At 45.2% G+C, this 72,089-nt stretch overlaps 1 protein-coding gene across 1 annotated transcript; it reads right to left on the reverse strand.

Annotated features, from left to right (window-relative positions):
• Positions 1 to 5,223: 5,223 nt before the first annotated feature.
• Positions 5,224 to 54,158, reverse strand: LOC134608363 (uncharacterized). Its single transcript, XM_063451124.1, has 8 exons — positions 54,137 to 54,158; positions 46,203 to 46,385; positions 40,891 to 41,164; positions 25,349 to 25,512; positions 23,360 to 23,633; positions 21,066 to 21,229; positions 8,719 to 8,992; positions 5,224 to 5,969 (listed from the first exon to the last, which is right to left on the reverse strand). Exons 1-8 carry the CDS (start codon positions 54,156 to 54,158, stop codon positions 5,801 to 5,803), a joined length of 1,524 nt encoding a protein of 507 aa, XP_063307194.1. The 3' UTR covers positions 5,224 to 5,800.
• Positions 54,159 to 72,089: the final 17,931 nt, after the last annotated feature.

The raw sequence follows: 72,089 nt of genomic DNA on the forward strand, positions 1-72,089 counted from the left end.
TATCACGATATAAAGGGTTTTAGGAGAATATTTTATTAATCATTGACATAAATCCAGTATTTCTGGCCCCTTTCCTGCTGCTATTTATCTTAATGGTCTCATTGCAACCTAGGATTAAATGTGATATATTACACTGGGGCCATTACTGCGCTATTACTGGGCCATTACTGCGCTATCACTGGGCCATTACTGCGCTATCACTGGGCCATTACTGCACTATCACTGGGCCATTACTGCACTATCACTGGGCCATTACTGCGCTATCACTGGGCCATTACTGCGCTATCACTGGGCCATTACTGCGCTATTACTGGGCCATTACTGCGCTATTACTGGGCCAATACTGCGTTATTACTGGGCCAATACTGCATTATTACTGGGCCATTACTGCATTATTACTGGGCCATTACTGCGTTATTACTGGGCCATTACTGCGCTATCACTGGGCCATTACTGCACTATCACTGGGCCATTACTGCGCTATCACTGGGCCATTACTGCACTATCACTGGGCCATTACTGGGTCATTACTGGGCCATTACTGCGCTATCACTGGGCCATTACTGCGCTATCACTGGGCCATTATTGCACTATCACTGGGCCATTACTGCACTATCACTGGGCCATTACTGGGTCATTACTGGGCCATTACTGGGTCATTACTGGGCCATTACTGCGCTATCACTGGGCCATTACTGCGCTGTTACTGGGCCATTACTGCACTATCACTGGGCCATACTGCACTATCACTGGGCCATTACTGGGTCATTACTGGGCCATTACTGGGTCATTACTGGGCCATTACTGCGCTATCACTGGGCCATTACTGCGCTATTACTGGGCCATTACTGCACTATCACTGGGCCATTACTGCACTATCACTGGGCCATTACTGGGTCATTACTGGGCCGTTACTGGGTCATTACTGGGCCATTACTGCGCTATCACTGGGCCATTACTGCGTTATTACTGGGCCATTACTGCGCTATCACTGGGCCATTACTGCACTATCACTGGGCCATTACTGCACTATCACTGGGCCATTACTGGGCCATTACTGCTCTATCACTGGGCCATTACTGGGTCATTACTAGGCCATTACTGCGCTATCACTGGGCCATTACTGCGCTATTACTGGGCCATTAATGCACTATCACTGGGCCATTACTGCGCTATTACTGGGCCATTACTGCGTTATTAGGCTATTACTGGGCCATTACTGCGTTATAACTGAGCCATTACTGCGCTATTACTGGGCCATTACTGCGCTATCACTGGGCCATTACTGCGCTATTACTGGGCCATTACTGCGCTATCACTGGGCCAATACTGCATTATTACTGGGCCAATACTGCGTTATTACTGGGCCATTACTGCGTTATTACTGGGCCATTACTGCGCTATCACTGGGCCATTACTGCGTTATTACTGGGCCATTACTGCGCTATTACTGGGCCATTACTGCGTTATTACTGGGCCAATACTGCGTTATTACTGGGCTATTACTGCGTTATTACTGGGCCATTACTGCGCTATCACTGTGCCATTACTGCACTATCAATGGGCCAATACTGCGTTATTACTGGGCCAATACTGCGTTATTACTGGGCCATTACTGCGCTATTACTGGGCCATTACTGCGTTATTACTGGGCCATTAGTGCGCTATCACTGGGCCATTACTGCGCTATTACTGGGCCATTACTGCGCTATCACTGGGCCAATACTGCGTTATTACTGGGCCAATACTGCGCTATCACTGGGCCATTACTGCGCTATCACTGGGCCATTACTGCGCTATCACTGGGCCATTACTGCGTTATTACTGGGCCAATACTGCGCTATCACTGGGCCATTACTGCGCTATTACTGGGCCATTACTGCACTATCACTAAGCCTTTACTAGGCTATTACTGTGCCATTACTCCGCTATCACTGGGCCATTACTGCGTTATTAGGCGTTATTACTGGGCCATTACTGCGCTATCGCTGGGCCAATACTGCGTTATTAGGCTATTACTGGGCCATTACTGCGTTATTACTGGGCCATTACTGCGTTATTACTGGGCCAATACTGCGTTATTACTGGGCCATTACTGCGTTATTACTGGGCCATTACTGCGCTATCACTGGGCCATTACTGCGTTATTACTGGGCCAATACTGCGTTATTACTGGGCCATTACTGCGTTATTACTGGGCCATTACTGCGCTATCACTGGGCCATTACTGCGTTATTACTGGACCATTACTGCGCTATTACTGGGCCATTAATGTGTTATTACTGGGCCATTACTGCGCTATCACTGGGACATTACTGCGCTATTACTGGGCCATTACTGTGCTATCACTGGGCCAATACTGCGTTATTACTGGGCCATTACTGCGTTATTACTGGGCCATTACTGCGCTATCACTGGGCCATTACTGCGCTATCACTGGGCCATTACTGCGCTATTACTGGGCCAATACTGCGCTATCACTGGGCCATTACTGCGCTATTACTGGGCCAATACTGCGCTAATACTGGGCCATTACTGTGCTATCACTGGGCCATTACTGCGCTATTACTGGGCCAATACTGCGCTATTACTGGGCCAATACTGCGCTATTACTGGGCCATTACTGCGCTATTACTGGGCCAATACTGCGCTATCACTGGGCCAATACTGCGCTATTACTGGGCCAATACTGCGCTATTACTGGGCCAATACCGCGCTATCACTGGGCCAATACTGCGCTATCACTGGGCCATTACTGCGCTATCACTGGGCCATTACTGCGCTATTACTGGGGCAATATTGCGCTATTACTGGGCCATTACTGCGCTATTACTGGGCCAATACTGCGCTATTACTGGACCAATACTGCGCTATCACTGGGCCAATACTGCGCTATTACTGGGACAATACTGCGCTATTACTGGGCCATTACTGCGCTATCACTGGGCCATTACTGCGCTATTACTGGGCCATTACTGCGCTATTACTGGGCCATTACTGCGCTATCACTGGGCCATTACTGCGTTATTAGGCTATTACTGGGCCAATACTGCGTTATTACGGGGCCATTACTGCGTTATTACTGGGCCATTACTCCGCTATTACTGGCCCATTACTGCGCTATTAATGGGCCAATACTGCGCTATTACTGGGCCATTACTGCGCTATTACTGGGCCAATACTGCGCTATTACTGGGCCATTACTGCGCTATCACTGGGCTAATACTGCGCTATTACTGGGCCATTACTGCGCTATTACTGGGCCAATACTGCGCTATTACTGGGCCATTACTGCGCTATTACTGGGCCAATACTGCGTAATTACTGGGCCAATACTGCGCTATTACTGGGCTATTACTGCGCTATTACTGGGCCATTACTGCGCTATTACTGGGCCAATACTGCGCTATTACTGGGCCAATACTGCGCTATCACTGGGCCATTACTGCGCTATCACTGGGCCAATACTGCGCTATTACTGGGCCATTACTGCGCTATTACTGGGCCAATACTGCGCTATTACTGGGCCATTACTGCGCTATCACTGGGCTAATACTGCGCTATTACTGGGCCATTACTGCGCTATTACTGGGCCAATACTGCGCTATTACTGGGCCATTACTGCGCTATTACTGGGCCAATACTGCGTAATTACTGGGCCAATACTGCGCTATTACTGGGCCATTACTGCGCTATCACTGGGCCATTACTGCGCTATTACTGGGCCAATACTGCGCTATTACTGGGCCAATACTGCGCTATTACTAAGCCAATACTGCGCTATTACTGGGCCAATACTGCGCTATCACTGGGCCAATACTGCGCTATTACTGGGCCAATACTGCTCTATCACTGGGCCATTACTGCGCTATCACTGGGCCATTACTGCGCTATTACTGGGCCAATACTGCGTAATTACTGGGCCAATACTGCGCTATTACTGGGCCATTACTGCGCTATTACTGGGCCAATACTGCGCTATTACTGGGCCATTACTGCGCTATTACTGGGCCATTACTGCGCTATCACTGGGCTAATACTGCGCTATTACTGGGCCATTACTGCGCTATTACTGGGCCAATACTGCGCTATTACTAGGCCATTACTGCGCTATTACTGGGCCAATACTGCGCTATCACTGGGCCATTACTGCGCTATTACTGGGCCAATACTGCGTAATTACTGGGCCAATACTGCGCTATTACTGGGCCATTACTGCGCTATTACTGGGCCAATACTGCGCTATTACTGGGCCATTACTACGCTATTACTGGGCCATTACTGCGCTATCACTGGGCTAATACTGCGCTATTACTGGGCCATTACTGCGCTATTACTGGGCCAATACTGCGCTATTACTGGGCCAATAGTGCGCTATTACTGGGCCAATACTGCGCTATCACTGGGCCAATACTGCGCTATTACTGGGCCAATACTGCGCTATCACTGGGCCATTACTGCGCTATCACTGGGCCATTACTGCGCTTTTACTGGGCCAATACTGCGTAATTACTGGGCCAATACTGCGCTATTACTGGGCCATTACTGCGCTATTACTGGGTCAATACTGCGCTATTACTGGGCCATTACTGCACTATTACTGGGCCAATACTGCGCTATTACTGGGCCATTACTGCGCTATCACTGGGCCATTACTGCACTATCACTGGGCCATTACTGCGCTATTACTGGGCCATTCCTGCGCTATTACTGGGCCAATACTGCGCTATTACTGGGCCATTACTGCGCTATCACTGGGCTAATACTGCGCTATTACTGGGCCATTACTGCGCTATTACTGGGCCAATACTGCGCTATTACTGGGCCAATACTGCGCTATTACTGGGCCATTACTGCGCTATCACTGGGCCATTACTGCGCTATTACTGGGCCAATACTGCGCTATTACTGGGCCAATACTGCGCTATTACTGGGCCAATACTGCGCTATCAATGGGCCAATACTGCGCTATTACTGGGCCAATACTGCGCTATTACTGGGTCATTACTGCACTATCACTGGGCCATTACTGCGCTATCACTGGGCCATTACTGCGCTATTACTGGGGCATTACTGCACTATCACTGGGCCATTACTGCGCTATCACTGGGCCATTACTGCGCTATCACTGGGCCAATACTGCGCTATTACTGGGCCATTACTGCGTTATTACTGGGCCGTTACTTGGTTATTATTATGGCACTATTATTGGGTTATTACTGGGCCATTACTGCGCTATCACTGGGCCATTACTAGGTTATTACTGGGCTATGACTGGACTATTACTGGGCCATTACTGCATTATTACTGGGCCGTTACTTGGTTGTTATTATGGCACTATTATTGGGTTATTACTGGGCCATTACTGCGCTATCACTGGGCCATTACTAGGTTATTACTGGGCTATGACTGGACTATTATTGGGCCATTACTGCATTATTACTGGGCCGTTACTTGGTTGTTATTATTATGGCACTATTATTGGGTTATTACTGGGATATAACTAGGTATCAGTTCTGGTGACATATTTTGTTTCATTGTTATTACCTTGATTGGAATGGGTACCATATATCAGTTCCAGTTGCCATTTTGTTAGACTGATCTACTTGTGAGATCGACCACAGTCAATCACAGCTTAGTCTACCCACCAATTAGCATTTACTGGGAAGGTCCCTAAACTCTGTGGGATACAAAAGAGATACATTGTTGCATACGCGGAAACATGAGCATTTATGCAGATATTGACCATTTAAGTTGTAGCCAAAGCGAGTTCTGTAATGGCAGAAAGGACCGGCCATGGCTAACCTGTTGAGTCATGCTCTGTTTCAATGAAATGCCCATAAACCTCCACTTCACACAGTGTTAGATACTCAGCACGGCCGGGGATGGTCACAGTGACGTAGCGTCCCACCGCTCTACGGCAAGGAATGGGGAGTCTGGCTTGCGATAGGTCTGTGATGGTGCCACATCTAAAGAAGAAACAACATTACGATTTAGAAAGGATTGTATAATAGCCTTCCAAAAATGTCATAATTTTACTCACAAATTAAATATACAATTCTTTTGAAATACTGGTAGCAATACATTTCCCGGCAGAAATTCTACAAGGCCCTGGGGAGATAGCGCAGCTAAGCGGACAAGGGCACATGTAGGAGTGTGGGGATAGATGCAGGGGAGGGTCTTTGACAGTGGGTGTATTGTGTGGGTGGGGGTTAGGGCTATGTGAGCTAGCAGGGGGGAGGTCTTACCTCAGTGCCACTTGGGATTCGGGCCAGTGAACAGCTTCCCGCCCGCCCACCCCGAGTAGGTTTAGTTAGTCACAGCGAGTCGGGGGTATGTCCTTGCCAATTAAGTGTGGTTATGTTAAGGATGGAATAAGTTCCTCATGTTTACATGTCTCAACCTCCCCTGCTTCAAAAGGTTTAACTTTAGGTTGCCTGAGGTCTCGTGCCCATCGAGCGTGGATAAGGTCGGCTGATGGCAGGCATTGGAATATGTTTTTTATGACGGGGGGGGGAGGTGAGAGGCAGTGGTGTTTAGGAGCCACTGCAGGTTTTTATTGGCAAGGACGGGGGGTTCTCTGTATAGCACTGTATGTTGAATTGTTATTTATATATATATGTTGTTTATGTTTTGTTGCTAACAATTTCGTTACAGAAAGAAGAGTTTAATATATGGAGTTATGGGTGTGTTATACAGTAATTTATTTATGTTTTAATAAATGCTGTGGCCTGTTCATCCATACCACGTTGTCTGTCGTTATTGGGGGGAGGTTGAATGGGGTTTAATTATGTTTATGCTGCATCGTAATTCCCCACTACGTACATACATGTAACTTGTCTTGTCCACCTGTTTGTCATTATTATGTAACAGCAAGTATCAGTCTGAGAATTTCTTATCTCTATGGCATGGAGGGGGTTAAAGGTCATATACTCAGGATCTACGTGCAGGATGATTGCCGAACAAATCCTATTAACCAGATCGCTAACATCTTATTTTCATTTACCCATCACAAAAATGTGAAAAATCAACCCAAAAACAGTTGCACTTTGTTGAAGAAATTAAAGGGACACTCCAGGCACCCAGACCACTTCTGCTCATTGGAGTGGTCTGGGTGCCAACTCCCACTACCCTTAACCCTGCTAGTGTAATTATTGCAGTTTTTTTTAAACTGCAATAATTACCTTGCAGGGTTAAGTCCTCCCCTAGTGGCTGTCTATTAGACAGCCACTAGAGGGAACTTCCTGGTTTCTAGCACAGGTTTTCTGTGCTAGAGCGTCGCTGGACATCCTCACGCTGTGTGAGGACCTCCAGCGTCGCTCTATTCCCCATAGGGAAGCATTGAAATTAATTTTCAATGCTTTCCTATGGGGTGCGCTAATGCGCATGCGCAGCATTGCCGCGCATGCGCATTAGGTCTCCTCGGCCGGCGGACGAGATCAGTCTCGCCCACCGGCCGACGTAAGCAGAAGGAGGAGCGGCGGGGGAGGAGGAAGCAGCAACGTGGGACATGTCGCTGCCTCTGGTAAGTCACTGAAGGGGTTTTCACCCCTTCAGCAACTGGGGATTGGGGGGTGGGAGGGAGAGGGACCCTCCAGTGCCAGGAAAACGGATCGTTTTCCTGGCACTGGAGTTTCCCTTTAATAAAAGACTAGCAGGGTGATTTAAAGTTAGAATTATTAAGAGTTATTAAAAGTTAAAGTTAGAATTATTGAGAATTCAAAGTGAATTTAAAATATAGGGCCAAAGTAATTGAACTGGAAGTACAGATGACTTGGAGAATATTTCCATTTTGACCATAAAGGAACTTTATAGAGTTAGGAACAAATATGTATCCCTAACGCTATAGTGCACTAGTCACTGTTAAGGTGAACGGGCCGGCGTTTCAAGGGTTAAAAAGGTCGTTTATTTCCCCCCAGCCAGGGAAGCTCCAGCTGTTGCCTGAGGTCATTGAGATTGATTATCTCAACCAATGTGTAGCAAAACTCTATGCTGTGCTAGTCAGACGATCTCTCTGAGACCATCTGATTGAAGGTGCTGCTATTTCGGCAAAGTGCCTCTAGTGGCTGTCTGTATGATAGACACTAGAGGCAGCTTATTCCTGCAAAGAAAACATTAAGCAATAAATCTGAATCAAGTTTCTTAATGCTCATTATGAATCGTTGGTAAAGAGCTTTGTAAACAAAGGTGGAACCTGTCATATTGGTTTGTTAGAGCAATGGTAATATCACTTCCTTAAAACCAGGAAATCCAGGTTTGCATCGCAGTCAGACTACCTCACCATCAAGTATCTCTCGGCAAGACACCTAATGATATATATTGGGATACCACAGATCCTCATAGATTGGAAGCTTGTTTGAGCAGGGCCTTCTTCACCTCTAAATGTCCCCTTTCTAGCTCTGCGGAATATGTTGGCGCTATATTAATAATAATAATAACGGGTTGGAAATTATCAGTATAATGAATCTTCCAAAAACATGTTTGATGCTTACTGAAATGTTTGACTGACCTGATATGTACTTAGTGATATAACAGTAAACCATTTACCAAAAAGAAAGAAGATCCATTCATATTACAAGAACATTTCACATGGTTTAAGCAGAATAATCATGGAATAAATAGAGGGTTCTTTTTGGAATTCATCCTTCAGAACCTTTATTAAGACCTGACTAGAATCTCATCCTTACAGAGACAATATGAGATTTAATCAGGACTCACACTGGGTTGTTTCCATAAGGAGAATCTCCGACTTTAACCTGGGCTCCTCTCAAACGCTCTGCGCAGCAATCCTGACGGTTCGTTATGGTGATTAAATCAATAATTGCTCTCATTCTCAGATCCAGTTTCCACCATGGTTCGTAGTCATTATTTGTGTGAGTGCAGGGATGGTTGAGGTAGTTTGTGTCATAATTCCCATCGATAGCTCGTATAGCCCCACCAATGCCAAAGTCAGAGCTCTGAGTGACTATACCAAATCCTGCCAAATTTTTAGCTGTCAATAAAACACATGAAATGGATTATTAATGGTCTATTAAGAACAACATCGACTTGTACAAGCAAGCAATATTAAATAAAATTAGCAGAGGGGTCGATACCTGCCTGGAAGAAAGAGAACGGTCAATGCCTGCCTTCTAGGGACCTGCTCCAGTAGGTTGAGGAGTGAGTTCCTACCCAACTTAGCTGGCAACACCGAGTCAGAGGAGACAATGCCTGCCTCCTGCTTCAGTGCCTACCCAGGCCCTGGCCACAATCCACTACCTGTTCCCTCTGTCTGCCACTGCAGCCTTGCTTTACAGAGATTCCCCAACGGAGACCAGCTTCCTGGGGGAAACAGATTTACTGATTTGACCCTGTTCTCAGCGACGCCCCCTTCTAGATTACACACCACTAGAAAGGAGTGCTCCAGGGGCGTGGCCAACTGCCGAAGTAAGCAGTTGCTTGGAGTGAGAGCTCCGTGCTTTGGATGACTTGAAAGCTCACCACTCTCATCACACACAGCCCCACCAGCGACTACCAAGCTTAGGAACTCAGATCCCACGATGGCACCCGCCAAGCAAACTAAATTGACGGATCAAATCCGACCCGTGAGAAAAGACCGCGTGCGGGCTACACAAGATGGCGACGACGGACAAACCTGCTTGCAGCTCGCTGACGGCATTCTCGAGCCAGAAGGGAACTCCTGCCCATACACTGACGCTCCAGTAACGGAGAAACGACTGTACCTTATGCTACAGGACTTTAGGGTCACTCTTCAAGCTGACCTCAAAAGAGCAACTAGTGAAATCAAGAGAGAGATCTCTGACCTGGGTGAACGCACAAATTAGCTAGAAGCCCGCACAGAAGACATCTGCACTGAGCAGAATGCGCTGGCAAACACAGTACAGCACTTAGCGGAGAAACAACAACAGCTCAAACGCAAGCTGGCTGATTTGGAGGATCGATCCCGAAGGAACAATGTCAGATTCCGCGGGATACCTGAAAACGTGGGCATAGAGGAACTCCCCTCATTTATCAAAGGGCTTTGCACAACCTTACAGCCTGACATAGCCGACGGAGCATGGCTACTAGACCAAGCTCACTGACTGCCACGACCACCGAGGTTGGCACAAGATACACCTCGCAATGTGGTTGTTTGATTACATTATTTCACCTCCAAAAACGCTCTGTTAACAGCGTCATGCAAACTTGACAAACTACCTGAACCGTACACTAACATCAATATTTACGCTGACTTATCGGCTCTGACAATGGCCCGGAGAAGGGAGTTCATTACAGTGACGAAAACGCTGAGAAACTACAACATTCAATACAGATGGGGATACCCGACGAAAATACTTATATGGAGAAACGGCAAGAACCGCACAGTAAATGAGCCAGAGGTAGGCATGCGCCTGATACAAGAATGGGGATTGTTCCCAACACAAACAATGGTAGCGGCCGCTACTGCACCACAACAAAGACTGCAAGGAGAATGGAAGATGGCGGGATCGCCGACTAAAGCATAAAAGACTATGCTCCTGGGACTCTTTCCTTCACCCGATAAAGGCTGTGCCAATCAACCTAACATAACTATGAGATACGCAATCCGACACACACGATATAGGGGAAAATGTACATGGATCACTTAATACTAGGTCATGTGTTGTAACTGAATAAGTGAAGCAATGGCGGGAGTAGGGGGGAGATCCAGGGAGTGTTATAATGTTACAATATAAATGTGGGCAAAGCGATGTTAACTATGCAAGGGCTGTGTAATTCCAATTAGCATGTAAGTCATCAACATCCCGCTCCTAACACCGAGCGCACCCGAAGGATGAGCGTAGACACTGGCACGGAATGCTGGTCTGCGTCTCAACCGGAGAAAGCACCGATCGCAATGAGCGGCGCTATGTAAATACTTTAGTTATGTTCAAGAAAGGTTACTTATGTTATACCTATTATTGCTCCTATGTTCCCCTGTCATAACCCCCCAAGCTGTGCTATGCCACCATCAGAACAAACACGCTTCTCACGATTTAGCACGCCACTACCCACACAGTATGGATAACACTTTAAAAATTCTTTCCATGAATGTCAAGGGCCTCAACAGCCCACATAAACGCAGGTTGACAGCCCAGGAAATGGCCAAATCCAAGGCGGAAATAGTGTGTCTACAGGAGACTCACTTTAACATACGCAAACCACCTACCTTCAGGGTCAAACAATTTGCTAAGGCCTACCATGCCATGTCCAACACTAAATCCAAAGGGGTTTCAATTTATTTTCACAGAGACTGGGTTTTAACGCCCACCAAACAATACATCAGCAAAGATGGCAGGCTGCTTATATTAGTGGGCTCATTAAACGGCCTCCAACTGACAGTTGCCTTCCTGTACGCCCCAAATGACACACAGGGATTTTCTGAATAAGGCGTTCTGCAAATTAGATCAATACAAACAGGGCATACTATCGTATGCGGGGACTTTTTTGCACCCCTGACGCACACATAGACATACAGAGGGTTCAAAACCAACCCCTGTCTCTGAGCCGACACTTGGCAAACTTACTAAATTCTTCTGAACATTACGGTGTATGGCGTAATTTATACCCGGGCGTGAGAGACTATACATTTTACTCCCCAGTCCACATGACATACTCCAGGATAGATCTATGCCTCCTTGACAAAAGCACATTACCACACGCCATAGGCATGCACATTGGTCCTATCACGTGGTCGGACATGCCCCTCTGGTAAGAACAATAAAAATACTACATCAGGCGAGAGGGAGAGGCGCTTGTCGCTTAAACGAGGCCCTACTAGAGAACCCGCACCATTTTGCGCGAATGCACGATGCCCTAGACGCATACTTTGAGGCTCACGCACACTGTGAAACCACACTAGCTACACAATGGGTTGCCCACAAGGTAGTTATGAGGGGAGAATTTATTAAGCTGGGAGCCAACACCAAAAGAGCAGCATGCACAGAACAAACCAAACTCACTCAGGAAATAGCTGACACTGAATCTAGCCACAAATCTAAACCATCCAAGCAAAACTATAAACGACTACAGATACTCAAGACCAAACTATGCGATCTGCAATTACAAACAACAGAGAAACATATGTGATACCTGAAACAAACTCACTACACGCTAGGGAACAAAGCTTGAAACAAAAATACCTCCAGTCCAAGATTCCCTACATAGTTTCCAAACGAGGAGACAAGCTTTACAAGCCCCAGGACATAGTGAACACACTAGCGGAATACTATGCATCACTTTACCAACTACACACAGACCCAGAAACACACCAACCTTCCAAGGCTGAAATAGACTCTTTCCTGGAAAGAGTCCCCCTTCCATGCATATCCCCGGACCTTAGCACATACCTAACCAGGCCCTTTACTGACGAAGAACTCAAGGAAGCCATCAAATCACTCCCTAAGCGCAAATCCCCGGGCCCAGATGGCCTCTCTAATTACTACTACATCAAATTTACAGACCAGTTAGCCCCCCACCTCTTACGACTGTTCAATGACATTAAGCAGACTGGAAAAATGCCTTGAGAAATGCTGGAAGCTTTTATTGTCACATTACCAAAACCTAACAAACCTCCTACTCATTGCGCCAACCTGAGACCAATATCACTCCTCAACTCGGACACTAAACTATACGCCAAAATGTTAGCTACAAGGGTCAAAGCACTCTTTCCCACGCTCATCTCTGCTGAACAGGCGGGGTTTGTGCCGGGTAGAAAACACCTGCCACTTTTTAGAACTCATTGACTGGGCAAGCCACTCCTCTCAACAGGGCCTGGTGCTGGCGTTGGACGCCGAAAAGGCGTTCGACCGCTTGCACTGGGGATACATGGAACAAACCCTGGCTAAAATGGGTCTTCCACCGGCTTTCCTAAAAAGTATCATGGCCCTTTATCATCGCCCATCGGCACAGGTCTTCAGTACCGGCTTCCTGTCAGCACCCTTTACAATACACAATGGCACACGCCAGGGCTGCCCACTGTCTCCACTCATCTTTATCCTATGTCTTGAACCCCTGACGCGACTCATAAATGATAACTTTTATGATTCAAGGATTGCCAACCCCGGGCGGCATACAGAAGTTGGCTTTATTTGCCGACGATATACTCATGTTCATAACACACCCCATTAGTTCCATCCCAGCACTTCTAGAACTTCTCAGAGAGTATGGAGGGGTTTCATACTACACGAATAACACCACCAAGACACAAGCACTACCGATCAACTTACCACACCAAACACAAACACAGCTAACCTCTGAATACACCTTTGACTGGCGAAAATCATCCCTTACATATCTGGGGATCAAACTGACGAAAACCCACCAGACCATTCTTAAAAAGAACGATTACATCGTAGTACACAAACTAAAAACTACCCTAGAACAATGGGAGAACCTAAAGATCTCCTGGTTGGGCCGGGTCAATACGATTAAAATGATGGCTCTGCCCCACATCCCATACCTCTTCCGCAATAACGCTACCTAACAAACTGATCAAATTAATGCAATCTGTCATAAATGCGCATGTCTGGAAGCAAAAGCCCCCAAGAGTGGCCCAGCGCAACCTAGGCTTTACCTTCACCAAAGGGGGCCTGGGCCTACCTGACATCAAAACATACTACAGGGCCTCAACTCTAGCACAGGGAGTACACATACTGAGACTTAAGGACAGTTCCCAAAAGCCACTGTGGCTGACACTTGAAGATGCCTACCTGCACCCACAAAACACGTCCCACACACTGTGGGCGAGTGCCCCCGCCAAAACTGAAGGGGCGTACCTTCCACACTGCTCCCGGTTCCTGCTGAGCTCATGGCGGACCTGGAGCCACCTGATTCTGGACCCGCACTTGCTCTTCAGAGAAGCACCATATTCTCTCCAGACCTGCCCGTAGCGGGTTGGATAGCCAGGGGCATACATAAAGTAAAGGACCTACTGGAGGGAAACAAGATCAAAACGTTCCCTGACCTCCAGCAGAAATTTTCTCTACCCCCAAAGGGACATGTGCCTTTATCTCAGAACAAAAAATATATTACTACCTCACACACGCAGAACAAGAGAAGTGTCCAAAGACCCACCCTTGCTACTCAATCAGGTCCTCACCACTAAACTTGGGGAACCTCTGTCCATGTGCTACAATGTCCTTCTGGAGGGCCAATCGTATGAGGAAAGATCCTTTATGAAACAATGGGAGGGAGAGCTAGGCCACCAACTGATTTTGGCACAATGGTACGTGGCAATGGCAAATACAAAGAGCGCATCCAAGAGCCTCTCGCTATGGGAAGCATACTGCAAAATAGCCATGAGATGGTACCTGGTCCCACATAGACTGGCAAAAATTGACAAGGGTTCATCTGAGCTCTGCTGGCGCTGTGAGGGGGTAGCGGGTACCATGCTACACATGTTTTGGGACTGTCAGTTATTGGGAGCATTCTGGACACAGGTACAGGGCTTAATTTCGAGCTCTACCGGCCTCCTTATTCAGTTGCGACCAGAATATTACCTGCTACACATGATACCTGGACTCTCACTGCACCCCCACAAGAAAGTACTAATAAACATACTTACAGTAGCAAAGATCCTACTAGCCCAAAACTGGAAAAGCAAAACAGTACCCGCCATAGCGACAATCACAGACAGGATGGATGTCATAAGCTCCTATGAGCGGATGGCTAGCAGGGTCCAAGGTCAAGAGAATAAGCACGATAAAGAGCTGGAACCTTAGGCCATGAGCTCCCGCACCTCGTAGAGATTCAGACACTACCGACCACAGAGTCGACCTGTCCGACAGTAGAAATAGCAAATAAGGGAAGAAAACTGAGAATCATAAGAACTCTAGCCTGAACGTAAAGACACTGGGTAGCAAGGCTGGGGACTCTACGTCTCCAATCCCAAGTTATAGTTCCCCCCTCCCACCCCCGTGTTCCTGTTCTACCCACAAAATGCCAACACATTATCTAATGCACACAGGTCACATCACGGTGCGAAGCCAACATAGCCCAGGTGCGAATAGCTAGCTCATATTTGTATGTAACAAGATACAATAAATGTCGAAAAATGAAAATACTGAATACAATGAAACAAAATAATGGCAGCTGTACCCGTAATGCAATGACATGTATACCTGGCATAAACAACTGAATGTAATGTACGATTTTTCATGCTGTTGGCGAAATAAAGATTATGTATGGAAAAAAAAAAGAAAGGAGTGCTCCAGAGGTCCGTATTGTCACACAGACTTCATAGCTTATATATTATTTTCTCCTTTTGTGAATCAATGCACATTTATATTTAGGGACCATACAACACGATGACCTCTATTTAATATGTTTGGATAAGCTTTTCTTTTTTTTTTTTTTTTGTAAATCTTTCTTTTATTATGGCATATGCGTCATGGGGTACAGAAGAGAAAGAGGAGGCATTGTGGGATAACATGAGTTAATAATATCAAGATGGTGTGCAATGCACCTCAAAGAAAGATTGCCATGGGTTTTGTTTTTTTGTGAAACAATCATGTAAACAGAGTGGTACAAGCTTGGTTGAGAAGCAAAAGTAATAAAGTTAAGCTTCATATACAGGTCTGGTGGTCATAGCTAAACAAGATATTTTTGTTTTATAACGACATAGGAACAACATAGTAATACAGGCCTGGTAGTATTTGTGGGTCATATGAACACACAGAGGATTATTAAGGCTCAACTGAGCTGATATAGTGGTCAGAGTTGTCCATGCTAAGACATTCTGTTTGAGAGTGACCCTGATTGCAATTACTGGGCAGTTTTAGCTCTCAGGGTTGGGTACACTAAATACTATCGTGATCTGGCATAAACTTTTAACCCATTCAGCAGTATTGTGTCAGGAAGGTTAAACACGAGTTACAGTCTGCTGCTTAGCGTTTGTTATGAGTCAGTAGCGGAGTTGCCGTATTTAGGGGGTAACAGGGGTATCTTAATCGATCAATACACAAGTTATTAGTGTGTAACTAGATAGAGGGTACAAAGGCTACCCTAACTGCAGGCATATAACGGTTTCCATTAGTATCATTATAACAGGCTAGACAAGCTATTCAAGCTAAACAATAAAGGCATGTTGGACTAAGGTGAATGTGACCCTGTCGGGATAACAATCTTGCTACCTCTAGCCGGATCCGTATCAGTAGTTCTATAACTTCATGTTAGAGAAGCTAATTTGTGCAGACTGCACTACATCGCCCGAGGCATGATAGCCGTCGTCGTTGAATCGCCTATCTTCGATGGGGCTTGCGGAGGCAATGCGTCTCTAGATTATACGTTAAACATACATAAAACAAGTTAATCAAAATGCTGGGTCAGACAGTACAGTATCTTAATTGCGTTATAGCTAGCAAAACCAAGGTAAGGGATTAAACTGAAGCAGATAAAAGGTAACGTTAGTGACTCTAGACGGCCATACAATTACAGCAGTGATAAAGCACCCAAGTTCTGTTCGATGTCTAGACTGGTGGCTGGGGTGCGGGTTGTTGAGACAGTTCACCCGATGCAGCTGTGGAGGGTATGCGGCATTAAACCGATACTTAGTTCCCCATACCATCCACAGACTAACGGTCTCTGCGAGCGATTTAATGGCACCCTCAAACAGATGTTGAGGACCTTTTCTGACACTTGCAGGGACTGGGAGCGATTCCTGCCTCATTTGTTGTTTTCGTACAGAGAGGTGCCCCAGAATTCTACTGGGTTCTCCCCCTTTGAGTTGCTTTATGGGAGAAGGGTCCGCGGACCCCTAGATCTCATTCAAGGCCACTGGGAGGGGGAGACAGAGCAAGAAGGGACCCCCATAGTACTGTATGTCCTGGAACTCCGGGACCGCATGGAGAAACTATGTCTGATGGTAAGAGAGAATCTCCAGGTGGCCCAGGGGAGACAGAGGAAATGGTACGATCGGGGTGCCCGGCAGCGGGTCTTCCAGGTTGGGCAGAAAGTGTTAGTGCTCAAACCTGTGAAGGCGAACAAGATGCAAGCGTCTTGGCAGGGCCCGTATAAAGTATTAGCTCAGATGTGTGATACGACCTACCTTATAGCCAGCTGTTCAGATGAGAGGATCCAGCGATCCTTTCATGTGAACATGCTCAAGGAGTATCAGGAGAGACCCGAGAATGTAGCTGCAGTATGTGCCCCGGCTGCAGACGATACAGAGAGTTTACCCTTACCCGACTTGTTAGCAAGGGATTCCCAGACTGACCTTACTAGCCTTGTACAGCTAGGGGACAGATTGAGCCCCACAGAGAAGGAACAAGCAAGACAGCTTCTGTGGGAGAAGCAGGCAACGTTCTCCCAAGAGCCCGGCTACACTACCCTAGCTGTACATAAGGTAGAGACCCCTGGACAGAACCCCCTGCGACAGCCCCCTTACCGTATCCCTGAAGCAGTCCGAGAAGGAATGCGGAAGGATATACAGGAGATGACCCAGCTTGGGGTCATTGAACACTCCGATAGCCCTTGGGCTTCGCCTGTAGTCCTGGTGCCTAAGAAAGATGGGACCACCCGGTTCTGTGTGGACTACAGGCGACTCAACGAGCGGACCACCACTGACGCCTACCCGATGCCCCGGGTAGACTAATTACTAGATCGCATTGCCAGGGGACGTTATCTGACCACCATAGACCTGTGTAAGGGCTACTGGCAGATTCCCCTGGCCGAGGATGCTATCCCCAAGTCGGCCTTCGTCACCCCATTTGGCTTGTACCAGTTTAAGGTCATGCCATTTGGGATGAAGAATGCCCCGGCTACCTTCCAGCGCATGGTGGATAGGCTCCTCGATGGATTCCAGGAATTTGCTTGTGCATACCTGGATGACATTGCGATCTACAGTGAGTCCTGGGAGGAACACCTGGTGCATATAGGGGTGGTACTGGATAAAATTCGGGCCGCTGGCCTGACATTGAAACCAGAGAAGTGCCATCTAGGCATGGCTGAAGTGCAATACTTGGGTCACAGAGTGGGGTGTGGGAGCCAGAGACCAGAGCCAGCTAAGGTAGAGGCGGTAGCTAACTGGCCCACACCTATCACTAAGACCCAGGTGTTAGCCTTCCTGGGGACAGCAGGGTACTACCGACGCTTTGTCCCAGACTATAGCACTATTGCTAAGCCCCTGACCGACCTGACTAAGAAGAACTTGCCTAAGCAGGTCCTGTGGTCTCCGGCTTGTGAAGCTGCGTTCCAGGCACTGAAACAAGCCCTTGTAACTGCCCCTGTCTTGGCTGCCCCAGTCCCTAACAAACGCTTTCTCGTCCACACAGATGCTTCCGTGTATGGACTGGGGGCTGTGTTGAGCCAAGTCGGGGAGGATGGAGGAGAGCACCCTGTCGCATATCTCAGTCGAAAGTTGTTACCCAGAGAAGTGAGTTATGCGGCAGTGGAAAAGGAATGTTTGGCTTTGGTCTGGGCACTGAAAAAGTTAAGTCCCTACTTGTATGGGCAAGAGTTTTCCCTAGTGACTGATCATAACCCCCTCGTTTGGCTTAACCGGGTCTCAGGAGACAATGGGAGACTACTGAAATGGAGCTTGGCTCTACAGCCCTATAATTTTACTATCAGCTACAGACCCGGTAAGCTGAACGGGAATGCCGACGGACTATCACGGCAAACCGACGTCTCCACCTCCTCCTAGTCCGGTCATCCCAAAGTTGACCCGCTAAAGGGTCAAGCCGGGTCTGCCGGAGTGTCCCACAGGGGGGGAGCTGTGTGACAAAACCATCCGGTTGTCTGTTATATTGGATTCGTCTGTTTGGCTGTCCGTGCATATAATGACTGTTTCCCATAGCCCAACCGTACAAACTACTATTTTGACCGAACAAAGCTGCCGAACGGATGGCCACCCAGACTAAGAAGTGTGCTGCTGGTTAACCTCTTGATCCCAATTAGAACGTTGTGGTTAACCGCAGACACTTCTCAATTAGACCGACTTCAGGGTGGCTGTCGTTCGTATGTCGACCACGAGGCAGCGGCCATTTTAAAACGCACGAAAGCACAGCGGTGTTCGGCACGGATTTCATGGAACTAAAAACGGACACTCGTGCTGCTGCCGAACACCGCTGAACCAACTGGTCGCTTAGCTGTCTCGACGAGCCCGTACGAACACCGGCTGTTCGGTAGTTCTACTGCATACGAAAGTACTGAACCCAGGTAGCCTTCCCATGGAGTCAATCGCATACCGAAGGACTGTACGAACTTTGACTCCATGGCGATTGAACTATACGCATAGGATCTGAGCGCTATTCGCCAATAATATGCCCTCAGATCCCGGCTATCTGGGGATATGTGATACGAATGTAGAATATTCGGTTATTATAAAGTTATATATTTTTATGTACTTTCTGTGTTTGTGTTTAAAATGGCGATGTGCCTTTGTCCTGGAGATAATTGCATTACTTCCCAATTATCTCCAGGGCAGAGGGGAGGGAAACATAATGCATTGTGGGAGAAGTCTGTCTGAACTGTACTTTTGTCCTACTGTAATTACAGTCTTCCATTTGGTCCCCTAGAGGAGTGTCCACCAAGTGGAAGACCCGCATAAATATGGGCGGGTAGCCCACAGTAAAGCCAGATCTTGTTTGACCCTCAATACGGAGCTTCTGTCTCGTTTGTGGGGAAGGGGAATTACTATTGGAACAGCGCTTTCGTTATTTTTAGCTGTGGAAGGAGTTCGACTGGATTGCTGATCGGGAGTTGCCGTGTTCGTATGCTCCGTTTGGGAGTTTGACGGTCGGCTGAATTAAACATTGCATTTCTGGATGGAGGGGATTATCTACTAAACGGCGGCTTTAGTACCTCAGGGATCTGTACTTGGACCCATTCTCTTTAATATTTTTATTAGTGATATTGCAGAAGGTCTTGATGGTAAGGTGTGTCTTTTTGCGGATGATACTAAGATATGTAACAGGGTTGATGTTCCAGGAGGGATAAGCCAAATGGAAAATGATTTAGGTAAACTAGAAAAATGGTCAGAGTTGTGGCAACTGACATTTAATGTGGATAAGTGCAAGATAATGCATCTTGGACGTAAAAACCCAAGGGTAGAGTACAAAATATTTGATAGAGTCCTAACCTCAACATCTGAGGAAAGGGATTTAGGGGTGATTATTTCTGATGACTTAAAGGTAGGCAGACAATGTAATAGAGCAGCAGGAAATGCTAGCAGAATGCTTGGTTGTATAGGGAGAGGTATTAGCAGTAGAAAGAGGGAAGTGCTCATGCCATTGTACAGAACACTGGTGAAACCTCACTTGGAGTACTGTACACAGTACTGGAGACCCTATCTTCAGAAGGATATTGATACCTTAGAGAGAGTTCAAAGAAGGGCTACTAAACTGGTTCATGGATTGCAGGATAAAACTTACCAGGAAAGGTTAAAGGATCTTAACATGTATAGCTTGGAGGAAAGACGAGACAGGGGGGATATGATAGAAACATTTAAATACATAAAGGTAATCAACTCAGTAAAGGAGGAGACTATATTTAAAAGAAGGAAAACTACCACAACAAGAGGACATAGTCTTAAATTAGAGGGACAAAGGTTTAAAAATAATATCAGGAGGTATTACTTTACTGAGAGGGTAGTGGATGCATGGAATAGCCTTCCAGCTGAAGTGGTAGAGGTTAACACAGTAAAGGAGTTTAAGCATGCGTGGGATAGGCATAAGGCTATCCTAACTATAAGATAAGGCCAGGGACTAATGAAAGTATTTAGAAAACTGGGCAGACTAGATGGGCCGAATGGTTCTTATCTGCCGTCACATTCTATGTTTCTATGTTTCTATGTTTCTTTACCTACCTCGCGGTCCGTGTCGTAACAATTTTGTTAGACTGTGATCTACTTGTGAGAATGACCACAGTCAATCACAGCTTAGTCTACCCACCAATTAGCATTTACTGGGAAGGTCCCTGAACTCTGTGGGATATAAAAAGATACATTGTTGCATAAGCGGAAACATGAGCATTTATGCAGATATTGACCATTTCTGCTGTAGCTAAAGCGAGTTCTGTAATGGCAGAAAGGACCAGTCATGGCTAACCTGTTGAGTCATGCTCTGTTTCAATGAAATGCCCATAAACCTCCACTTCACACAGTGTCAGATACTCAGCACGGCCGGGGATGGTCACAGTGACGTAGCGTCCCACCGCTCCTTGGCAAGGAATGGGGAGTCTGGCTTGCGAGTAGTCTGTGACAGTGCCATATCTAAAGAAGAAACAACATTACGATTTAGAGAGGATTGTACAATAACCTTCCAAAAATATAAATTTTACTCACAAATTTACAATTCTTTTGACATACTGGTAGAAGCAATACATTTCCCGGCACAAAGTCTACACGTTACTTATCCTATCCACCTGTTTGTCATCTGTATGTAACAGGAAGTATCAGGCTGGGAATTCCTGAACTCTAAGGCATGAAAGGGTGTGACAAACGTGCCTATACCACAAGCTTCTAGAGGAGCCTGCTAGCTAGCCTCCTGCCCAAGGACTATGGGCCACATCCAAAGACCCCGTTCGGGAGTTAACCTGCCCGGGATTTCCCGGCAGCTTTGCCTTGGTGCCCCTGGTCAGGGACTTTCCCTGCTTTGGAACTGAACCAAACGCTGGCTCCCTGGCGGCTGTTTGCATGAGGAAACTCACGAATGGTCCTCAGCGGTACTTCATTTCGATATGTGGTTCCCGGTCACCTCAGCTGTACTTGGCTGTGAATGTAATGGAAAATTTTTTGGCATGAGGTGACCTTGCGGTTCCTGGAAAACTTCGTCCGGGGTTTTGAACCATTTTGCGATCCGCCAGGACAGAGTTTTTCAGAAGGAAGGTCCCTGCGACTAAGTGGAACAAACACCTCCTGAGAGCCAGGTGGAGCACCCCGTATTTACTGTCAAAGCACACATTGCTCTACAACTATGTTGGTCATAGGACCACGTGTGCGTCCGGTCAGAAATTTGACACAATGGCGTTTCCCCTATGCTGCATGGATCTGAGCACTATTTGGACAACTTGGGAGCTCAAATCAGGGCTGTTTGGGGATGTTTGACATGTGGAATTATTATATGTTTTTATGATGTTTTTGGGTACGTTTATGTTTTTTATGCCTTGTGTTTGCCTCTCTGTTCCTGGGAGATAATTAGCTTACCGGTCTTTAACTCCATTATCTCCCAGGCACAGAGATCTTTGGGAGGGGTTTGTATTGCATTGAATAGAGACCACGTGCTGGGAGTTATGTATATAAGCAGGCGGTCTGCCACAAGAGGGTTAAAGGTCAAATACTTAGAGAGTTAGCGATCTGGTTAATAGGATTTGTTCAGCAATCATCCTGCACGTAGCTCCTAACTGCGGCCAACATCTTATTTTCCTTTACCCATCGCAAAAATCAACCCAAAAACAATTGCAATGTTGATGAAATAAATAAAACTAGCATGGTGTTTTACTAAAATGATAATTATTGGAAATTCAAAGTGAATTTAAAATGAATTTAAAATTTAGGGTCAACGTATCTGAACTGGAAGTACAGCTGACTCTCAGAGAATGTTTCCATTTTGACCCTAAAGGAACTCTATAGAGTTAGGAACACACATATGAATCCCTAACGCTAGAGTGCATTAGTCACTGTTAAGGAAATCAGGCCAGCATTTCAGGGTTAAAAAAGGTAGTTTAGCGCCTGTTTGTGTGAGATCATTGAGATCGATTATCTCAGCCAATCTAATGCTTTCCCATAGGAAAGCATTGGCAGGCTAGTGTTCAGACACGGAAAAACACTGCCCTATGCCATCTGATTGAAGGTGCTGCTATTTCATGAAAGTGGCTCTAGTGGCTGACAGTATGATAGACACTAGAGGCAGTGTATTCCTGCAAAGAAAACATGAATTGCAATAAATCTGAATCAAGTTTCCTAATGCTCATTATGAATCGTTGGTAAAGAGCTTTGTAAACAAAGGTGGAACCTGTCATATTGGTTTGTTAGAGGAATGGTAATATCACTTCCTTAAAACCAGGAAATCCAGGTTTGCATCGCGGTCAGACTACCTCACCATCAAGTTTCTCTCGGCAAGACACCTAATGATATATATTGGGATACCACAGTACCTCATAGATTGGAAGCTTGTTTGAGCAGGGCCTTCTTCACTTCTAAATGTCAATTTTCTAGCTCTGTGGAATATGTTAGCGCTATATTAATAATAATAACTGGTTGGAAATTATCAGTATAATGAATCTTCCAAAAACATGTTTGATGCTTACTGAAATGTTTGACTGACCTAATATGTACTTATATCTGAGATCTGACTAGAATCTCATCCTTACAGAGACAACATGAGATTTAATCAGGACTCACACTGGGTTGTTGCCATCAGGAGAATCTCCGACTTTAACCTGGGCTCCTCTCAAACGCTCTGCGCAGCAATCCTGACGGTTTATTATGATGATTAAATCAATGGTTGCTCTCATTCTCAGATCCAGTTTCCACCATGGTTCGTAGTCATTATTTGTGTGAGTGCAGGGATGGTTGAGGTAGTTTGTGTCATAATTCCCATCGATAGCTCGTATAGCCTCACCAATGCCATAGTCAGAGCTCTGAGTGACTATACCAAATCCTGCCAAATTTTTAGCTGTCAATAAAACACATGAAATGGATTATTAAGGGTCTATTAAGAACAACATCGACTTGTACAAGCAAGAAATATTAAATACAATTAGCAGAGGGGTTGATACCTGCCTGGAAGAAAGAGAACGGCCAATGCCTGCCTTTTAGGGACCTGCTCCAGTAGGTAGAGGAGTGAGTTCCTACCCAACTTTGCTGGCAACTCCGAGTCAGCGGGGGCATAGAGGCCTCTGTGCCTACCCAGGCCCTGGCCACAATTCACTACCTGTTCCCCCTGTCTGCCACTTCAGCCTTGCTTTACAGAGATTCCCCTACGTCTCCAATCCCGAATTATAGTCCCCCCCCCCCCACTCCCGTGTTCCTGTTCTACCCACAAAATGCCAACACATTATCTAATGCACACAGGTCACATCACGGTGCGAAGCCAACATAGCCCAGGTGCGAATAGCTAGCTCATATTTGTATGTAACAAGATACAATAAATGTCGAAAAATGAAAATACTGAATACAATGAAACAAAATAATGGCAGCTGTACCCGTAATGCAATGACATGTATACCTGGCATAAACAACTGAATGTAATGTACGATTTTTCATGCTGTTGGCGAAATAAAGATTATGTATGGAAAAAAAAAAGAAAGGAGTGCTCCAGAGGTCCGTATTGTCACACAGACTTCATAGCTTATATATTATTTTCTCCTTTTGTGAATCAATGCACATTTATATTTAGGGACCATACAACACGATGACCTCTATTTAATATGTTTGGATAAGCTTTTTTAAATTATTTAATATTATGATATTGGGGCAGGGCTTGAAGACTGACCTGAGCAGATGCACGATCGATGGGTTCCTTGCCTTTACTAATTAAACCGACGGTTTCCCTCATCCCCGTTGCCGGGAAAAACAACCCTAAGTCGCCTACCCAACATGGAAAGAAAAACACAAAAACAGAAGTTTGATACCCCCAGGCAGAGCGTTAATATCGGCGATCTTTTCCGCCAAATACACAGTGCCAGTGGGCCAAAGATGGTTGCTAAACTTGAGGATTACTTAGACTCCTCGGAGGACTTCAGCCTGACAGACAACACAGGCGGATTGCTTCCCTCAACCTTACTGCAAATGGTACTGGACCATTACTGCACTATTACTGGTCTATTACTTGGTCATTACTGGGTTATTACTGAGCTATTACCGGGCCATAAATGGGCTATTAATGGGCTATTACTGCATTATTACTGAGCTGTAACTTGGTTATTATTACTGCACTATTACTGGGCTAATACTTGGTCATTACTGATCTATTACTGAGTTATTACCAGGCCATTAATGGGCTATTACTGGGACATTACTGCATTATTACTGGGCTGTTACTGGGTTATTATTACTGCACTATTAATGGGTTATTACTGGGATATAACTAGGTATCAGTTCTGGTGACATATTTTGTTTCATTGTTATTACCTTGATTGGAATGGGTACCATATATCAGTTCCAGTTGCCATTTTGTTAGACTGATCTACTTGTGAGAATGACCACAGTCAATCACAGCTTAGTCTACCCACCAATTAGCATTTACTGGGAAGGTCCCTAAACTCTGTGGGATACAAAAGAGATACATTGTTGCATACGCGGAAACATGAGCATTTATGCAGATATTGACCATTTCTGCTGTAGCCAAAGCGAATTCTGTATTGGCAGAAAGGACCAGCCATGGCTAACCTGTTGAGTCATGCTTTGTTTCAATGAAAAGTCCATAAACCTCCACTTCACACAGTGTCAGATACTCAGCACGGCCGGGGATGGTCACAGTGACGTAGCGTCCCACCGCTCTACGGCAAGGAATGGGGAGTCTGGCTTGCGAGTAGTCTGTGACAGTGCCATATCTAAAGAAGAAACAACATTACGATTTAGAGAGGATTGTACAATAACCTTCCAAAAATATAAATTTTACTCACAAATTAAATTTACAATTCTTTTGACATACTGGTAGAAGCAATACATTTCCCGGCACAAAGTCTACACGTTACTTATCCTATCCACCTGTTTGTCATCTGTATGTAACAGGAAGTATCAGGCTGGGAATTCCTGAACTCTAAGGCATGAAAGGGTGTGACAAACGTGCCTATACCACAAGCTTCTAGAGGAGCCTGCTAGCTAGCCTCCTGCCCAAGGACTATGGGCCACATCCAAAGACCCCGTTCGGGAGTTAACCTGCCCGGGCTTTCCCGGCAGCTTTGCCTTGGTGCCCCTGGTCAGGGACTTTCCCTGCTTTGGAACTGAACCAAACGCTGGCTCCCTGGCGGCTGTTTGCATGAGGAAACTCACGAATGGTCCTCAGCGGTACTTCATTTCGATATGTGGTTCCCGGCACCTCAGCTGTACATGGCTTGAATGTAATGGAACATTTTTTGGCATGAGGTGACCTTGTGGTTCCTGGAAAACTTCGTCCGGGGTTTTGAACCATTTTGCGATCCGCCAGGACAGAGCTTTTCAGAAGGAAGGTCCCTGCGACTAAGTGGAACAAACACCTCCTGAGAGCCAGGTGGAGCACCCCATATTTACTGTCAAAGCACACATTGCTCTACAACTATGTTGGTCATAGGACCACGTGTGCGTCCGGTCAGAAATTTGACACAATGGCGTTTCCCCTATATTGCATGGATCTGAGCACTATTTGGACAACTTGGGAGCTCAAATCAGGACTGTTTGGGGATGTATGACATGTGGAGTTATTATATGTTTTTATGATGTTTTTGGGTACTTTTATGTTTTTTTGTTTTTGTGTTTGCCTCTCTGTTCCTGGGAGATAATTAGCTTACCGGTCTTTAACTCCATTATCTCCCAGGCACAGAGATCTTTGGGAGGGGTTTGTATTGCATTGAATAGAGACCCCGTCCTGGGAGTTATGTATATAAGCAGGCGGTCTGCCACAAGAGGGTTAAAGGTCAAATACTTAGAGAGTTAGCGATCTGGTTAATAGGATTTGTTCAGCAATCATCCTGCACGTAGCTCCTAACTGCGGCCAACATCTTATTTTCCTTTACCCATCGCAAAAATCAACCCAAAAACAATTGCAATGTTGATGAAATAAATAAAACTAGCATGGTGTTTTACTAAAATGATAATTATTGGAAATTCAAATTGAATTTAAAATGAATTTAAAATTTAGGGTCAACGTATCTGAACTGGAAGTACAGCTGACTCTCAGAGAATGTTTCCATTTTGACCCTTAAGGAACTCTATAGAGTTAGGAACACACATTTGAATCGCTAACGCTAGAGTGCATTAGTCACTGTTAAGGAGACCAGGCCAGCATTTCCAGGGTTAAAAAAGGTAGTTTAGCGCCTGTTTGTGTGAGATCATTGAGATCGATTATCTCAGCCAATCCAATGCTTTCCCATAGGAAAGCATTGGCAGGCTAGTGCTCAGGCACGGAGAAACACTGCCCTATGCCATCTGATTGAAGGTGCTGCTATTTCATGAAAGTGGCTCTAGTGGCTGACAGTATGATACACACTAGAGGCAGTGTATTCCTGCAAAGAAAACATGAATTGCAATAAATCTAAATCAAGTTTCTTAATTCTCATTATGAATCGTTGGTAAAGAGCTTTGTAAACAAAGGTGGAACCTGTCATATTGGTTTGTTAGAGGAATGGTAATATCACTTCCTTAAAACCAGGAAATCCAGGTTTGCATCGCGGTCAGACTACCTCACCATCAAGTCAAATGGGTCTGGTATGCCTAATGCAACACACAGGGATGAGGGAGTCTGACTTGAAGTGAAGAGCTCAAAAACTGGATATAGACAGAAATTTCACCTAAAACTGTCTGAAATACGAAGTATTGTAATTAACACTGTAAGTCCCGTGTAATGAATCCAGGAGCTGGTTCACTTAAAAAGGCTTTGTTAAAATTCAGGATGAAAACATGGAATTTGTATATATGGTGTGTATACCTTTAAATCTGTCTCAAATGAGATAAAATTAGGTGCACGCCAAATACTATACTTTTAACAAACAGGAAATTAAAATCACCTTCCAGTATAGGAAACTGTTTCCTGTGATATAATAAATCAGTGTAACACTTGTATGTACGTAGTGGGGAATCGCGATGCAGCCTAGAACAAAATCTAACCCCATTAAACCCCCCAATAACGACAGACCACTTAGTATGGATGAAACAGGCCACAGCATTTATTATCACAACTAAATTACTGCATAACACATCCATAACTTTATTTATTAAATCTCTTCTTTTCTGTAACCAAAACATTAGACATAAATAACATAAATTAACATATATACATATATAACTCCACCCATAGTGTTATACAGTGACCCAACCGTCCTTGCCAATAAAAACATGGAGTGGTTCCTAATCACCACTCCCTCTCACCTCCCCCCTCGTCATAAAAATCCTTCCAATGCCTGCCATCAGCCGACCTTATCCACGCTCGATGGGCACGAGACCTCAGGCAACCTAAAGTTAAACCTTTAGAGCAGGGGAGGTTTGAGACCTTAAAAAACTTGTTCATCTCATTCCATCTACTTAAACGTAACCTCAAACTCAATTGGCAAGGACATACCCCCGGCTAGCTGCGACAAAATATAGTATAGGGTGGGCGGGAGGGAAGCTGTTTGCTGGCCCGAATCCCAAGTGGCACTGAGGTAAGACCTCCCCCACACTGTCTTACACAGAACATAATCACACCCACAGATTCTTCCCAACCAATCCCATGCATCTATCCCCACACTCCTACATGTGCCCTTGTCCGCTTAGCTGCGCTATCTCCCCAGGGCCTTGTATGTACGTAGTGGGGAATCGCGATGCAGCCTAGAACAAAATCTAACCCCATTAAACCCCCCAATAACGACAGACCACTTAGTATGGATGAAACAGGCCACAGCATTTATTATCACAACTAAATTACTGCATAACACATCCATAACTTTATTTATTAAATCTCTTCTTTTCTGTAACCAAAACATTAGACATAAATAAGCATAAATTAACATATATACATATATAACTCCACCCATAGTGTTATACAGTGACCCAACCGTCCTTGCCAATAAAAACATGGAGTGGTTCCTAATCACCACTCCCTCTCACCTCCCCCCTCGTCATAAAAATCCTTCCAATGCCTGCCATCAGCCGACCTTATCCACGCTCGATGGGCACGAAACCTCAGGCAACCTAAAGTTAAACCTTTAGAGCAGGGGAGGTTTGAGACCTTAAAAAACTTGTTCATCTCATTCCATCTACTTAAACGTAACCTCAAACTCAATTGGCAAGGACATACCCCCGCCACAACCCCGCTGTTTTACGCCTAAATCAGCGGGGGACCCCACCACAACCAGCCATGGCCTGTTCCACCACTTCACGCAGCGCTAGAGTAACAGAGGTCAAGTCCGACCTCCAGCAAGCGCACCCCTCCCTTCGAGATACCCAGGCCACCTTTGGCCAAACCCAAAATGCGAACTGGAAGTGTTCATGTTTTAGTTATTCATTTTGTCCGTCATACGTTTAGTCATTTTTGTTATGGCCATGACAAACCTAGAAACCCATCTATTCTGATGACCGACGGCAGCGCACCAGGGCACTCACATTGCGGAGTGCACTGCCAACAGGAAAGGGCGATAGGCGCAGCCTAGCCCCTGGGAACCTCAGGGAAGAAACAGAATGCGTAACATGTCCCGATCGAAGAGCACCCAAGTCCTAAACCACCACCGACCCACGTCATTCCACCCAGGGATGACAAAACCCCTGGTACCCCATGAGGCGGGGCAGCTGACACCGTATGAGGAGGAGCCACACCCCCTTCACGTAGCCGGAGCCAGACCACCGAACCTCCGCCATTCGAGCCCTCTGAACCATCGGCGCAGGCATGCCCAGCCTGGCGGTGTCTGTAGCCGCCCCCAACCAAAATAAATGCCCTTTGAATTCCCCACCATCCTTATCCAGGAAGTCGAGCCCCCAAGAGGAACACCCCAACTAGATGGACGCGGGGGTGAAAAACCCATCTCCGAGAAACAAACCGGGGAGGAGGCCGAACAATCCCAGGGACGGAACAGTACTCACAACGAAAACAGGCAAATGACGGAACCCTGCACCGCCCCCGATCGGAACGGTATATTACAGACCATCCTGGAAACCCATTACAGCTTGCTAGGACAAAATACAAACAGTATATCTACATATGATACCTCCAAACTAGTGACAATGGCATCTAGATATACCCACACTTATCTGGTGTAGTTACAACAGCCTCTCAAAGTCGTGGCCCAGTTCCTGACCTTTTACAACATATACATAGACACAGAGGGGAATGAGATACGGCTGCACATAATCTAAAACAGGAACAGAGAAAAAAAAAAATTACATAGTGTAATACCGCAAAGGAAAAGATAATGCGCTGATACAAGATTGCACTCACAAGATCAAAGTGAATAAATCACCAGAACAAGTGCCTGCCCGGATAAGCTTGGGCGGCAGGACGTCTCCACTCTCCACTGGAACTCCAAGCGGACCAAAAATGGAATGAGACTTCAATAGAGGTAGGTAGAGACTTCCACAGCTTGGTAGGAGCCCAACCATCCCACCTACCCCAGGAGGATGCAGAAAGTCAACCCTGCAACATCCAAGAATTGCACAGATTCTATCGATGAAACAGCCAACCTCAACCAACTTACCCTTCCCAATGACAACAGCCATCGAGCTGCGAAACCTGAAGGAAGTCCATTCCAACGCTTACTCAACGGAACCAAACATGTATATGAGCAGTCAAATCCCGGAACCCAAAAAGAAACGTACCCATCCGTCCCGAACCCTCCAATCTTACTGGAGCGGGCCCCACGCCGCCCCAGAGATTGCCTACAGACCAGCTTCAGCAGACCGCTGGACCAAGTGACCACACCTCCACTGCCATATGAATCGACCCCGTGACACCTCCACCCGAGTACGCTCTATAATGAACAAGACAGAGCATCGGCCATCATATCGGTAACCACCGGACAAACCCTGACCAGCCGCCCCTAGACTCAAACAGCACCGAGCCAGAGTACCAGAGTACCTCCGGGGTATAGGGTACTGTAACATGTGAAAGACAGCCAGCATCACCCCACGATGGTCCCCAAGTAAAACCCACCCCCTTGTTCGTGAGCTGGGTACCACATGCCTACCATGCCACCAGAAAGGGGGACCTCCAAGAACACCAGAGTCCGTCAGAGCCAGCGTATTGGGCAAGAGGCAGCACACCACCGAGACCCAAATCCCCAAAACCTACTGCGGCGGCAAAACAGTTGGAAGCCAGCGGAAAGGACTCAGGGGCCAGATTGCTCAAGCCAGCGTTAAAAGAGGCCCAGCAGGAACCCCATACAGTCCCAAGGGCAACCCCAACAGGCAAAGCCCAGCTTTCCCAGGAGAGCCCATGAGTAGCGCAGCCGAAACCCACAACGCCCCTCCAAACCACAGACGCCTCCTGCCTGATGCCCCAAACCGCAGCCAGGGGCACCGACGTTCCCCTTACAGGAATTGATCCCACTATCCAGGAGACAAGAGCACACATCCCGACCCACGGATAAGGCCCGGGCCACGGAACTCCGAAACTCCAATCCCAAGAAAACACTGTAGCAGCAGAGCGCGTACATGCACCACTGACGGTCCCACACAAGCGACATCGGGAACAACCCACGTGGAGGCACATAGCCACCTAATCCTGACCGTCAGAAAACACAGCCCGAAACAACAACTCGACGGGCGTACCGGCAGCAGCCGGAAAACCGAATCCACAGCCGCCTTCGTCAGAAAAAGCCCCAGGGCCCCGCAGCCCTACCCACGCAGACCGCTGTGGTGAGCCACCAACTCAAAACCCAGCCCCGGAAAGAAACGACAACCGAGTAAATAAGGAATCAGGCTACATCCACCCCGTTCCTCCATGGGCACCACATCCCCAAGGGGGGACCCGCAAAGTGGACCCCAGGGGCCCACAAAACGATTGGGAAGTAAGCTAATCGAGCGTTCTTGGTAAACTGGACCCACATCACCCGAAGGAGCTCTCTGAGGGTCCTGCACCGAGAGCACCCACGTCCCCACCCCGACAGATTGCAGAGAGGACGAGAAAACGCACCGTGCTGAGGCACCAGGCGAGTCCTAAGTATAACCAGAGGCCGAAGCCCATCCAGCCCCAGGCCAAGAAGGGTCGCACCGCCAACGAAAGTGCAAAACGTACCTCCACCAACCCAGCTCCTCCCAGGGTCGATATGCGCCCCGAGAGGGACCTGACAGCTGCGCATTCTCGGGGAGCCCTCTCCCCGACCATGCTATCCAGAACACAGGGTGCAATCGAATATGCGCCATGGGGCGCTACCGTCCACGGCACGTACCCCATGACCCACCCGGAACCCTTAATGTTCCTTTTTAGGCAAGGCACCCCCCGAGGCAGGAGGGAACGTCCCTGCAGTAAAAAGCCCCTCCCCCCATCTGTACCCTAGCATTGCGCGCAAGCCAAGCGAGCCATAGTAGCTCAGCAACACCCAGAGTCACGCGAACCCTGGACGCTGCAGGAAAGCGCACTCAAACATACGATACATACTGACAATTAAGGGGGAGGGGGAAGCGGCGTCCATGCACCCAAGTACTTGGATTATATTTCAGTTTCTCTTTTCTTTTTTTTTTTTTTTTTTTTTTGTTTTTGTGAACGTTTAATCTTCTTGTATTTGCCATTGTATATTTATCTCTCATTTTTTTTTTTTTTTTTGTGATTTATTCCATGTGGCAATTTACAGTTTATTTCTGTCCTGTAATAATTAGTTTTCATCTTTTTTTTTTTTTTTTTGTGTTCAAAGAGAACTAGACTGAATAAAGGAAGGAACAACGTAGGTACGCGAAGCGCTAAAAGAGGGGAGAAATTTACTCACCGGTCGCAGTCTGGCGATCCAAGCCCGGCACTGCGCTCACAGAAGGCTGAGGAACAGAAACAGCAGTTCCAGCATCCATAGAAGACATCAGCTGTGATCCAGGCACCACCTGCTGGATGGATCCAGGAACTGCAGCAGAGTCCTGAGAAGGAAGCAGCAGAGAGGACGTGAGCCTACGCCCCAGAGGAGAAGGCCAAGGTAAGTGACCTGCAGGGGGGGGGGGGGGGCAGGCCAGGTATAGGGGGCAGGGGAGAACAGAGGGGACCCAGATAGAGCAGGGTAGGCACCAGGGGTTAAAGGGCAGAAAAAAAGGGGGAAAAGGCAGGAAAGGAAGAAAAAAGGGGGGGGGCAGGAAAGGGGGGCAAAGAGCCGAGAAGGGGGGGGGAGGGGGTAAGAGGAGGACAGTAAGGGATGAGAGGGTCCCGGGGGCCCTGTCAGTGGGAAGCTGGGCCCCCCAGGGGACCCCTCTCGCGGAAACCACATGGGAGGGGGAGGAGACAGGGGAAAAGCATACCGGGAGCCTTCCTCACCGGCAGAGGAGGCTCCCGACCCACAAGGGGACCCCCCACGCACCCCCAACGGCGGTACCACGGTACCCCGCGCGGCCCTTGCGGGCCCACTCACCACAGGGGCCCCAGCGGCAGCCCCACACCCCCGCCGGCTGCGGGGGACCTGGCACGTTGCCGGGCGGCCACCTGCCGCCCGGAAGTATTCATGGGCCTCCCACCGCCCCGGACCGCGTTCCCACGCTGGCGGCCGGGGCGGGAGTCAGGGGAACCGGCCGGGCATGTGGAGCCCGCCGGGTAGGCTGCGCACCAGGCCTCCGGGCCGCAGGGCGCGCAGCAGATGAAGGCATAATCTAAGGCCTTGAGGGAGCAGGCTGCGCCACGCGCGCAGCCACGGAAGGCCGCAAATCACGGCCACAGGACCCAGGCCGCGTGTCTGGAGCCCCCAGACACGCGGTCCTGGTGATGCCTCGGGCCCAGGCTCCTGCTCCTACCCCGGGCCCGAGGAGTGGGGTTGGAGAGAGCCTGGCAGGCGGGTGGGAACGCCTGCCAGTGCTGGAGCGGCCCCCAGGGGCAGGGACCGCATGGGAGGCAGCAGGGGAGACCGCAGGGGTTGCTCCAGGGGGAGGCAGGCCGCGGGGGGGGCCCACACCGGTAGCCATACCTTTATTAATGCTTGCCAATTGTTCCCACAGGTGCCGGCCACCATCCACGCTGCAGCAGCCCTGAGGGAAGCCAGAAGCCTCAACCATCAAGCTGTGTAACCTGCAGGCCCAGGCAAACAGGAGCAGGAGGACAGGAAGCTGTTTGCTGGCCCGAATCCCAAGTGGCACTGAGGTAAGACCTCCCCCACACTGTCTTACACAGAACATAATCACACCCACAGATTCTTCCCAACCAATCCCATGCATCTATCCCCACACTCCTACATGTGCCCTTGTCCGCTTAGCTGCGCTATCTCCCCAGGGCCTGATACGTAGTGACACAATAGTATATGGTGTGTGTGTCTTTAAATTTATGATCTATAAGTGGACAGAATATATACCAAGTGGTGTATTTAGAAGTACAGAGATATATTATTTGGTGGAAATATGATGAAGATGACTGTATTTCATATAAATGATTAAAAATCAATAAAATCCAATGAATTCCAAATGAAGTTAAAGAATAATTCAAAATTTATTAGAAAAAAGGGCGCCTATATCAGGGCTTTCAAAGTGGTAGAGTATAAAAATATAAAACTACATAAAAATGAATAAATATAAGTCAGGGACGTTTTGCAAGATTGTTACCAGCACATCTGTGTAGGTTGTTCCGTTTTTGTAGTGAGGACCAGTTAGGATGGATGTGGATAGTTTGTTGCTCTTTCTGCCGGCTGTTTGTGAGGTTGGCGTGCGTCCCAGACCTCACTCTGGATGATGCACGCTGTTAGCCGGCGGGTCCCCAGATCTCGGAACACTCTACGTTTGATGGAAAAATGCTGCAGCTGGATTCCTGGTCTGCGTCCGTACCCTGCTTACTTCTTTGTGGTCTGTGGTCTAACGCGTTTCGTGGGTGTCAGCCCCACTTCCTCAGAGACGTGATGAGGATTCTTCAGTACACTACGATTTTTATATAGTTCTAATTGGTGTTAATTACATTGATTGTCACTTTACTTTGCCAATTAAAACTTTGCATTTAAGCTGGTGTTTAGTAAACACACTGAAAAAAACTTAAATTGGAACATATGTTGTGGTGTACACAGTTATTACGGCTAATAAACAGATAATGGAAAACATTGGAAATAACATAAAAAAGTGTATAAAATATATAAAATATATCGGAAACATCAGAAAATACATCAGGAATACATTAAGAGTACCTTAAAAGTGTATTAAAAATGCAATAGAAAAATGTAATGTCATGTAATAATAAAACATAAAAATGCAATACAATACAATAAAAATGCATTATAAATGTAATAAAAAGACTGAAAAGAGGAACATATATATTTAAGGAGTATCTCTAAATGTTAATAACGGACCATATTGGGTATAATAAATGAATAAACGGATAAACACAGAATTGGAAAGAATTACACAATTGTGGTATGGAATTCATATACAATGAATGATGAATGATGCATAAATGGATGAACAAATAGATGGACTGTATGAAGTCTGATACAATTCTAATGTCAAAGGTGATAGTGTACAATTTATTAAGGAAAGCATTGAGTTGCTAGTTGTAACATACAGCTAGAGCTTAAATAAAACTGTGGGATTAACAGTGTAAGGACTGTGTGAAATTGAGTATAGTTCTAGTGTTAGAAAGTGACAAAAAGTGATATTGCGCAATTGTTTGTAGGAGGAGAGAACTACATTCAATAACTAGTGGTGACATACAGCTAGAGGGAGAATGGAAGAACTCGTGTATATCTATATATGAAACTGAAGATATAGTATACATATATAGAATGTATCTGGATACAAGAGAAAATAAATTAGTGTAAGGTTGAAATGTGAAATTATAATATATAGATTGTGTCCATCAGGTATCCTATCGGAGCCGTGCTTAAATAGAGACATAGTACATTAATAAGTGCTGGGTTTATACTAGAGGGTCTAATGATGTGGTTCTAAAATTGAAAAAAAGGAAAAAAAGGAAAAAAGGGAGAAGAGAAGGAATGTATAACTAATACCTGTGATGTGTATAAGTGCCTAAGTGACAATAATATTAATACTATTAAAAGATGGATGATTAAATGGATATGTATCTATGGATAAATGGAGAGATGTATACATGGAAGGGCGTGTGCTTCTTATGGATATATATATATGAGTGTGTATATGCAGTACCATCTGTATCCCTTGGATGGGTAAGTGAAGAGGTGGACAATAGTAAAAATAAAAAAATAAAAAATATAAAATACATATAATAAAATACATATAATAAAAAATGATGATGATAAATAGGTGAAAGGGAGGTAAAAAAAGGGGGAGATAAAAAAGAGAGGTAAAAAATTGAGGTTGAAAGTCCGCCATCTATGTGTCAAAAAAAAACAAAAAAAAACACATATCTATAGAAAAGCATTCAGTTCATAGTCTATGTTCAAGCCTTTAGGTGCTAAGGTCTCTAAGTTGAATATCCATTTGGCCTCGGTTTGGTCAAGATTTCTCTCCATATCCCCACCTCTCCAGTGTACATTTACTTTTTCAATGGGTAAGAATCTTAAACTCGTGGGATCTCCTCTGTGGAATTCTTGGAAGTGTTTGGAGAGGTTGTGTGTCTGTAGTCCTCTCTTAATATTGCGTATGTGTTCCGCTATTCTGGTCTTCAGGGATCTTTTTGTTCGTCCTACATATTGTTTGGGACAAGGGCATGTAATAAGATAGATGACTCCTACTGTGTCACAGCTCATGTGTCACAGCTCAACCTACTTAAAACTAGAACAAGACCCTACTGTGCAATTCAAGGAAAGACTTAATGAGATATTGAACCAGGGTAAAGAGAGAGGAATCATCAACAACAGAGAATATCAATATTTATCCATAAAGTTTCCAAGGATACCAATTTTTTACCATTTACCCAAAATCCATAAGCGATTAACAAAACCACCAGGCAGACCCATCATCTCTGGAATTGGATCTCTCACAGCCAATCTCTCCGAATACGTTGACCAGTTCCTACAAAATTTGGTACCTCAGCTTAAGTCCTACCTAAGAGATTCCACGCAGATTTTAAACATTTTATCTGATTTTAATTGGACAGAGGACATGTTTTTAGTCACAGCAGACGTCACCTCACTATACACGGTGATAGAACATCTACAAGGTTGTGAAGCCACACAATATTCACTAGCAGTGTATTCAGAATTACCGAACGACCAAATTGACTTCCTGATCCAATGCATCGCGTTCATCCTTACTCACAACTACTTCTGGTGCAATGACCAATTCTACCTCCAGTTAGAAGGCACCGCCATGGGGACACGATTTGCGCCAAGTTACGCGAACCTCTTCATGGGCAAATGGGAGGAAGAATTTATATGGAACAACTGCCCCTTTGGCGCAAATCTGTCCCTGTGGAGAAGATATATAGATGACTGTTTCTTTATCTGGAAGGGGGACTTAGAATCTCTGGACTCATTCAAGAACTACCTCAACAACAACCCGTATAATCTGGAATTCACTTTCAACCACTCTCAACAACAGATTGAATTTCTAGATTTAAACATCTATATTGAAGAAGAAAGAATACACACCAAAACTTTTAAGAAATCCGTAGACTGTAATAGTTTTATCCCTTTTAACAGTCACCACAAACACACCTGGTTGAAAAATATCCCACACAACCAGTTCAGGAGAATCAGAAAAAACTGTTCCAAACTGGAAACATGTGAAGAACAAATGGAGGAAATGGAACAGAGATTTTTGGCTAAAGGATATCCCACAACACTACTGTCTGACGCTAAAAAGACAGCTCTAATAACTCCAAGAGAAGACACTCTAAAAAACAAGAAGAAGACTACAGACACACAACATCTGACCCCTGCTTTTATAACCAAGTTCAACCATCAATCTCGTACGATAGAGAAGATTTTAAACAGACATTGGAACATACTGAGGAGTGATCCTACACTCACCGACATCCTTGATCCTAAACCACGGATTATCTTCACAAAGGCACCAAACCTACAACTTATGCTAGCACCCACTTTAAAATCCTCTCATAATGCCCATGACAGAACAGAAACCAGAGGCTTCAAAAGATGCACCAAATGCATAGCATGCAGGAACAATCCCTCCTTAGAACTGGAGACGACCAAATTCAAATCCACAACAAACTCGGAAGAATATAACCTACACACCAATATGAGCTGTGACACAGTAGGAGTCATCTATCTTATTACATGCCCTTGTCCCAAACAATATGTAGGACGAACAAAAAGATCCCTGAAGACCAGAATAGCGGAACACATACGCAATATTAAGAGAGGACTACAGACACACAACCTCTCCAAACACTTCCAAGAATTCCACAGAGGAGATCCCACGAGTTTAAGATTCTTACCCATTGAAAAAGTAAATGTACACTGGAGAGGTGGGGATATGGAGAGAAATCTTGACCAAACCGAGGCCAAATGGATATTCAACTTAGAGACCTTAGCACCTAAAGGCTTGAACATAGACTATGAACTGAATGCTTTTCTATAGATATGTGTTTTTTTTTGTTTTTTTTTGACACATAGATGGCGGACTTTCAACCTCAATTTTTTACCTCTCTTTTTTATCTCCCCCTTTTTTTACCTCCCTTTCACCTATTTATCATCATCATTTTTTATTATATGTATTTTATTATATGTATTTTATATTTTTTATTTTTTTATTTTTACTATTGTCCACCTCTTCACTTACCCATCCAAGGGATACAGATGGTACTGCATATACACACTCATATATATATATCCATAAGAAGCACACGCCCTTCCATGTATACATCTCTCCATTTATCCATAGATACATATCCATTTAATCATCCATCTTTTAATAGTATTAATATTATTGTCACTTAGGCACTTATACACATCACAGGTATTAGTTATACATTCCTTCTCTTCTCCCTTTTTTCCTTTTTTTCCTTTTTTTCAATTTTAGAACCACATCATTAGACCCTCTAGTATAAACCCAGCACTTATTAATGTACTATGTCTCTATTTAAGCACGGCTCCGATAGGATACCTGATGGACACAATCTATATATTATAATTTCACATTTCAACCTTACACTAATTTATTTTCTCTTGTATCCAGATACATTCTATATATGTATACTATATCTTCAGTTTCATATATAGATATACACGAGTTCTTCCATTCTCCCTCTAGCTGTATGTCACCACTAGTTATTGAATGTAGTTCTCTCCTCCTACAAACAATTGCGCAATATCACTTTTTGTCACTTTCTAACACTAGAACTATACTCAATTTCACACAGTCCTTACACTGTTAATCCCACAGCTTTATTTAAGCTCTAGCTGTATGTTACAACTAGCAACTCAATGCTTTCCTTAATAAATTGTACACTATCACCTTTGACATTAGAATTGTATCAGACTTCATACAGTCCATCTATTTGTTCATCCATTTATGCATCATTCATCATTCATTGTATATGAATTCCATACCACAATTGTGTAATTCTTTCCAATTCTGTGTTTATCCGTTTATTCATTTATTATACCCAATATGGTCCGTTATTAACATTTAGAGATACTCCTTAAATATATATGTTCCTCTTTTCAGTCTTTTTATTACATTTATAATGCATTTTTATTGTATTGTATTGCATTTTTATGTTTTATTATTACATGACATTACATTTTTCTATTGCATTTTTAATACACTTTTAAGGTACTCTTAATGTATTCCTGATGTATTTTCTGATGTTTCCGATATATTTTATATATTTTATACACTTTTTTATGTTATTTCCAATGTTTTCCATTATCTGTTTATTAGCCGTAATAACTGTGTACACCACAACATATGTTCCAATTTAAGTTTTTTTCAGTGTGTTTACTAAACACCAGCTTAAATGCAAAGTTTTAATTGGCAAAGTAAAGTGACAATCAATGTAATTAACACCAATTAGAACTATATAAAAATCGTAGTGTACTGAAGAATCCTCATCACGTCTCTGAGGAAGTGGGGCTGACACCCACGAAACGCATTAGACCACAGACCACAAAGAAGTAAGCAGGGTACGGACGCAGACCAGGAATCCAGCTGCAGCATTTTTCCATCAAACGTAGAGTGTTCCGAGATCTGGGGACCCGCCGGCTAACAGCGTGCATCATCCAGAGTGAGGTCTGGGACGCACGCCAACCTCACAAACAGCCGGCAGAAAGAGCAACAAACTATCCACATCCATCCTAACTGGTCCTCACTACAAAAACGGAACAACCTACACAGATGTGCTGGTAACAATCTTGCAAAACGTCCCTGACTTATATTTATTCATTTTTATGTAGTTTTATATTTTTATACTCTACCACTTTGAAAGCCCTGATATAGGCGCCCTTTTTTCTAATAAATTTTGAATTATTCTTTAACTTCATTTGGAATTCATTGGATTTTATTGATTTTTAATCATTTATATGAAATACAGTCATCTTCATCATATTTCCACCAAATAATATATCTCCGTACTTCTAAATACACCACTTGGTATATATTCTGTCCACTTATAGATCATAAATTTAAAGACACACACACCATATACTATTGTGTCACTACGTATCAGTGTTACACTGATTTATTATATCACAGGAAACAGTTTCCTATACTGGAAGGTGATTTTAATTTCCTGTTTGTTAAAAGTATAGTATTTGGCGTGCACCTAATTTTATCTCATTTGAGACAGATTTAAAGGTATACACACCATATATACAAATTCCATGTTTTCATCCTGAATTTTAACAAAGCCTTTTTAAGTGAACCAGCTCCTGGATTCATTACACGGGACTTACAGTGTTAATTACAATACCTCACCATCAAGTTTCTCTCGGCAAGACACCTAATGATATATATTGGGATACCACAGATCCTCATAGATTGGAAGCTTGTTTGAGCAGGGCCTTCTTCACTTCTAAATGTCCATTTTCTAGCTTAGCAGAATATGTTAGCGCTATATTAATAATAATAATAACTGGTTGGAAATTATCAGTATAATGAATCTTCCAAAAACATGTTTGATGCTTACTGAAATGTTTGACTGACCTAATATGTACTTATATCTGAGATCTGACTAGAATCTCATCCTTACAGAGACAACATGAGATTTAATCAGGACTCACACTGGGTTGTTGCCATCAGGAGAATCTCCGACTTTAACCTGGGCTCCTCTCAAACGCTCTGCGCAGCAATCCTGACGGTTCGTTATGACGATTAAATCAATGGTTGCTCTCATTCTCAGATCCAGTTTCCACCATGGTTCGTAGTCATTATTTGTGTGAGTGCAGGGATGGTTGAGGTAGTTTGTGTCATAATTCCCATCGATAGCTCGTATAGCCTCACCAATGCCATAGTCAGAGCTCTGAGTGACTATACCAAATCCTGCCAAATTTTTAGCTGTCAATAAAACACATGAAATGGATTATTAATGGTCTATTAAGAACAACATTGACTTGTACAAGCAAGAAATATTAAATAAAATTAGCAGAGGGGTTGATACCTGCCTGGAAGAAAGAGAACGGTCAATGCCTGCCTTTCAGGGACCTGCTCCAGTAGGTAGAGGAGTGAGTTCCTACCCAACTTTGCTGGCAACTCCGAGTCAGCGGGGGCATAGAGGCCTCTGTGCCTACCCAGGCCCTGGCCACAATTCACTACCTGTTCCCCCTGTCTGCCACTTCAGCCTTGCTTTACAGAGATTCCCCTATGGAGACCAGCTTTCTGGGGGAAACAGATTCACTGACTTGACCCTGGTGTCAGTGACGACCCCTTCTAGAATACACACCACTAGAAATGAGTGCTCCAGAGGTCTGTATTGTTACACTGACTTCATAGCTTATATATTTTTTTCTCCTTTTGTGAATCCATTCGCATTTATATTTAGGAACGATGGCGGACTCCAGGTAACCCGACTACTTACCTCTGCTATTTTCCCTCTCTGCCAGACTGGAACCTTGTGTGATTGTAGCTTGCATTCCCCCAGTAACCAGACAAGACAAGGGGGTCATCTAGTTTATTCAGGCACAACATTTTATACACAGACCCCCAGCATGGGGCCTGCATACAAGAATATAGCAAGCCACTCCCTGGCGTCCCTGTGTCTGGGAGATAATTGAGTCAGGAAGCTGTTCAGGGAAACATACAAAATATATTCACAATCCCCTAAAGGTACCCCCAATATTCACAGGGACCCCACATTTGTTATATCCCTGGATAGCCCAGATCAGAGCACCTTAGTTGACTAAATAGCGTTCAGATCAGAGGTTGAGGCCCAAAACATTTCCATAGAAAGTTGGACAGCGGCCGGTCTCAGTTCGGGAGTTCCTGTATGAATACTGTCAAAGTTATCCCCTTGTTTACAGGGAACAAATGCTCCCCCTGGTTGAGAGTCTATTTCTCCCAAAGAGCGCTCTCCTAGCTGGTTGGGACACAGAGCAGGTAGAGTTTCCCCAATATCTGCAAATCCAAAAAGGGTTCCAGGCGTTCAACGACCTCATCCCGCTACCTGTGTTCGGTAGACAAAATGGGCGCCATTCCTTCGACCACGTGTGTTTGGTTATGCGAAATGGTGGCCACTCAGGGAAGGCACTAATTAATTGGTTAGTTTGCTTTTTATCATGTAGGGGGTGGTCAGTGTTCAAGTGTTCTAACAAGCTACAGGGTGTCGCTGTTCGGGAGTCGAACTAGGTGGATACGTGTAAGATAGCTAGTAGTAAGATTCTAACAGTCTAAATAAACGGTATGTTCTGCCACAGGGACCCATACAACATGATGACCTTTATTTAATATTTTTGGATAAACTTTTCAAATGATTTAGTATTATGATATTGGGGCGGGTCTTGGAGACTGACCTGAGCAGACGTGCAATCAATTAGCTCCTCGCCTATACTAACCTCATCCCTGTTGCTGGGAAAAACAACCCTCCAGTCGCCCACCCAATATGGGAAGAAAAACAAAAAAACACAAGCCAGAGCATTAATATTGGCGTTCTTTTCCAAGCACACAGCGGCAGTGGGCCAAAGATGGCCGTGACCTTGAGGATTACTCAGACTCCTCTGAGGACTTCAGCCTAACAGACAACACAGGCGGATTGATTCCCTCAATCTTACCGCAACCGGTCCCCAAGACTGGCAATACAGGGCCTGTGACCACGGCAATGCTGAAGACCATGCTGGGGAAATTGCAGAGAGCACTCCATGCAGATATGGCCCAACTCCGCTCTGACCTCACAGGCCTGACAGGTCACATAGGGGTTGTGGGGGCTGTAATGGAGCTCCCTGTAACCCGACCGGTTAGCTCCTTTAAAGGGAACAAGAGAACGTATAGGGGAACTAGCTCCCTGCGCTCCCAGGGGCTGGACGGCACTCAGTCATGGGAGCTCCTCAGTCCTTACAAGGAGTTTCTCCACTGCATCTTCCACCAGCTGCGACAAGCTGGCACAGGGAATAACCCTTTCTTCCCCCCCAGTAACTGGACAAGACCTAGTTCTGGAGGTTACAACACTGACAATGCTTTATTGAAACATACAGATTTTATGCACAGACCCTCACAGGGGGTCTCCATCCTGTTCCATACAATCCCAGGCTGGAGGGGGATTGTGACGAAACCAATCTCGCCACATTGCATTGGAGGAGCCTGGTCGCCCGCCTGCTGCCTTTGAATTATGGACCGGCAGATATAGGGTTAATTTTACTGTGCAGAAGGATTTATTTCTCCCTTTCTGCACAGCCGTTCGGTAGATTCTATCTACCGAACAAACAGCTTCTTTTCAGCCTCCCCAGAGCCGTGGGAAGCCGTCCGGCGCTGTTAATGGGACACCCAGAAGCTGGAGTGCGCCCTCCATTTACCTCCATGAAGCCGCAGTTAACCGCGGCTTAACAAGCGTGTGCCGGCAATTGACCACCCAGTAGCTGCGGTTAACCGCAGCTTAATTGATTGTTACTGGGTGGTCGCGGTTACACTTAGCCGCCACACGATGGCGGTGTTCTGGAGCTCCCCGGGCAGCCAGCACTTTTCTGCCCGACTTTCATGCACCAAACCCGGACACTTTTACGTGCAGGCACCGCTGAACCTCCAGCCCCTGGTTCTAATTCGTACGGACTTAACGAATGCATGTAAATCAGTATTTTAAGTTGGAGGAATGTTTTAACCCAGATAGCAATGCCATGGAGCCTGTTCGTGTAATTAAAGACTTTGGCTCCATGGCAATTAAACTGTATTCGTGTGGTCTGAGTGCCATTCACCTAATAATGTGCACTCAGGCCTGAGCTATCTGGGGATATGTTACATGTCTGTGTTTTATGTGCAAAAAGTAACTTTGTGTATTTTAAAGTGATAGTCTGTCTTTGTGTCCCCACGTGTGTAATGGAGTTTTGCCTCTGTCCTGGGAGATAATTGAATTACTTCTCCAGGGCAGAAGGGAGGAAGCCAGGATGCATTGTGGGGATGTTTTACTGCTGTATGTCTGTAATTGGTACTAGTCTGTCCGTTGTCACAGTCTTCCATCTGGTCCCCTAGGGGAGTGTCCACCAGGTGGGAGACCTGCATAAATACAGGGGCAGGTAGCCCTCAATAAACAGACCTCTGATTGACCCTCAACACGGAGCCTTGTCTCGTTCTTGGGGGGATTCACTGTATGCTGATAGGGACTGACTGCCAGGAGTGTAAGCCGCTTGGGAATTTTTTCCTGTTCGTCTGCTAGCAGCTATTCGTGAGGTTCCAGTTCGGGAGTTTGGAGTGCTACCTTATTCCCTTGTATGCAGTTCGGGAGTTTGGTGCATTCATTTATATCCAATTCGTGAGTTTTGGTGATTTTACAGTAGCTGTGCCTGTCTGTGTAAAAGGGATTATCGCCTAAACGATTTTAACCCCTTGTATGCTGAGCGGTCCGTTACAGGGATGGCTTCCAGATAACTATCTCCCGCTCTGTGAGATACCAACTGCACAACAATTGAAGATGATGCTAGCTTTAGTGTACTAACAATCTTAATTTTAATAATGACAGGAGGCGAGTATTTTGCATAATCTCTCTTTACTAGCTCCACACAGCAGCAAAGAAACACATAGAAAAAAGAACCAATCACAAGAGAGTAGGATGTACATAAGGCATAGTGACCTCATCACTTCCTCTTTCAGAAAGCGACATCAAGCGGAAGTAAACATATAAACAGCAATAACAATAACACCTAAGTCCAAGATCCGAAGGAGCAAACTCCCCTGTGAATTCCACACAAAAAACGAAAAAGTGTTCAGGGACGAATCAAATCCGAATTATTAAAATTCCAGAGAGTTTCACGGGAACAATTGAATGTCTTCAGAGACGAATCATACTGAAAAGAGAATGTGTGACAGGTTTAGGCACAGTCATGAACATGTAAATCCAAGTACCATATACATCATCCCATAGAAGAAAATTGTAAATTAATTACAATCTAAAATTTTAATAACTATTATGTAAAACTCCAATGAGAATTCCAGATTATTGGAAATACAATCATCAATGTAAGTACAAAACATGAGGCAAACCTACCTTAGAACCGTGATATATACAAAGAAAACAAAATGAAAGGGTGGGTTAGCGAAGCAAGCAGGGAAAATACTTGCCTCCTGTCATTATTAAAATTAAGATTATTAGTACACTAAAGCTAGCATAATCTTCAATTTTACAACAATATGACAGGAGGCTTTGTATTTTGTATTTTTAACGCTGAGATAAGAATAGAAAACTAAGGAAGAATCCTAAAGTGCGACGAGAGACCTAGTACGTCGGTGCTACCGGAGAAAACCTCTCAGTCGAACGCCTGAACATCAGTACCTGATGGAAAGCCACACCAGACCAAGCATAAAAGTCCATCAGCAGATGCCCAGTCCCATAGAGAAAATGGAGTATGACCACATCCCATAAGCCGGAGGTGGATGTCACTGGGTAGTGGATAAACAAGAGGATCCTAGTCCATCGGGAGTCCTCAGACTGGGACACGTCCGAATCACCACATAATGGGTCAAGTTCCAAACACCAATCAGGCCCAAGAGACTCCCAAGAGGTCCCCAGCAGTCACGTCCCTGGGGCCCAAGAGACTCCCAATAGGTCCCCAGCAGCCTGCGATAGTTCGCCGATCTGCCAAGAACCCCAAAAAGTCTAGGCTATCAGGAATAGAAGATGTGGGTTCCCTCTGTGAGAAATAGTAGGATATGAATGTAGAAGAAGGAGATCCTCACCAGTCAGTTCCATAAGGTCCAGGAAACAAGGTTGATTCTGTCACAGTGGGACGGCCAAGGCGGTGTTATTTGCTGAACAACAAGATGATGGCGAATTTTTCTCAAACATTGCAAGGAGGTTAAAACATACGTCCCCTTGGGAGGCCAAGTTGGTCGGAGTGCAATCACCATTGTGCACCGTCATGCATTGTGGCAATTGAACACCGTATTCTGGCGGTACCTCTGATATGAGTCTCCCCCGGGAGACAGATGCCGTTCATGATGTCTGACAGAAGACGGGAGTTGGTTCCATCCAGGCAAATGGTATACTGGACTGTCAACGCTCTGTCCATCTGTAGTAGGATGTAACGGATGGAGTACTTCTTTACCAGCCTACGGATAGTGAAGTATTGCCCAAAGAATTCTAGGTATGCAATGTGTAGGGTCACAGTGTTAAAGTAGAGGACCGTGTGAATATTCCTTGAGGATAGAGGAGACCTTTGAATGAAGAGGGGACGCTTCAGTATGCAAGGCGCAGAGTTGCTTATGAATCTTAAAAAGCAGATCATCCACTTCGAAATACAACGGTTCCAGTCGGACCTCGGAGAATCGTGGGTGTTGACGAAGTCTTCAGTTTCCTGAATCAACCCGAAGGAGATTGTCCAAGAAGATAATGCCTCGTATACCCCACACGTAATTAAACATTGGTTTCGGTAGTTTAACGAAGCCCCCAAGGATCCAAGCTGAGGGATCAGGTGAAGAGCCAAGGTTGATCATGTCACAGGAAACCTAGATAGCGTCTCCAAGAGGGATAGAAAAAACTAACACCATGACGTGTCTTCAAATCCAGTTTCGCAAGCCAGTTGTCTACGTGAAAGGGGTCCTTATTAGGTTTGCATGCCTTCCACCTAGATGCGATGGAATCTCTGTGGGTGTAGTAGAAAGTAAATCAATGGTACCCTAGGGGCGCTCCCCTGACTAAAACGGTACCTAGCTCATCTGGAGCACCAGAGGTTGACTCGCGCTCTATATGGGTAATAGAGTTAGCGATAGCGGGGTACCGGGTCAGATGTCCCAAAGAGGTTGGCAAAAAAGCCCCGCTGTCGACCGGTCCCAAAGAACAACCCTTATGGAGGTAACCACGTAACACCCTCCCCCTGGAGGTTTGGGTCTTGATGAGGGCAGCTGGACCATAAACATGTGCAATAAGTCCCCTCAGGAATTGGTGTGCCTTGTGCCCCAATGATTTGGCGCCCAGATCCGCCACCCATCCGTCAATACGGAGGAGTGCTGCTATACGCGTCCCTTAGGAGAGGGGAACACTGGGGTTTCTGACGAAAACAGAAACATCTCTGAGCCCTTTCCCGAATATTGTGAGCCCATTCCCAGATTGTGTTGGCGGTGTCCGGCATCACACCCATGATAGGGTCGATAGAATCCAGCAGTTAGTCTTGGGTGTCTCTGAGAATTTTCCTGTCTCCCCTGCGGAGTTGCGGCCACCCAGAACCATGACGGACATCATCCGCTGGTCAAGTGCAGTCGTCTCTGCCGCTCTATCCCGGAGGGAAGGGCATGGGTTGTCCGACCGCAAGCGGTTATGAACATCTCTATCTAGAGGCTACAAAGCCACAGGTGCATAAAGTAGCCAGGTGATCGACAGGGGACCAGTCTCTCGAATGTGAGTGATGGATGTGTAGGTTACACAGCCATTGACCAGTAGGGTCCAGGGTAATTTCTGTGTCTTCTCGGTCAGTAGTGTGTGAGGCACTGTCACCTTTAGTTACCTGGGGATCCCCCAGAAAGAAATAGGCAGGTAGGTTTATCGTAGTATGGGATACCCCTGTGTAAGGCACAAACCAGTAGGTAGGCACAGGATGCAAGGCAAACAGATCAGCCTATCATAGTAGTAGGCAGAGCTCACAGAAACCCTTGCAGGCAGAACTCTGAATTGTGGCGAAATAAATTAGACTGGGGCTCACCCAGTAAATAGAGGTTGCAACAGCATGCCTCTGCTCAGCAGCACAGTGCAGCACACATATAGTGGGGCCTCACCCTAGGAGCACAGGGTATGAACCCTTAAGTGCTGGCCACAGCCCTAATAGAGAGCATAAATCAGTTCTCCCACCATTAATTCACTGTCATGGAAGATGTGTCTTTAGGCAGGCAGCACTGAAATCCTGTTCAGCAGTCAGTCGAGGCTGCAACAGCATGCCTCCATTCAGCATTCCAGTGCATCGCACGCATAGTAGGGGCCTCACCCCAGGTGCACAGGGTATGAGCCCTTAAGTGCTGGCCACAGTCCAGATATTGTGGTGGAATCTCGGTAAAAATAAATTTAGTAGGCCGAGATTACCACGTGGCATGTGTACGTGCATATGCTGACGTATCGGTCGGTTGGTTGCACGTGGCAAGATACGATCAGTAGTGTACGGGGCATGTGCGAGAATACAGGATGTAGTATTCCCCTCCTCCATTGTGCTGGACAAGCCATGCGGTCAAGCAGGAAGTTAATTCTTATTTGTTTTGATTGGTTAAGAGAATGTGCGGGTGGAGCTTAATATGGGAGGAGTTATATGCCTATATAAGGAGCCTGCACTATTGTCCGGGGCTCAGAACTTGTTGTATTTTGGTGACATTAGTCCCTCTGAGTCCCGATCGGTGAACCGAATAAAGAATCTCTTCCTTCCTGAAGAAACCTGTGTCCATCTCTCTGTGCTTGGCTTCCGTCAGTTTCTCCGGTATCAATATAGAACATAAATATGTTCTCCACAATGACTCACTGTCGATGGAGATAGTCCTTCAAGCAGGAAGTGTTGGAAATCCTGTCCAGCGGTTAACAGAGGTTGCCCTAGTATGTCTTCCCTCAGCCGAATAGTGCGCCTCACATATAGTAGGTGCCTCACCCCGGGTGTACAGGGTATGAACCCTTAAGTGCTAGCCACAGCTCCGATATAGCACAACAATCAGTTTTCCAACAATTAAATGAGTTGTCGAGGGAGCTATTCCTTTAAGCAGGGAGCACTGAAACTCCTGTCCGGTAGTTAACAGTGTCTTTCATAGCACGTCTCAATGCAGTAATGCAGTGCACATCTAGTAGGGGCCTCACCTGGGTGCACAGGGTATGAACCCTTAAGTCCTGGCCATCAGCCTGATAGGGAATTCAGCTCTTCCAATAATGAATGCACTGTCATGGGAGATATTCCTTTAGGCAGTATGTCCCGGAAATCATACCCAGCAGTTAACAGAGGCTGCAGCAGCATGGCTCCATACAGTGTCCGAGTGCAGTATAAATATAGTAGGGGCCTTACCCCAGGTGCACAGGGTATAAACCCTTGAGTGCTGGCCACGGCCCTGACAGAGAGCACTAATCTGTGCTCAAACAGTTGATTCAATGCCATGGGAGATATTCCTTTAGGCAGTATGTCCTGAAAATCCTGTCCAGCAGTTAACAAAGGCTGGAGCAGCATGTCTCCATTCAGTAGCACAGTGAAGTATAAATATAGTAGGGGGCTCACCCCTTGAGTGCAGGCCACAGCCCTGACAGAGAGCACTAATCCATGCTCTAATAGTTAATTTAAAGTTATGGGAGAATGGGAGATAGTCCTTTATGCAGTATGTCCTGGAAATCCTGTCTAGCAGTTAACAGAGGCTGTAACAGCATGGCTCCATACAGTATCACAGTGCAGTATAACTATAGTAGGGGGCTCAACCCCTGAGTGCAGGCCACAGTCCTGACAGAGGGCACTAATTCATGCTCTAATAGTTCATCCAAGGTTATGGGTGAAATCCCTATAAACAGCTTATATAAATGGCCTAATTCAACATAAACATGCAACCCCAGAAAGACCCAAAAGCCCCCCAACCCCAGAGAAGTGAGAGCAATGTGGGGAGAGACCAGAAACCAAGAATAAGGTAGAAACAATAAATAACATAGAAAAAAACACAGCTGCACATAGTACAGAAGCACAGCAAGAACAAACAGCAAATTATATTAAAATATAATACAGAAACAACCTCAAAAGAGGCAATATAAACATAAAGTAATGGAGAAAAGTAATACTCTGCTTGTCTGCTTGATGGAGCAGCAAAGAAAGAGGAAGTGATGAGGTCACTATGCCTTATGTACATTCTGCTCTCATGTGATTGGTTCTTTTTTTCTATGTGTTTCTTTGCTGCTGTCTGGAGCTAGTAAAAAGAGATTATGCAAAATGTGAAGCCTCCTGTCATGTTGTAAAATTACAAACAGTAAAACACATTACATATATGGGGAAACAGTAGGGGGCTCCGCGCCGCAGGAAGGAAATGGGGTACACACCTGACATACATCCCTGGATAGCCCCGGGTCCCAGCTAGGACCCCTGCAAATAGCGGGGCTTTCGGATGTACAGAGCCCGAGAAACCATTGTCTAAAGTCTGGGCTCGAGGCTCTGTACATCCTCGAAATTAGTTCCACATCTGGTTTAGTCCGGTGAATTCTGGCGCTCTAGATGCAGCAAGCGAAGAATGAACATCGCTTCGCACTGCTCGAGGACCAGCAGCGACACAACAATTTGAAGGTTAGAGGGATATCTGACGAAATCCCTACAGAGGAACTCCCACATCTCATGAGGAGGTTTATGGGAGCACTGTGGCGAAGGTGACCTCGCCACTGGTACTTGGAGGGGCCTGCTTGCCAGCCTATTGCCCCAGGACGATGGCCCCTTTATTAGACCTTGGTGTAGGACTGTGGAAAGGCTTTGTTCATGCCTTTTCCCTTCTATGGTTCAGTATATGGGGCTTACTGAATGGATTATACTTATGGTGTTCGTTTACCGAACAAGCAACCGAACAGCCGGACCACCCGCAAGTGGAGTGTGCAGCCTATTAACCTCCCAGATTAGTGGTTAACCACAGCTTAATTGACAAACAGCTGGGTGGTCGCCGTTCGTATAGTGGTCGCCTGCATCTTGTTTAGTCGAATGCGTCCAGCGTTTTTTTTGTCGTCGAGCACATGGAACTAAAATCGGACACTCGACGGCACGAACACCGCTGGGACTTCAATCTCCGGTTAGGTTCGACTGGAATTGCAGGAACGGAGCGCCATTTGGTAGAAATAATCTACCGAACCAGATACACTCACTGACTCTGTGCACTAACGGCTCCGTTCGACTATTTGAACGTTACTTGTTCAACGACTGGTTGAAATGGACTGGCCGCACAGCCTGATTCTCTGGAACTATTTTGGGCATGAAACCATGTGTGCGGTCGGTCAAAAAGAGACTTCCAGCTAACTTTTGAACCCCTGAGCCGATCTGGGTGATTTTTAAGTATGTTGTTCCCCCAGATCAGGGCTTTCGGGGGATTTAAGGGGATGTGTTGTTTTGGGGTACTTATGAGAATTTGTAAAATATGTTTTTTATGCCTGGTGATAATTACGTTAATACATTATCTGCCTTAATTATCTCTCAGGATGAGAGGAGGGATTGTGTATACTGTATGGGAGTGTCTCACTGTATAACTCTGTTATTATTGGCTTGTTAATCTTGTGTCCCTGTGCCCAACAAGGTCCACCTGAGTGTCACCCTTGTTGGGAAACTTTCATAAAAGGCCAGTGTGCCTCCATTAAAATTGAGTTCCTATTTTACCCTCAACATAGAGTCTCATCTCATGTGTGGGGGGTGTGAAGAAATCACCAAGTTATTTTGGTTATTTTATGTAATTCCATTCGGTAGCTGTAACTACTGAACAGAGACCACCTCCCTGGCTCATTAACTTCAAAGCAAACCATAATTTAAGCCCTCTCCCTGTGCGGCCATCTTTTTTTTGCGAACAAAGGCAGCGGGACTTGGTCGTCGAGTGTCTGGAACTAAAATCGGACACTCGACTTCCCCAACGTACGAACGCCTGCTTCCTCTTTCCCAAACAGCTGGGAGAGCGCTGTTCAGCAGTTTTGTTCATACGAACGAGGGGAACAATCGCTGCTAGGAGCCAGGGGAATTTATTTGTTAAACTTCAGTTCTGTTACACCCTTCATCTAGACTTCGGCTGATGTTTGGGTACCCACAGCCAAAGTGCATCCAGACTGGGGTTCTGGACCCAAGCACCTCGAGGTTGTCCTCATGAAGGAACTGCCAGCCGAGGTCTTATTGGGGAATGACGTAGGCTGTTTATCGTCCCAGCTCACATGCAACACCCCTACGGAAGCCTATCCGGTGACCACCCGAGCCCAAGCCTGACTGGAAGCGCCGCTGCACTCTGAGATAAAACAGGTAGGAGTTTTATTACCCCCTCTGCCTGACACCCCCGCCCCGTTCTGGGATACCCCCCAAGGTTTCGAACAGGAGCAGAGAACAGACCCCACGTTAGAGGGATAAAGGACCTCAGTAGAATTCCCCAGGGATGACAGCACCCAAGAAAATTTTGAGTGGTATAAGGAGTTTTTGTACCGAGTGACAGGAGGAGCAGGCCACGGGGCAGCCCAGGTCACAAAAAGGCAGCTAGTAGTACCCCTTAAATTCCGAGCTGAGCTACTCAAACTCAGCCACGACATCCCGTTAGCAGGACACCTGGGGGTTAAGAAAACGAGAGACCGATTAACCCAAACGTTCTTCTGGCCAAAGATCACTCAGGACCTAAAGTATTATTGTAGGACATGTGACATCTGTCAAAGGACCAGAAAACCAAACTACACCCTTTACCCATTATAGAGGAGCCCTTTCACCGAGTAGCAGTGCATCTAATAGGCCCCCTCAGCAGACCCAGCCCGTCAGGCAAACGGTACATCCTCACAGTCATGGACTACGTAACTAGGTACCCCGAAGCAGTAGCCTTCTCAAACATAGAAGCAGAGACTGTAGCAGAGGCCCTAGTTAAAGTGTTCTCCCGGGTGGGGTTTCCCCAAGAGTTTCTGTCCGATAGGGGGACCCAGTTCATTGCACTCGTGACACAACAATTGTGGCAAAGTTGCGGAGTGAAACCCCTCTTCAGCTCCCCCTATCACCCCCAGACAAATGGACTCTGTGAATGTTTTAATGGCACGCTTAAGCAGATGCTTAAGACCTTCACAGAGTCCTGCCGAAACTGGGAAAAGTGCCTACCCCATCTTCTGTTTGCCTACCGTGAAGTGCCCCAGGCATCCACCTGTTCGGGAGAAAAGTCCAGGGCCCGCTGGATCTCATATGAGAGCACTGGGAGGGCAAGACAGATGATAAGGGGGTCCCTATCGTCCAATATGTTCTGGAGTTCAGTGACCGCCTGCGGACTCTCACAGAGATAGAATACTGGAGGTAGGAGGTATGCTTTAAGACCAGCAAAGAAAGACAAACTGCATACAGCCTGGCAAGGACCCTTTAAGGTGGTAGAGCGCATCAGCGACACTACCTACATTGTGGGCAAATGTTCGGATGAAAGGATAACCAAAGCCTTTCATGTGAACATGCTCAAACCATATTTTGAGAGACCCGGAGACGTGGCTGCAGTATGCGCCCCCTCTTCAGAGGACAGCGAAGGACTTCCCCTTGTCCATGTACTATTGACCAAGTGAGCCTAGGCCAAGAATTAACCCCCCTAGAGAAGAGCAAGGCCTCTCAGCTGCTGCAGGAATACCATGGGATGTTCTCCGCCGTACCCGGGTACACCTCTGCTGTGGTACACAGAGTAGAGACCCAGGGAGAAACTCCACTACGGCAACAACCCTATTGTATCCCTCAGGCAGTTAGAGAGAATATGCTCACCGAGATAAGGGATATGTTAAAGTTAGGAGTTATTGAACCCTCACAGAGCCCTTGGGCTTCTCAGTTAGTGCTAGTACCTAAGCGCGATGGCACAGCGCAATTTTGTTTAGACTCAATGACCGAACTATCACCAAAGCGTACCCCATGCCCAGAATATGGCTGGGGGGAATTACTTGACTACCCTGGATTTGTGCAAGGGCTATTGGCAAATCCCCTTGGAGCCCGCAGCCATCCCCAAGTCAGTATTCGTCACCCCATTCGGGCTATACCAGTTTAAGGTTATGCCCTTTGGGATGAAGAATGCCCCGGCTACCTTTCAGAGGATGACTGATAGGCTCCTAGAGGGATTTCAGGACTTCACATGTGCGTATCTAGACGATATTGCAGTGTATAGCCGCACATGGGGGGATAACCTGGGTCACTTGTCCAAGGTACTGAAGCGAATTCGGCTAGCAGGCCTCACCTTGAAGCCTGATAAATGCCATGTCGGCATGGCCGAGGTACAGTACCCACAGGGTGGGTTCAGGTAGACAGCGGCCAGAGCCTGCTAAAGTAGAGGCGATAGCCAACTGGCCCCAACCTCGTACCAAAACACAGGTATTAGCATTTCTAGGGTAAGCTGGCTACTACCGCAAGTTCGTCCCAGAGTATAGCGCCCTGGCCAAACCTCTCACCGACCTTACCAAGAAGGCCCTGCCTAAACAAGTAACCTGGACCCCAGAGTGCGCGGCCGCCTTTCAGCAACTTAAGACTGCATTAAGTGGGACACCTGTGTTAGCAGCCCCAAACCATACTAAACAATTTCTTGTGCACACAGATGCTTCCTTTTTTGGGCTGGGAGCCGTGTTGAGCCAAGTAGGGGACGATGGGATGGAACACCCGGTGGCATACCTCAGCTGGAAACTTTTGCCCAGAGAGGTCAGATATGCCACCGTGGAGAAAGAGTGCCTAGCCTTAGTCTGGGCACTGAAGAAATTGCAACCTTACTTGTAAGGCCATCACTTTACCCTAATGACAGATCATCAGCCCTTGTGTGGCTGAACCGTGTAGCTGGAGACAACCCCAGGCTACTGCGGTGTAGCCTAGCCCTTTAACCATATAACTTTACAATGCAATACAGGCAGGGCAAACAAAATGGTAGTGCGGACGGTTTGTCGCGACAGACCGAACTGGACTCCTAATTTGTATTCCCCGGACATCCCCAAGCCAACCCGGCAGGGTCTAGGCGGGTATGCCGACCCATGGAACTAAAGGGGAGCAGTGTGAAGAAATCACCAAGTTATTTCGGCTATTTTATGTAATTCCATTCGGTAACTGTAACTACCGAACAGAGACCACCCCGCTGGCTCATTAACTTTAAAACAAACCATTTAAGCCCTCTCCCTGTCGAACACCACGTGGCTGAGAAAATGGCGGCCATCTTGTTTGTGCGAACAAAGGTAGCAGGACTTGGTCGTCGAATGTCTGGAACTAAAATCTGACACTCGACTTCCCGAACACCGGTCCGAATGTATGAACGCCTGCTTCCTCTTTTCCGAACAGCGGGGAGAGCGCTGTTCGGCAGTTTTGTTCATATGAACGAGGGGAACAATCGCTGCTAGGAGCCAGGGGGAACTGTTCGGGAATTTATTAGTTTGAGACTTTTCGAACTAGAGGGGCAAAACCACCAAAACTTGTGGAACTGTTCTGGGCAGGAGCCTCGTGGGTAGCCAGTCACCTAAGACCTCCATGGAAATCGAAAACCCCTGAACTGATCTGGGTGATTTGTGGATATGTTGGTCACCCAGATCAGGGCTATCAGGGGATATCTTATGTTTTAGAGTGTGTTTCAAAGTTTGGGTAAATTGTGATTTTTCTGCCTGGAGATAATTAAGTTATTACTTTATCAGCCTTAGTTATCTCCATGTAGAGAGGAGGGGATTTTATGTTTGTATTGGGAGTGTTTAAGTGTTTCCCTGTATTATAATTGGCTGTATGATTTATGTTCCTGTGGGAGGTCCCCTTGTACGGGGACTTGCATAAAAGCAAGTGTGGCATCATTAAACTTCAGTTCTGTTACACCCTTCATCTAGACTTCGGCTGATGTTTGGGTACCTGTCTGCTTTACTGGGAGAATCTACTTGGGAAGCTGTTATTTCGTATGATCAATCTCTTACTTTATTTACCGAACGGTGAGTTATAAATCACTTGTACTCTGGCCGTTCAGGAGGAAACTACCGAATGGGTATAGGCTATACCAGATTTCCTAACAGGGGGAAAAAGGCTGTATCAACCCTGGGGATTGCTATATCACTATACTCCTGTGGGATTATAACCACTAGCTCTTTTAAGAGCTGTTCCTGCTACGCCTTCTGGAGTAGGAGAGGTTCACCCACTGGAAGCTGTATCCTGGTCTTGGGTCCAGGGTGGGTGGAGGAAGGCGAGTTCCCAGCCAAGCTGTAACGCTGGACGTGGGGACTGCGGTGCTGGTGGTGTCTGGTGGAGTGCTTGGAGCCCTCGGTGAGATGAGACTCTATATTGAGGGTAAGCAGGAACAGAATTTTAATGGAGGCACACTGGCCTTTTATGCAAGTTTCCCAACAAGGGTGACACCTTGCTGGGCACAGGGACACAAAGATAAACCAATAAAAACAGTCATACAGTGACAATGTGGATAAACCAATAAAAACAGTCATACAGTGAGACTCTCCCATACACAAACAATAGAATCCCTCCTCTGTGCTTGGGAGATAATTGAATCAGGAACTGTACTAATCTAACCCAATAATCTCCAAGCACAGAAAAACATACACTTTTATGAAACCCCAAAAAGCACCTTAAAAACACATAAAACCCCATGGGCAGGTGGCTGGCAAGCAGGCCCCTCCAAGTACAAATAGCGAGGTTACTTTCGCCACATATCTTCTCTCCCAAGGGGACACTAACCAGGTACCTGACCTCCTGCCTGAGTTAGTCGAGTAACCCACCCCCAACAAACAATTACTGGACCTGGTGACTCCTGTAGTCTGTTTCAGTCCTGTATGACCTCAAGGGCTATGTGGGCCTCTGGTACTCCCAGTTCCTTTGTTGCTCTCTGGCTTGGGGGTGTAGTTACTCGGTGGGCAGACACCAGCGGTGTTTACATCCCCTGATAGCACCGATCTGGGTGAACAACGTATCCAAAAATCACCCAGATCGGTTCAGGCAGGTCCCGAGAATTGTAATTAATAAAAGGACTTAATTATGTAAAAATATGACATAAATATATATGTAGAATTAATATATAAATATATATATATATTTTTATTTGTATATAGGTGTATACATATATAGGTGTATGTATATATACCGTATATACTCGAGTATAAGCCGACCCGAATATAAGCCGAGGCCCCTAATTTTACCCCAAAAAACTGGGAAAACTTATTGACTCGAGTATAAGACTAGGGTGAGAAATGCAGCAGCTACTGGTAAATTTCTAAATAAAATTAGATCCTAAAAAAAATATATTAATTGAATATTTATTTACAGTGTGTGTATATAATGAATGCAGTGTGTGTATATAATGAATGCAGTGTGTGTGTGTGTATGAATGCAGTGTGTGTGTGCATGAATGCAGTGTGTGTGTGTATGAATGCAGTGTGTGTGTGTATGAATGCAGTGTGAGTGTATGAATGCAGTGTGAGTGTATGAATGCAGTGTGTGTGTATGAATGCAGTGTGTGTATGAATGCAGTGTGTGTATGAATGCAGTGTGTGTGTGAGTGCAGAGTGTGTATGAGTGCAGTGTGTGTGTATGAGTGCAGTGTGTGTATGAGTGCAGTGTGTGTGTATGAATGCAGTGTGTGTGTGTGTGTGTAGCGTGTGTATGAGTGCAGCGTGTGTATGAATGCAGTGTGTGTGTGTATGAATGCAGCGTGTGTGTATGAATGCAGTGTGTGTGTGTATGAATGCAGCGTGTGTGTATGAGTGCAGTGTGTGTATGAATGCAGTGTGTGTATGAGTGCAGCGTGTGTGTATAAGTGCAGCATGTGTGTATGAGTGCAGCGTGTGTATGAGTGCAGCGTGTGTATGAGTGCAGCGTGTGTATGAGTGCAGTGTGTATGAGTGCAGTGTGTGTGTATGAGTGCAGTGTGTGTATGAGTGCAGTGTGTGTGTATGAATGCAGTGTGTGTATGAATGCAGTGTGTGTGTGTGTGTGTGTAGCGTGTGTATGAGTGCAGCGTGTGTGTATGAATGCAGCGTGTGTGTGTATGAATGCAGCGTGTGTGTATGAGTGCAGTGTGTGTATGAATGCAGTGTGTGTATGAGTGCAGCGTGTGTGTATGAGTGCAGCGTGTGTGTATGAGTGCAGCATGTGTATGAGTGCAGCGTGTGTATGAGTGCAGCGTGTGTATGAGTGCAGTGTGTGTATGAGTGCAGTGTGTGTGTATGAATGCAGTGTGTGTGTATGAATGCAGTGTGTGTGTGTGTGTGTAGCGTGTGTATGAGTGCAGCGTGTGTATGAATGCAGCGTGTGTGTGTATGAATGCAGCGTGTGTGTATGAGTGCAGTGTGTGTATGAGTGCAGTGTGTGTATGAATGCAGTGTGTGTATGAGTGCAGTGTGTGTGTATGAGTGCAGCGTGTGTGTATGAGTGCAGCGTGTGTATGAGTGCAGCGTGTGTATGAGTGCAGCGTGTGTATGAGTGCAGTGTGTGTGTATGAATGCAGTGTGAGTGTATGAATGCAGTGTGTGTGTATGAATGCAGTGTGTGTATGAATGCAGTGTGTGTATGAATGCAGTGTGTGTGTGAGTGCAGAGTGTGTATGAGTGCAGTGTGTGTGTATGAGTGCAGTGTGTGTATGAGTGCAGTGTGTGTGTATGAATGCAGTGTGTGTGTGTGTGTGTAGCGTGTGTATGAGTGCAGCGTGTGTATGAATGCAGTGTGTGTGTGTATGAATGCAGCGTGTGTGTATGAATGCAGTGTGTGTGTGTATGAATGCAGCGTGTGTGTATGAGTGCAGTGTGTGTATGAATGCAGTGTGTGTATGAGTGCAGCGTGTGTGTATAAGTGCAGCATGTGTGTATGAGTGCAGCGTGTGTATGAGTGCAGCGTGTGTATGAGTGCAGCGTGTGTATGAGTGCAGTGTGTATGAGTGCAGTGTGTGTGTATGAGTGCAGTGTGTGTATGAGTGCAGTGTGTGTGTATGAATGCAGTGTGTGTATGAATGCAGTGTGTGTGTGTGTGTGTGTAGCGTGTGTATGAGTGCAACGTGTGTGTATGAATGCAGCGTGTGTGTGTATGAATGCAGCGTGTGTGTATGAGTGCAGTGTGTGTATGAATGCAGTGTGTGTATGAGTGCAGCGTGTGTGTATGAGTGCAGCGTGTGTGTATGAGTGCAGCATGTGTATGAGTGCAGCGTGTGTATGAGTGCAGCGTGTGTATGAGTGCAGTGTGTGTATGAGTGCAGTGTGTGTGTATGAATGCAGTGTGTGTGTATGAATGCAGTGTGTGTGTGTGTGTGTAGCGTGTGTATGAGTGCAGCGTGTGTATGAATGCAGCGTGTGTGTGTATGAATGCAGCGTGTGTGTATGAGTGCAGTGTGTGTATGTCAGGGTACCTGTGGTCTCTACCTCCGAAAGAGGTAGAGACTTAGCTGTTCCTCCATCCAGACGGTCTGATGGCTCCCTTCCCCGCGGTCTATCCGGTCATGCTAGGCCGGCCGCGAGGGAGTGACTGCCTTTTACAGCATCTAGGCAGGAAGTAGTCATCAGGACACTCCCCCGGAACAACCTGTCAGTCAATGGCTGCAGGACCAATCAGGACGCCTTGGAGGCGTGGTTACTGCTCTGAACAGGGTATTTAACAGAGCTTCTTTCATTAGCTCATTGCCCTGTCGTGGTTCTAGCTTGTTCTAGTCACTCAGTGCTTGTGTATTCTATTATCCCTTTTGGTTTTGACCCGGCTTGTTTACCTTACTCTGCTTATCTCTGTTACCCTTGATTCGGCTTGTCTCTCGCTTACCTGTCTTCTGTTACCCTCGACCTCGGCTTGTCTTTGACCATTCTATACTGTACTACTTACGTTAGTCCGGCCATTCTAAGGTCCGGTATACGTATCTGGCTACTGTTTGTACTCTGCGTGTTGGATCCCTGTCCCGATCCTGACATTACGACAGGGCCAATGGATCCTGCAAGTACAAACAGTCAGCTGGCTGCTCCTGATCCTAGGTTTGAAGCCATGGATCACAGAATGGATCAGATGGCGCTTGCGCTACAGGCTCTATTAGCTTGTGCCAATAACCCACCAGAGGAGATACGTAATACCCCTGTTTCTCCTGTCGGTTCAGGTCTAGAGGTAGCCACAGTGGGTGCTTCTTCTCACATTACCCCCCCAGTACGCTATGGTGGGGCTCCTGAGAAGTGTCGTGGTTTTTTAAACCAAATTAGTATCCACTTTGAATTGCAACCTCGCTCTTATCCTACAGATAGGGCAAAAGTAGGATTTATTATCACCCTACTCATTGAGAAAGCTCTGAGATGGGCCAACCCACTATGGGAGAACGATAATCCATTAGTTTATAACTATGACGCATTTGTAGCTGCTTTTAGAAGAACATTTGACCCTCCAGGTAGAAAGGTTAATGCAGCCAGATTACTGTTGCGCCTGAGACAGGAGAACCAAACACTGGTGGATTATGCACTAGAGTTCAGGTCTCTGGCGGCAGAAATCAAGTGGAATGAGCAGGCGTATATGGATGTATTTTTGAATGGCCTATCTGATGTAATCCTTGATGAGGTTGCTACCAGAGAACTCCCTGAGAATTTAGAGGATTTAATTTCGTTCATCTCTCGTATAGATGAACGTCTAAGAGAGAGACAGAACACTCGAGAGAGGAACCAGAGACCTTCTTTTAGGTTAGCTCCCGCTGTTCCAAGTCCTGACTCCACGATATCTTTGCTTACTGAACCTATGCAGATAGGGTATACCCGCCTCTCTGAGGAGGAAAGACGGCACAGGAGAAGAGAGGGTTTGTGTATGTATTGTGGAGCCAAGGGTCATTTACTCTCGAACTGTTCTAACCGCCCGGGAAACGCTCGCACCTAAGTCTCTCTAGAGGACAGGCCTTGGGTGTTTCTATTTTGTCCTCTACTCCTGATTATAAAGATCACAGGCTTCTGCTACCAGTTTCCTTAACTTGGGGGAAGGAAGTAGTAAGGGCTATGGCATTGATAGATTCCGGTGCTGCTGAGAATTTTATCGACCAAGCCTTTGCTAGTAAGAACAATTTCCCATCCCAGCTAAGGGAGACACCTTTGGCCGTTGAGGCCATAGATGGTAGACCACTACTAGACCCTGTTATCTTTCGTGAGACCATACCCATTAATTTAAATGTGGGTATCCTACACGTGGAGAATTTATCTCTTCTGCTCATTTCGTCTCCTTCCGTTCCCATAGTTCTGGGGTACCCATGGTTGAAAAAACATAACCCTATTATCGATTGGGAGTTAGGAGAGATACTCTCGTGGGGCCAGGGCTGCCAGGATCGGTGTTTGTGCAAGGTTTCTCCATTAGCTAATATTAACATACCGGAGAATCCTACTCAGTCCACAGAAAGACAAATACCAGACCTTTACCTAGACTTAAGGGCAGTGTTTGACAAGAAGAATGCCGATTCTTTGCCTCCACACAGGTCATTTGACTGTAAGATTAAGCTTCTACCTGGCACTATGCCTCCGAGGGGCCATGTATATCCTTTGTCTGTTCAGGAAAACTCGGTTCTAGAGGAGTATATTCGGGAGAATTTAGAAAAGGGATTCATCAGGAGGTCTTCTTCTCCGGCCGGGGCTGGGTTCTTTTTCATTAAGAAGAAGGATGGCACGCTGAGACCTTGTATCGATTACCGTGGCTTGAATAAAATAACTGTCAGAAATGCCTATCCTATCCCACTGATTACCGAGTTATTTGATCGTCTTAAGGGCTCCAAAATCTTCACCAAGTTAGATCTCAGAGGGGCTTACAATTTGGTGAGAATCCAGCAAGGTCACGAGTGGATGACGGCATTCAATACCCGGTATGGCCATTACGAATACACTGTTATGCCATTTGGACTATGCAATGCTCCTGCAGTATTTCAAGATTTGATTAATGAGGTACTTAGGGAGTTTCAGCATGATTGTGTTATTGTTTACCTGGACGACATACTAATACACTCTAAGGAGATTGAGACTCACCATAGACAGGTCAGAAAGGTATTACACAAGCTGCTGCAACATGGTCTATATTGCAAATTGGAGAAGTGCAGTTTTGATCAGTCTCAGGTAGACTTTCTTGGATACGTGATTTCTGGGGAGGGTTTTCAAATGGATCCTGTAAAACTTCAATCTATTTTAGACTGGCCCTTGCCCAAAGGACTCAAGGCTATCCAAAGGTTTATTGGTTTTTCCAACTACTATAGGCGCTTCATTAAAGGATACTCCTCTATCATTGCACCTATTACCAATATGACCAAACAAGGGGCTGATACTAAGTTCTGGTCTAAGGAAGCTCTGGGTGCTTTCAAGACTCTCAAGGAACTTTTTGCCTCGGCTCCCATTCTAGTCCATCCTGATACGACTCTGCCTTTCTTGCTCGAGGTCGATGCCTCTGAGACAGCAGTTGGGGCTGTTCTGTCTCAAAGGTTAGGGGTGGATAAACCGTTACACCCTTGTGGTTTCTTCTCTAAGAAATTTTCTGGGCCTGAGAGCAGATATGACATCGGGGAAAGGGAACTGTTAGCAGTCATTAAAGCCTTAAAGGAGTGGAGACATTTGTTGGAGGGGACCCTACACCCTATTACGATTTTGACGGACCACAAAAACTTGTCCTATATTGGGGAGGCTAAGCGCTTATCCTCTAGACAAGCTCGTTGGTCCTTATTCCTGACTCACTTCAATTATGTACTGACTTACAGACCTGGTTCTAAAAACTCTAAAGCCGATGCATTATCTCGCCAATATGAACCTTCTACTGTACCTGAACCAGTTCTTTCTTCTATAGTTCCGAAATGCAATATCATTGCTAATACGAATCTCAGGATTCATTCTCCATTACTGGCCGAGATCATTAAGTTGCAACATCTAGCACCTAAACAGACTCCTGCGGGCCGTCATTTCGTTCCTCCTGCTCTTCAACTGGAACTTTTACAGTGTTTACATAATAGCAAGATGGCGGGACATCCTGGTATTCGCAAAACTTACGCGTTGATCTCTAAGGACTTCTGGTGGCCTGCTTTACGGAGGGATGTTGAGGAGTTCATCGCTGCATGTGAAGTTTGTACTAAAACCAAACAACCCCATACGCTTCCATGTGGATTCCTGCAACCCTTGGAGGTTCCAGAAAAACCATGGTCCTGTTTGGCCATGGACTTTATTGTCGATCTACCCATCTCTAAAAGACAGACTGTTATCCTCACCGTGGTTGACAGGTTTACTAAGATGGCACACTTCATTCCCCTGCCTAAACTCCCGTCTTCTCCCGAATTGGCAGAGATATTCGCTAAGGAGATTTTTCGCCTACATGGGATACCCTCTCAAATTGTATCGGACAGAGGCTCCCAATTTGTTTCCCGCTTTTGGAGGTCCTTCTGCTCTCAACTTGGTATTAAATTAAACTTTTCTTCTGCCTATCATCCTCAGTCTAACGGAGCTGCTGAACGTACCAACCAGAAAATTGAACAATATTTACGATGCTTTGTTTCTGAACACCAGGATGATTGGGTCGGTTTGATTCCTTGGGCGGAGTTTGCACACAACAATCTCGTTTGCGATTCTACTCATTCAAGCCCCTTCTTCATGAATTATGGTTTTCATCCGTCTATTCTTCCTTCGGATTCCCCTTCCCAGGGGGTGCCGTCGGTTGATGTTCATGTTGCCAATTTGAGGAAGTTGTGGGATCAAACTCGACAAATCCTTGTGCACAACTCTATGTTGGTCAAGAAACACGCTGATAAACGTAGAAGGGCGGCTCCGGTCTTTGTTCCAGGTGATAGGGTATGGCTGAGCACGAGGAACATCCGTTTAAAAGTGCCCTCCATGAAGTTCGCTCCTCGTTATATTGGACCCTACAGGGTGCTGACCCGTATCAATCCAGTTGCGTATCGTTTAGCTCTTCCTAATACCTTACGCATCCCGAACTCGTTTCACGTTTCATTGCTGAAACCACTCATATGTAACAGATTTTCCTCCACAATAGCCCCTCCTCGCCCCGTTCAGGTGGAGGGTCAGGAGGAGTATGAGGTTAACTCTATTATTGATTCTCGAATCTCCCGGGGGAGAGTACAATATCTGGTTGATTGGAAGGGATATGGTCCTGAGGAGAGGAGTTGGGTACCTCAGGAGGATGTTCATGCTCCCCGTCTCCGCAGGGCGTATCACTCTCGCTTCCCATCTCGTCCCGGTTCATTCCGCCCGGTGGGCGTATCTGAGAGGGGGGGTACTGTCAGGGTACCTGTGGTCTCTACCTCCGAAAGAGGTAGAGACTTAGCTGTTCCTCCATCCAGACGGTCTGATGGCTCCCTTCCCCGCGGTCTATCCGGTCATGCTAGGCCGGCCGCGAGGGAGTGACTGCCTTTTACAGCATCTAGGCAGGAAGTAGTCATCAGGACACTCCCCCGGAACAACCTGTCAGTCAATGGCTGCAGGACCAATCAGGACGCCTTGGAGGCGTGGTTACTGCTCTGAACAGGGTATTTAACAGAGCTTCTTTCATTAGCTCATTGCCCTGTCGTGGTTCTAGCTTGTTCTAGTCACTCAGTGCTTGTGTATTCTATTATCCCTTTTGGTTTTGACCCGGCTTGTTTACCTTACTCTGCTTATCTCTGTTACCCTTGATTCGGCTTGTCTCTCGCTTACCTGTCTTCTGTTACCCTCGACCTCGGCTTGTCTTTGACCATTCTATACTGTACTACTTACGTTAGTCCGGCCATTCTAAGGTCCGGTATACGTATCTGGCTACTGTTTGTACTCTGCGTGTTGGATCCCTGTCCCGATCCTGACAGTGTATGAGTGCAGTGTGTGTATGAATGCAGTGTGTGTATGAGTGCAGTGTGTGTGTATGAGTGCAGCGTGTGTGTATGAGTGCAGCGTGTGTATGAGTGCAGCGTGTGTATGAGTGCAGCGTGTGTATGAGTGCAGTGTGTGTATGAGTGCAGTGTGTGTGTATGAATGCAGTGTGTGTGTATGAATGCAGTGTGTGTGTGTGTGTGTAGCGTGTGTATGAGTGCAGCGTGTGTATGAATGCAGCGTGTGTGTGTATGAATGCAGCGTGTGTGTATGAGTGCAGTGTGTGTATGAGTGCAGTGTGTGTATGAATGCAGTGTGTGTATGAGTGCAGTGTGTGTGTATGAGTGCAGCGTGTGTGTATGAGTGCAGCGTGTGTATGAGTGCAGCGTGTGTATGAGTGCAGCGTGTGTATGAGTGCAGTGTGTGTGTATGAATGCAGTGTGTGTGTGTGTGGTGCAGAGCCTTGGTGGGGGGTGGGCAATTTTTTTATTATTTTAATTTTTGTTTTATTATTATTTATTATTATTTTTATTTATTTAATTTAATTATTATTTTTGTATTATTATTTATTATTGAATTATTATATATTTTTTATTATTACTAATTATTATTTTTTACTTACCTCTCCTGCAGCTCCTGTCAGCTCTCTCCTCCTCCGCGCCGTCCGGTCAGCTCCCTCTGTCAGCTCCCACTGTAAGTCTTGCGAGAGCCGCGGCTCTCGCGAGATTTACAGTGGGAGCTGACCGAGGTGCTGCAACCTTGAAAAAGACCTGCAGAGGTCGAAACGTTGGTTCATCTGTTTGCATATGATTGCATATGATTGCATATGATTTAAAATAAAACGAAACACTGTTTTTCACAAGTCCTGAGAGTGCATCCTGGATTCTTCGTTATCTGTATATACTGAACGCATCACCGTTTGCACCCAGGCGGATTTACTGGATCACAAGTAAGGAGAGTGCCAAGCTATCTATCTTTTTTAGCATATTAGGTGATGTGCATCTCTGTAATGAGAAGGGGTGTGGTCTAACAACATCAACACCCTATATCAGGTGTGCATAATTATTAGGCAACTTCCTTTCCTTTGGCAAAATGGGTCAAAAGAAGGACTTGACAGGCTCAGAAAAGTAAAAAATAGTGACATATCTTGCAGAGGGATGCAGCACTCTTAAAATTGCAAAGCTTCTGAAGCGTGATCATCGAACAATCAAGCGTTTCATTCAAAATAGTCAACAGGGTCGCAAGAAGCGTGTGGAGAAACCAAGGCGCAAAATAACTGCCCATGAACTGAGAAAAGTCAAGCGTGCAGCTGCCAAGATGCCACTTGCCACCAGTTTGCCCATATTTCAGAGCTGCAACATCACTGGAGTGCCCAAAAGCACAAGGTGTGCAATACTCAGACACATGGCCAAGGTAAGAAAGGCTGAAAGACGACCACCACTAAACAACACACAAGCTGAAACGTCAAGACTGGGCCAAGAAATATCTCAAGACTGATTTTTCTAAGGTTTTATGGACTGATGAAATGAGAGTGAGTCTTGATGGGCCAGATGGATGGATTGGTAAAGGGCAGAGAGCTCCAGTCCGACTCAGACGCCAGCAAGGTGGAGGTGGAGTACTGGTTTGGACTGGTATCATCAAAGTTGAGCTTGTGGGGCCTTTTCGGGTTGAGGATGGAGTCAAGCTCAACTCCCAGTCCTACTGCCAGTTTCTGGAAGACACCTTCTTCAAGCAGTGGTACAGGAAGAAGTCTGCATCCTTCAAGAAAAACATGATTTTCATGCAGGACAATGCTCCATCACACGCGTCCAAGTACTTCACAGCGTGGCTGGCAAGAAAGGGTATAAAAGAAGAAAATCTAATGACATGGCCTCCTTGTTCACCTGATCTGAACCCCATTGAGAACCTGTGGTCCATCATCAAATGTGAGATTAACAAGGAGGGAAAACAGTACACCTCTCTGAACAGTGTCTGGGAGGCTGTGGTTGCTGCTGCACGCAATGTTGATGGTGAACAGATCAAAACACTGACAGAATCCATGGCTGGCAGGCTTTTAAACATAGAAACATAGAAACATAGAATGTGACGGCAGATAAGAGCCATTCGGCCCATCTAGTCTGCCCAGTTTTCTAAATACTTTCATTAGTCCCTGGCCTTATCTTATAGTTAGGATAGCCTTATGCCTATCCCACGCATGCTTAAACTCCTTTACTGTGTTAACCTCTACCACTTCAGCTGGAAGGCTATTCCATGCATCCACTACCCTCTCAGTAAAGTAATACTTCCTGATATTATTTTTAAACCTTTGTCCCTCTAATTTAAGACTATGTCCTCTTGTTGTGGTAGTTTTTCTTCTTTTAAATATAGTCTCCTCCTTTACTGAGTTGATTCCCTTTATGTATTTAAATGTTTCTATCATATCCCCCCTATCTCGTCTTTCCTCCAAGCTATACATGTTAAGATCCTTTAACCTTTCCTGGTAAGTTTTATCCTGCAATCCATGAACCAGTTTAGTAGCCCTTCTTTGAACTCTCTCTAAGGTATCAATATCCTTCTGAAGATAGGGTCTCCAGTATTGTGTACAGTACTCCAAGTGAGGTCTCACCAGTGTTCTGTACAATGGCATGAGCACTTCCCTCTTTCTACTGCTAATACCTCTGCCTATACAACCAAGCATTCTGCTAGCATTTCCTGCTGCTCTATTACATTGTCTGCCTACGTTTAAGTCATCAGAAATAATCACCCCTAAATCCCTTTCCTCAGATGTTGAGGTTAGGACTCTATCAAATATTCTGTACTCTGCCCTTGGGTTTTTACGTCCAAGATGCATTATCTTGCACTTATCCACATTAAATGTCAGTTGCCACAACTCTGACCATTTTTCTAGTTTACCTAAATCATTTTCCATTTGGCTTATCCCTCCTGGAACATCAACCCTGTTACATATCTTAGTATCATCCGCAAAAAGACACACCTTACCATCAAGACCTTCTGCAATATCACTAATAAAAATATTAAAGAGAATGGGTCCAAGTACAGATCCCTGAGGTACCCCACTGGTGACAAGCCCAAGCTTCGAATATACTCCATTGACTACAACCCTCTGTTGCCTGTCGCTCAGCCACTGCCTTACCCATTCAACAATATTGGAATCCAAACTCAAAGATTGTAGTTTATTGATAAGCCTTCTATGTGCAACAGTGTCAAAAGCCTTACTGAAATCTAGGTAAGCAATGTCTACTGCACCACCCTGATCTATAATTTTAGTTACCCAATCAAAAAAATCAATAAGATTAGTTTGGCATGATCTCCCTGAAGTAAACCCATGTTGCCTCTGATCTTGAAATACATGTGTTTTTAGATGTTCAACAATCCTATCCTTTAACATGGTTTCCATCACTTTCCCCACTACTGAAGTAAGGCTTACTGGCCTATAGTTGCCCGACTCCTCCCTATTACCTTTCTTGTGAATGGGCACGACATTCGCTAACTTCCAATCTTCTGGGACTACTCCTGTTAACAATGATTGGTTAAATAAATCTGTTAATGGTTTTGCTAGTACACCACTAAGCTTTTTTAATAGCTTTGGGTGTATTCCATCAGGTCCCATTGACTTATTTGTCTTTACTTTTGAGAGTTGAAATAGAACCTCTTCCTCTGTAAACTCACGTGTAATAAATGACTCATTTATCCTTTTTCTTAACTGAGGTCCCTTTCCTTCATTTTAATCTGTAAATACCGAACAAAAATATTCATTGAGGCAGTCAGCTAGACCTTTATCCTCATCTACATACCTTCCTTCTTTTGTTTTTAATCTAACTAATCCTTGTTTTACTTTTCTTTTCTCATTTATGTATCTAAAAAAAGTTTTGTCCCCCTTTTTTACTGACTGTGCTATTTTCTCTTCTGTGTGTGCTTTGGAAGCTCTTATAACTTGCTTAGCCTCTTTCTGCCTAATCTTATAGGTCATTCTGTCTTCCTCACTCTGGGTTTTTTTATAATTACTAAATGCTAACTTCTTGTATTTTACTATTTTGGCCACATCTGCGGAGTACCACAGTGGTTTCTTGAATTTTTTGCTTTTACTGACAAGCCTAATGCAATTTTCTGTTGCCTTCAGTAGTGCAACTTTTAAATAATCCCATTTATTTTGGACTCCATTTAAATTGCTCCAGTCTAATAATGACTCTTTTACACATATTCTAATTTTATAAAAGTTTGTTTTTCTAAAGTCTAAAACTTTTGTTTTTGTGTGGTGTGACTCAGTCACTGTTCTTATATTAAACCACACTGACTGATGATCACTGGATCCTAAACTTTCACCTACAGTAATATCTGATACCAAATCTCCATTTGTTAACACTATATCTAGTATGGCCTCTTTACGAGTTGGCTCCTCAACGACTTGTTTTAGAGACAATCCCAGTAGGGAGTTTAGAATATGTGTGCTCCTGGCACAAGTAGCTATTTTTGTTTTCCAATTCACATCAGGAAGATTAAAGTCACCCATGATGATAACTTCCCCCTTCATTGTCATTTTAGCTATTTCTTCAACTAGTAGATTATCTAACTCTTCAATTTGTCCTGGGGGCCTATAAATCACACCTACACGAGTTACTGTGTGATTACCAAATTCTAACGTAACCCAAACAGACTCTATGTTCGCCTCACTAACCTTTATTAGGCTAGATTTTATGCTATCCTTTACATACAGGGCCACCCCTCCCCCTTTCTTGCCTTCCCTGTCTTTTCTATATAAAGAGTACCCTGGTATTGCTATGTCCCAGTCATTTTTCTCATTATACCATGTCTCAGTAACAGCGACTAAATCTACACTATCAGTTGCCATTATTGCCACAAGTTCATGGATCTTATTCCCTAAACTGCGAGCATTAGTAGACATGACTCTAAGCTTATCATTTTTTAACACACTTGCTACAGGCACCTTCTGTCCTTGTTTTGGGGGACAATTGGATTGATGTTTTATCACCCTTTTGCCCCCCCCCATCCTAGTTTAAATACATCCTAGCAAAACCTCTGAACTGCTCACTGAGAACATTTGTTCCCTTTTGAGAAAGATGCAAACCATCTTTTTTGTACAGTTTATTTCCATTCCAAACAGAGCTACCATGAGCAATAAAGCCAAATCCTTGCTCCCGACACCATTCACCAAGCCACAAGTTAAAGTCCCTAATACGCATCCGCCTGTCGTTCTGAGTGTTATGCACAGGCAGAACTTCAGAGAATGACAGTGTGGAAGCAACCTGCCGTATATCATTGGCAAAAACACTAAAAACTTCCTTAACCTCTGAAACCTCATTGCAAGCCAAGTCATTTGTCCCTAAATGGACAAGTACATCCAATTCCTCTTCCTGCTTTGCTTGCTTAACAATATTACAGATACGTCTCCTGTCTCTGTGAGCAGTAGCTCCGGGAAGACACCTCACAAGACCACCATTGTCCATCTCCACACCTCTTATGATGGAATCCCCCAACAACAACTGCTTTCTATTAGGCCTCACCATAGCCTTCAAACCTCTCTGCACAACACCACTAGCATCAATGCCTCTCTCCACAACACCACTAGCCTCAGTGCTTCTCTCCACAACACCACTAGCCTCAGTGCCTCTCTTTGTCCTTGCAAAGAAAGGTGGCTATATTGGTCACTGATTTGTTTTTTTTATGTTTTTGAATGTCAGAAATGTATATTTGTGAATGTTGAGATGTTATATTGGTTTCACTGGTAAAAATAAATAATTGAAATGGGTATATATTTGTTTTTTGTTAAGTTGCCTAATAATTATGCACAGTAATAGTCACCTGCACACACAGATATCCCCCTAAAATAGCTATAACTAAAAACAAACTAAAAACTACTTCCAAAAATATTCCGCTTTGATATTAATGAGTTGTTTGGGTTCATTGAGAACATGGTTGTTGTTCAATAATAAAATGAATCCTCAAAAATACAACTTGCCTAATAATTCTGCACTCCCTGTATATAGGTGTGTATATATAGGTGTGTGTGTATATAGGTGTGTGTGTATTTAGGTGTGTATATATATAGGTGTGTGTATATATATATATATATATATATATAGGTGTGTATATATAGGTGTGTATATATAGGTGTATATATATAGGTGTGTATATATATAGGTGTGTATATATAGGTATGTATATATATATATATATAGGTGTGTATATATAGGTATATATATATATATATATAGGTGTGTATATATAGGTATGTATATATATATATAGGTGTGTATATATAGGTGTATATATAAACAAGGTCGGGAGGGCTGCACTCACCTAAACATGCATTTATTCACGGATTTATTACAGGGTGTATATATATATATATATAGGTGTGTATATATAGGTGCGTGTATATATAGGTGCGTATATATACGTGTGTATATATAGGTATGTATATATATATATATATATATATATATATATAGGTGTGTATATATATAGGTGTGTATATATATAGGTGTGTATATATAGGTGTGTGTATATATAGGTGTGTATATATAGGTGTGTATATATATAGGTGTGTATATATAGGTGTGTGCATATATAGGTATGTATATATATAGGTGTGTATATATAGGTGTATATATATATATATATATAGGTGTGTATATATAGGTGCGTGTATATATAGGTGCGTATATATACGTGTGTATATATAGGTATGTATATATATATATATATATATATATATATATAGGTGTGTATATATAGGTGTGTATATATATAGGTGTGTATATATAGGTGTGTGTATATATAGGTGTGTGTATATATAGGTGTGTATATATAGGTGTGTATATATAGGTGTGTGTGTATATAGGTGTGTATATATATAGGTGTGTGTATATATAGGTGTGTATATATAGGTGTGTATATATATAGGTGTGTGTATATATAGGTGTGTATATATATATATATATATATATATATATGTGTGTGTATATATAGGTGTGTATATATATATATATATATATAGGTGTGTATATATATAGGTATATATATATATATATATATATAGGTGTGTATATATAGGTGTATATATATTTCCTGGCCATATCCATGGCAGCACAACAATGGGTAGCTCCTCCCTATCCCTAATTAGACAGGAACAGATTTAAATCAGGGGTATAAATACCCCCTCCCACCAATGAACCCTTAGTCTTTTTTTCCTGTCCTATCCCTATAGGACTCCAGTCAGTGTAGACTGTGAACTTACTTTTTTCTTTTTGGCTTACCTGAGGGTTTTTACCTTCGGCCTCAAGGGAGTTTCAGCCTCTCTTCCTTGGGAAGTCTCCAGTACGTGGCCCTGCGCAAAGGATAACCCCCTGGAGATGCTCCTTTAGTGACCAGGAGCCACTTGCAGTGACCCTA

This window comes from Pelobates fuscus, chromosome 4, assembly GCF_036172605.1.
Source record: "Pelobates fuscus isolate aPelFus1 chromosome 4, aPelFus1.pri, whole genome shotgun sequence".
NCBI classification, from domain to species: domain Eukaryota; kingdom Metazoa; phylum Chordata; class Amphibia; order Anura; family Pelobatidae; genus Pelobates; species Pelobates fuscus.

What these genes read in the sequence shown, in the direction of transcription:
- LOC134608363 (XM_063451124.1), bottom strand. Translation starts at nt 54,158, where the DNA reads ATGGCATTTATCAGGCTTCAAG. An exon ending in GGCATTTATCAGGCTTCAAG is followed by an intron (nt 46,386 to 54,136) that starts GTGAGGCCTGCT and finishes TTGCATACCTAG; the next exon opens with AATTCTTTGGGCAATACTTC. An exon ending in AACAGAGCATGACTCAACAG is followed by an intron (nt 8,993 to 21,065) that starts GTTAGCCATGAC and finishes TTTTATTGACAG; the next exon opens with CTAAAAATTTGGCAGGATTT.